Genomic DNA, 72,089 nt, shown 5'->3' with positions numbered 1-72,089 from the left:
CGTTTCTTTTACGGGCAAATTGAATCCTACCGTAGCCAAAGACTGGATTAACCAAGTTTCGAAAACTCTCTCTGACATGAGATTAGAGGATGACATGAAGTTAATGGTGGCTACGCGATTATTGGAGAAGAGGGCCTGTACCTGGTGGAACTCGGTAAAATCTCAAACTACTACTCCACTGACCTGGTTAGACTTTTTGAGCGAATTTGACTATCAATATTATACCCACTTCCATCAGAAAGAAAAAAGGAGAGAATTTTTAGATTTGAAGTAGCGGAATCTAACAATAGAGGAGTACGAAGCTCGTTTTAACGAGCTGATGTTATACGTGCCTGATTTGGTGAAATCGGAACAAGACCAAGCTAGTTATTTTGAGGAAGGGCTCCGTAATGAGATAAGAGAACGAATGACAATGATAGGTAGGGAGCCACATAAGGAAGTGGTACAGATGGCTCTAAGGGCCAAGAAGCTCGCAAATGAAAATAGGAGAATGCGAGCTGAAATTGCAAAGAAAATGAATCCGAGTGGATCTTCTAGTCAGTAGCCAAAAAGGGGCAAGGACTCAATGGCTTCAGGAAGTACTACTTCTGCCCCAATAACATCTTCCCGACCTTTAGTTTCACAGACACAGCAGAGGCCTTTGAGATTTAGTAGGTCTAAGATGACTACTTCTGAGAAGAGTTTCGGAGGTTCTGACAAATGTAGACATTGTGGGAAATATCACGTCGGACTATGTAGGAAGCTTGTAAGATGCTTTCATTGTGATCAGCTAGGTCACTATAGGAGTGATTGCCCACAGTTAGGACGAGCCACTGTAGTTGTTCCATCTCCATCAGCCCGTACGAATATACAGAGGAAAGATTCCACTAAAGTACAACTGAGACAGGGAGTGACTATACGGTCTGACGTGGAGAATAACACCCCGGTATATCCACCTCGTAGACTACAGACTCGTACTTCGACAAGGGTTTTTGCTGTAGCGGAAGACGAAGCATGAGTCCAACCTAGAGAGAATGAGTGAAAAGTTAGACATAGGTATAAGATAGTAATAAGAGATGTAAATATAAAGTGATGAGAATGTAAATAAAGGTTTCAAGAATAATATAGTAAATGAGTTTATAGGGAATATTGTAATGAAACTTTCTTAATATACATATTGTGGAAAACGGAGTTCGAAAATGCTAAGGATGTGCATGAATCATGCCTTTACATTATATGAAGGATAATCAAGGAAAAAGGATGACTATTAGGAATTGTGGTATTGTATGAGATGCAATGATCAAGTTGAGATAAATCTTTGAGGCATCAATAGGATTATAAAGCATACACGCATAATAGATTATAATTCAATGGAGATGACATTGTGATGCAATGACATATAGTACAAAGAAACTTAAGCATATAGTTGGAAAAGATATGAATGATATGAAGTTGTACGCAAGTATAATAAGAAGGTTGACATACACTATAAGAATTATTATATTGAAACTAGGATTGGGATGTGGATGAATAAAGGGGAATGTAGTCCAAGGCATGTGAACACATGGATCCCTATACATAATGAGAGATGTTGACATTTGAAAATGCATGTACATATGTATATATGAAATTGATAATTTTACTAACTAAGGTGAAGAATTGTTCTCAGTAATTTGGAGATTTTGAAATAATGTCCAAAGAGGTCAGTGAGCTAAAATGTTAACGGGTATGCAATGAACGATTAAAGTTATGAGTGACTTTGAAGGTAAACCTTGGATTGTTTAAGTTTTTAATGGAACTCTATTAAAGGAAGGGTATGTACCAGCATAAGATGAATGAATCAAGGTTGAGAAATTTGGCATGGAGCAAATTAATAAAATGATGATTAAGTATACATAAGTAAGTATGATATGTGATCAAAATCAGTATAATTGAGATGAAGTTATGGTTCAAATTTAATAAGGGTGATGAAGGTATGCTTGGTGACTCGATATAAGAAATCATGAATGAGAAAGGTACTGCAGATCTGGCTTCAAAGGATGATAATTGCCATAAATAAAGCATTTAATTGAACTGAAGGTGAACGAGGTAAATAAATTGAATGTCCCTATAGAACGAAAAAGGAATAGGATCATAGAAGGAGATTAATAATGCAATATCGATGTGAATTCGAGGACGAATTCTATTTAAATGGGGGAGATTGAAATGCCCCATACTTTGATATAATGATAAATAAAGTTGGTCGAATGCGAATTGAGGCATAATAAGGAACTTTGGGAACCAAAGAGACAAGATAAAATTTTTAGAATAAAATAATATTTTATTAATAAAATAATATTAAAATATTAATATTTAGCCGGATGTCGAAATCAGACATAAAGAATGATCATATGGTTGATCCAAGTAGCGAAAAAGATGTCAAGCCTGACTCTATAAAATTCTTGTCATGACATACATGTGATGGATAACATATTTGCATGCTATGAGAGTTTTGAAAAAAAAATTTACAAAAGTCGGTATTATACCTAGAGGTACAACAAAGTTGATTTAAGCCTCGAACTAGATCAACTAGAGAATTTAAAATGAAATTAAGAATATTAAAGTCCCATAATGGTTTAATATGGTGATTTGGAGTTCGAGGATTAATTTGGAGTCAAATCGGAATTTTCACTATCCAGGGGTAAAATAGTCATTTGCTACTTGAGGACAAAATGGAAATTTTTAGAAAAGATTTTTGGCCCCATTTAACTTATTGGAGTATGATTTGAGGATTAAGAAGTGAAAAAAATTTATTCTTGGTATTTTTCAGAGCATAAGGGAAAATGGTAATTTTACCACCCCAGGGGCAAAACAGTAATTTTCCACCACCAGGACATTTGTCCAGCACATGGTTTTCCCTTATTCTCATTTTGCCATTGACTAATTGTGTAGTGGAGATAAAAAGGATTAAAATTTTTTAAGTTTTAAAAACGGGCCAATGACATGATGCCACGTGTTTGCCTTTATTAATTTATTATTTTTCTTTTTAAAAGGCACAAAAATCAGCCTATCTTCCACCCCATGGTCGGCCAAACCAGCAAGAAGAGAGAGAAAACAAAAACAAAACCCTAAAGAGAGAAAATCAAAGAAAGAGTGTGAATTTTCAAGGAAATTAAGTGAAAAATGTGAGATTTTTTCTATTAAGCTTGAGTTTTCTTATTCCCAAGCATTTCTCCTTATTTTCCATGATTAAATTGCATGTTTTCATGGTAATTTAATGGCTGGTCATATGGGTCTAGAGAGAGAAAATTATTGGATTGATTTGATTTTGATATATGTTAGTGTTTAGTGTTAGTTTAGCATGTTAGTAAACAAAATATGTAGAAAAACATTAATTTTTCCCATTACCTAGCCTTAGCTGAATTTTCAAGTCAATGGTGAGGAAGAATGTGATGTTATTTTAGGTTATTTGATTATGAAATCATGGTTTTTGATATGGAAATTAATGAATTATGGAAAGAAAATCAAGTAGGAAAAATTGTGACAATGATGCACCATTTTGGCCGAATTTTTCCAAGAAGGAATATGATGTGGCTTTGCTGATTTTTGGGTTATTTGGCTGGACATTGGTGATTTGAAGCATTAGAAAAAGAAATGGGATTAATTGGAGCTAAATTGGATGCGTATTTCAATTTATCGTGTAAAAGATCGAAATAGGTCAATACGGTGTTTAGGCAAAATTTAGACCTTTTGCATTTCATACCATGCATTAGTGATCTAAATTAGTTATTTCAATTTAAGGGCAACGTAGTGAATTCCTTGATTTTATACTGTGTCAAGGTGGTGTGCCCTTCGACAAAGGGAAGGAAATTATGCTTGGGGATCACTAAGCTGAGTACACCCGAAATCTGAACTTTTGAAACCTGTGAGTAAACCTATTATCGTCTGAATTATCTAGAGTAGTTTTTATTCAATTTTGTGATTTGTGAAAATTATTTTAAATGATGAATTTCTTGTTTTATGAGAAGAATATGAATTTATAAAATAAATGGAATTATAAAATAAATTGAAATTTTTATAAATTGATTTGAAAATAGAATGTTGGATTTGAAAATTTGAGTAATTGGAGATCATGTGATTTATTGTAAATTATGATTTCAATTAAATGGTTTGTGATAAATTGGCATGATTGACTGAATTTATACTTGTGTTGAAAAATATGAACTGTCTGTTTTGCCTTGATAAATTGGTTAGTAATGTAATTGCCATGTTATGCCATTGAGATTTGATCAATTGGTGGATTAAAGATTAGCTACTGCAGTGGTGGGGTTCCGTGGACCAACCTATTAGAGGGGCACGGTAAACTCCTTTATATTCTCACATCGATCGTAGAGGCGCGTAGGGTATCTCCTGAGGTGGGCTTTTTGAGTGCACTTCACGTTAACTACCACATGAGAGTGAGACTCAACCAAAGCCAAGGAACGGCTGTGATGTTCAATGGAAAATGTGTTTTATGCGAGATATGAATTTTTAATAGCCTTAGCGGTCTTAGTGGGATATCTTGACGAAGGTACCCGTGATAATGATTTTGGCAGGAGCCAAGTTTTGTGAGATATATAAGCCATGTTGATTAATTGAGTAACTGAATATTCATGTTATGAAACATATATTGGAAAAGAATATTTTAATTCGTCTCCATTTACTCGCCTTTAGATAGTTTAGAGGGTATCTGTTTACTAACTGGGATTTTATAATCTCACCACCCTCAGTTCCCCACATTTCAAGCCTGGGATAGCCGGTAGATAGCCGATTGCATCAAGGACTTCAGTTAGCCTTGCATCGACAAAATTGTAGGTTCACAGACTCGCATCTTATTGGTTAGTTGGGGGTCCACGTGTCATTATAAAATTAATTTTATACTTTAGTTATTTGATTTAAAGTATGTATGAACATATTTAGCTTTTACAGCATGCTTTTGACGGGTTTTGATGTTTTCGAAAAAAATGACGAAAATGCCCTTGTGGGCCAAAAAATAATATTTTATTGTTTTGATTTGGAAAAGACTTATGATTTCTTGAAATGCGAGATTTAATAATTGTCGCTCACCAAGGAGATGTGGAAGCTGATGCTAAGCCTTGCGGGTTTCGATCGGTATTCGGGATAATAAGTGCCTATCGGGACATTGCGGCGGTTGTCACGGGCCCGATGGAGAGTTCCGGGTCGTGACAGTATTTTTATCAAGTCATGGTTAAATATGACTAAAAATAATTAAATTTATTTTGATGATTATTTTTGAAATGCCCTTATCAAGAAAGGTTATTCCTCATAATTTCCTCTACTATATTAATGTTATCCCCAAGTAGATACATCTTGTATAAACCTAGAGATGAATGCTTTCATATTTCCTATCATATACTAACATGTAGGCAGTTACACTATTGTAATCATATATAAACAAGGAAGAATAGCCATTGAATTTACAAAACCAAAGGATAATAAGAAGTGGCTTAAAGCCAACCAAGCCCTAGGGGCCTATCTGAGACCATCAATTGCTTTCTTGAGCCAACACACAAAGTCGGGTTTAGGTTTATCATAAAGTACTGGGAGCTATTTCGTGTATACTTCTTCTGAGAAATCACCTCGAAAGAAAGTATTATTTACGTCTAATTGATAAAGAGACCAATAATGGATGCATTGTTATCAAAAAATTGTTGGTATATGCTCTTGAATCAATTCGATTGCTCAAAAAATATATATTGTCATTTAATATATATTTAATCACATAACAATATGTGATAGAGGTTTTTCTTCATATTAGTACAAAAAAAAGGAGTTATTAAGTACAAATTAAATTAAGCCCATGGAACATAAAATACCATGCAAGGGAATTGTAAAGTTGATATAAGTATGAGATCTTTATGCATTAAAGCCATATTCCAAAATAGTTCCTGGTCATTGTATTGTCAAGACAAAGCATTGACAATGCTCAAAGATTGGTACATGTGAAGCCTCCTTACTTGGGAAGTAAGCAATCGATTGCATAAATTGAAGTATATGAGATACTTGGGGATAACATGTGGGTGCTTGTTAGAGAACAAGTTCACTAAACATGACCCGCTATAAGAAATCCATTTGGTATTCACTTAAGTATCTATAAAATATATTCTCATATGAGAGTCGTGCAACTAGTTCTTGGACTTGAGACACCAAGTCATCTTGTATGGGGAGTGACATATTTTGATTTCACCTTTACGGGGTCTGGAGGTGACTAGGTGCCTAAACAATGTGCTTTTGAGTATGGCATGAAGTATGCAAAGGTGAATGAAGAGAGGATAAAAGTTTTAAGGGATATATCTCATTTGTTCTTAATTTAAGATTAATTTGTATAAAGTCTTTGGCTAAAACACGATGAGTTTAAGGAAAGTTGGTTTCCTAAATTCATGAGGTTAATCATGAATCATAAGAACTAATATGAAAATGTCATAAGTAGACACTGAGCGGTGCTTAATGACATATCCGAGATATGTGATAAAAGCAACATATTGCACTGAAAGGCTTATCATTAAATAGCTTTGTCAAATTCTTTAATTGACTCTCTAACATTTTGGTGGTTATATTGTGTTGCTAGATGCACTCATGATCTATAAATATTAATCAATTATTAAATTGATATTGAATTATGATTTATATTTATTGCCAACATGTTGGAAGTCTAATGGGTCACATACATTGAACGACATGGTTGAGACTAAAAATAAAGTGAGAAAATTAATTAAGTTCATAAAGTCTTAATTGAATAAAAATAAAAATGTTGTATCTAGTGTTACAACTAAGTTTTGCTATATAAATATGTTATCTTAGCCAACTAAAACTCTAATTCCTAAGCCACTCTTCTTAGCTGAATTATTAAAGGAAAAAGAGAAAAGAAAAATAGTTTTCTTTGTTTGATAGAAATAAGATTTAGCTAGGCTTGTTTTGATCTTCTTATTTTTTAAAAACAAAACTTTCTAGTACAAGTAAAAATTTTACCTTGATAAAGTCTTAATCTATTACTGTGTGGATTATTGATAGAGGCTAAACACTTAAATGGTTGAAAATTTGACGAATCCCAAATGTGAAGAAGCAAGGATTTCAACTACAGGGTTTTAAATTATCTTCTACAACAAGCATAATTTTGTTTCAAGATTCTTACTTCATCACAAGCTTTTTTAGATTTAATTTGCTTTTGATTTATGAGATCTAGAGCAAGGTATATGACACTTGAACTTATGAGTGTTCATAATTAATATGAAAAATTGCATAAAAACACAAACAATTGATCTTAAAGGATTCAGCTGCTTCTTTGATTAAATGTATGCTTTTATTATTCCATTGCGTTATGCTTGATTAGTTTAATGTTTGAGCATAAGGTCGAATCCCAGCAAAGATAATGGGGGATCAACGTTGGGAATCGGATAAATCGTAAATTGTAATTCACAACACTAAGTGTAGTAGACCAATAACCCATATCAAAAGCACAAAGCATAAGTCAAACTATTCTAACCAACTTCTGACCCTCAAATGCCCTATTGGCAACACTCTCTAGTCAAGGCTTGATTTTTATGGCTCTACCTTGTAATTAAGGTAACAGGGCTGTGTAATACACATCATCATGCTACAATAACAAGGCCACAGAGTATCAGCCTTTGGCATTAATTCGCTGTAATGATATGCAGTGGTCTATAATCAATTCCATGAGTTTCTAATATAAAGAATCCATCAGAGTGGCAACCACGAAACATATGACTCATGTTATTGCTTACTAAGTATTAGTAGTGGATTCATACTCAATTACTAATTGAGAGAAGAGAGTAGCCAAAGATATCAGTTTTAAAAACACATAGTTGATATTTCACACTAAGTTTTTACAAAGTTTAAGTCATCAATCTCCAATGTGTCTCCTTCATGGAGAAAGAGTTGTCTTTTATAGGCTTACAACATCATAATACAACAAATTTATTCATTATTGAAGATAGTGACGTAACCTACACATCTTTTTATAAAAGTTATATAATTGACACACCTTCTGATAAAGGTTATTATAAAGGAACAAAGATAAATAGTAAAAGATAAATACTACAAGACAAATGGGCATCAGATTCCTTGAGTGTTTTTTAGAAAAGGCATGTTTTTGGATAAGGTGGAGCTCTTTTGTTGAATCTAGCTTGACAACACATTGGATATTGTGACAACACATTAGAGGATGATACTGGCACACATAACATCCTTAAACATAATTAAATATAATTTTTAATTTGGATTTTTACGAGGTAAATGCTAATGCTGAGGTCTAGGGAGCTGAATCAAATTTTTCTCTAGGGTCATTGAATTAGTAAGGGTTTCTTTGGAAGTAGTTTGCATCATGAGGGTGGTGTATTGGGAGATTGACATGTTTGATGGGCAAAAGTTCATAATATTAGCAGTTTTGTTCCCAGTAACAATACTTATTCACATAGACGTTAACGTCTTTTCTGAGTGCTAGGGAATATGGGGGTAGATAATGATTCCATGGGATTTCAAGGAATAGTAGGAATTGATTGTTCAAAATATCATTTCTATCACTTAAAGTGCATAATGATCGTAGTAGTTTTTGGTAAAAAGGTACTTGAGAGAACGAGTTATCATAGAAGGAGGATTTTAATGAGGAATAAACTTTTGTCCATGGTTTGAATCTTTTTTTTGTTAATGGTCTTTTGAAAAAGATAATGTGGCAAGGGTACCTGTACAGGCTATCTTTCATATCGAAGGCCCATTTTTTTTTTTGGGTAGAACCACATAAGAAAGCATCTAGATGGCAATTTTGAGCTCAGTTCAAATGCCTAATTAAGTGTTGGTGAGGGAATTTCTATTGCTATACTATAGAGCTGGTAGAGATACCATAGGAAAGGTAAAAAATCTTTTGGGAAGTGCCCAAAATAGGGAAGGTGAAAGAGATATAGAATTGAAAGTTCAAGGTAAATTCCTATGGCTCTAATCGCATGATCTCCATGTCTTCTTATGATATGGGATTGGAAGTGAAATAACTTATCTTTTGCTTTGGAGTTTGTGGTTTTCTGAGCAATATGAAGTGTGAGCTTTGGGGGGAGATCTTCAAAAGGAAAGGACACATTATTTGAGGAAGCTGGTTCCATAATGGCAATGACTAGAATAACTCTAGAGGAGAAGAAAGATAGAGAGATGAAGGGTGGTCTAGATAGCATGTCCGGGATGACTTTATCTTTGCTTTTTATATGCCTAAAATGAAGAATATTAAGAAAACCATTATGCCCACCAAAGGCGTTATGCGTTGGGAAGGGCTTTCTTTTTTAAGTTAAGCATGTGATCAAAGGCTGGCATGCTAGATTCTACAGTGAAGTGATGGCTAATCAAATGGAACTTGAATTTCTATATGTCATATTTGATAGTAAGAATCTATTTGAAAGTAGAGTGATAATGAATTTCTAAGTCTTTAAATCTTTCAACTTTATATCCGTAAATCTTTCTTTGTCCATTGGACTTTTCAATTAACACCGTGGACTAATATTTGTTACTTGCGTCAATTTGGAGTATTCTTTTTCCTTGAAAAGGAATCTGGAGATTTAGAAGTGACTTCGTCGAAGATTTGAGAATCTTTATGGCTTACGTTTACTTCCATGTCCATTGTTCTAGAAAATATTTCTTTAACATCTATCCAAGTGGACTTGTAATCTTTGCAAGATTTGGGATGAACTTACTCATGTAGTTAACAATTTTGAAGAACTGTTTAACTTGTGTTTTCATGAAATGATCATTTGGAAATACTGGAGTTCTTGGGCAATGTGTGGCTGCATTTTATACTATCCATCCTAAAGGTGCATACTAAGGAAATCTATCTTTGTAGTGTTTAATGTCATCTTTTTTTTTTTACAACATTATCTCGCTATGCTGGACAATCTTTTGGAATTATTCCAAAAGTTGCCTATGACTTGACTCATGAGGGGAGAATAATAAGACGTCATCAATATAGATAAGAGTATTATCTAATATTGAATTGAATATCTTTGTCATTGCTTTCTAAAATAGTGACGAAGCTGTCTTTAAACCTAAGGGCATTATTGTTCATTGAAAGTGGTGTATGGGATGCAGAACACCATTTTGTATATCTTGGACTAAGATATTCCAAGTTGCCAAAATCTTGCTTTTAAATCAAACTTGAAGAATACTTTTGCATTGGACAAGTTTGTGAACAATGTCTTTTTGTTTAGGAGCGAAAACTTGTCATCTGCTACGAACAAGTTGAGTGCTTATAGTTGATAACCAGTCGTAGCTCGCCACATATTTGCTCTAACCTTTTGTTGACATAAAAGGCTTCACAAGCTTATGATGAAGTTATGGGCTCTGTCAAACCTTGGGCTTGGAGTTGTGAACACTCTTCAATGGCTAGCTTTAGATGGTTTAGATTCATTCTTGAATGGTTGGCCTTTGTTGGGTTCACTAGTTCATCTTTCTTGAATGGGAAAGTGATGAAAAATTCTAGATTCTTCCATTATGGATTTGGGCATTTAAGGAGAAAGTCTGAATGACTGTCTGCGCAGAAAGTTAAGATTAACTTCAATCTAATATCTTTGAACTGAAAAGGCTATAGAGTGAGAGAATAGGTCTCGCATTAGTTTCCATGGTTGGAAGAATTATTTACACATGAGACCTTTACCAATGAGCTTTAGACCTAACTTGCTGGAAATGATATCAAAACCAAAAACTAAGTTGTTGCTTGCTAAATTGCCACTATATTTTCTTTAGATGGTTTTCATAATTAAGCAAGGAATTCACACAAGTGCATGTGGTCATCAACAAGTAATATAGTGATAAAAAGGACTGTCAATCTCACAGGGAATTGATTCTAAATCTATGCTAATAACTCTATGATATAGAGTTATTTGGGCTTAATTTTGATAGTAATTTAGATTAGTTCTTGTGGTAATGCATAAAAATTAGTAGGATTTATTTAAATTATTTTAAGTTAATTAATTTAGGTGAGTCAATCTAATCTTACTTAATTTTATAGTTAATTTGGTGTTAATGTGATTAAGATAAGTTATTAATTTCGTTGTGCTTTTGTAGGTGTTTAATGAAGGAAAAATTTTAATGGAAGAAAGTAAGCAATTTTAAGGTGTAGATTTCCCCTTTGCATGTTTCGGTATTTCAATCATAACTCTCTCTACAAAACTCTAAATGAGATGATTCTTAAACCATTGGAAAACTAAGAGAAAAATATGCAACTTTCATTTTTACAACTTTGCCCAGTTCAGCATTGAAGATCATCAAAAATTATGCTGAGTTTGAAGCACTGCATTAGTCCTAGAGCAATTATGATTTCTACTAATTAATGGGTCGAGGTCGTAGCTCACGTACTCTAATGAGAAAATCCTGATTAAAATTGACTTCTTTCCTCACCCAACTTGGCCTAACTTCGAAACCTTATAAAAACAACCTTTTGAAAGACTTTTAAAGGGAAGAACAAAACACTAGATTGACAGTTGAAAATCAAGCCACAAAATCATTGAAATTGAGGAGAATTTGAGGGATTCAATAAGATTTGGAACATCAAGATTATAATTCTTGACTTTTATCATCTTTTTGTTATTCTCTTATTTTTTTTCTTAGTTTGATTTTAATGTTTAAACTTAATTTAATGATGATGTGTGACTTGATGGAGAACTAAATTATTTATCTAAGATTATGATTGAACTCAATACGTAGTCTGATTTATTTATCTCTCTTTTACTTATGCTTGATGAATTTGAGTTGTTTATTTTATTCAGTTATTAGTGCTTATAGTTGATTGGCCACCAATTAGATTGAATTGGAAACCTAGGTTAAACCCTGACGAAGGAGATTTAGGTAGACCTTAAATAGAATAGCGTATGATTGAATGCACTTAGTTGATTATATGATTTGATTTGATATAGGATAGGCACACACCTATAAGCCATACGTTGTCATAATTAGAGCACAAACTTAAATAACCCTTCTTCAATTTAATTTGCATAGATATATAGTAAATTAAATAAGAGAGATATTTTTATGAGAAACTCAACAGAAACTTGAAAATAATTTAGGACTCTAGGTTAGCAAGTTAATCCATTAAACTGAGTTAAGAAAGAAAGATAATAATCAGATGAAGTATTGAGGGACATCATAATCTTAGGTCTGGTAGTCACTCAAATTTAAGAAAGTAAATTTGCTAATAAATTTTAGATTAGTTTTGTTTTTCGTTTACTAGTTTATGAGTTTTAATTTTAATTTAAATTGTGTGAATAAGATTAGGGTGTGTCAATTTTAGTGCTTAATAATAGAATTTAAAACAATTCTCTGTGTAAACGATACTTTACTTTATCACTATATTACTTGTTAACGACACATGCACTTGCATAAGAAATCAACAACATATGCTAAGTACTAAAATTGAAACAAGCTAACTATATCGAAGTACCCTAAAGTCTACAAATAATTAAAAATATATCTAAGTTACTAATCTAAACTAGCAATTGCAAATCAAAATTGATGTAAAAGCAGTGGTGTAAAAGAGTAGGAGTATGGGTTCAATTAATATTTCATTTGGATGCATGATTGGCTAATTACTACTTTAATGGAAAATTGCAAAGTGATGGGGGTAAGACAATTGAATTGACAATTGTCTGTGCTGCTCTTGTATAAAAGAATATTGTCACCTGCATGGGTGACGACTAATCATCAATGTATATCTGAACAAGGGCTACAGGTGACGTTAGCTTGTCGGCTATAAGACATTCTTGGATTGCCATGCAATTCATGGTATTGCTGTTTGAGTCATCTTCTGAGTAACTCAGATTGCTTGATTCTTCTAAATTTAAGGCCGAGTCTGAATCATAAGTTTGAATAACAAACAAAGTTTAGGGACTCTATTCATCATCGAGTGAGAACATGGATTCAAGATCATCATCATCAAATAGATTGAGACTTGAGGTACATGCAATTTGTTGTATCATCTTGATGGATTTTCTATTTGACTTTGGGCATTGCTTTACATAATGACTTGATTTTCCATAGATAAAGCATTTGGATGACTTTTTTCTTGATTGTTCTTTCTTTCTTCTATACTTGAATCTTCTTAACTTCTTTTTTCTAGGGAACTTGTTAGTTTTTATATGCTGTTTCAAGTAGGATAAGTGCTTAGGTCTTTTGAAGAGTCTTCTGATGTAACTATTCTTTTTGGATTCGCAAAGACAAGAGGATTGTGCAGATAAGCATTTGATTTGTAGTCCTTGTGGGAAAGCACATGGAGCTTTGAGCTTTTTGGAATTGTGGGCTATGTTGGCAATGTACTTATGCTCATTACAAAAATCTTATCAAAAGCTTTCAACATGATTCTGTAGATATCAATAAAGGGAAGACAGTTTAATTCAAGTCCTTTTGCATTCAGCTACAGTTGCGTCTGGTTATGGAGTTCTTGCAGGACTGAATTCAAAAAGGCTTGTTTTAGATTGACATCATCATTTCTTCCTAGTTGGTAGAAATATCTACAGAAGTCCTAGTAATGTTTGTCAAGATCTTTTGGTAGTAAAAAACAACATTAATTTCAGTTAAAAGAATTGCTCTCTGATTTTATTTATCTTATGGCCTTGATGACCACAAAATGTAGCTGCAAATTCATTCGTAGTTGCTGTGAAAGATGGGGAGTTGAAGAACATTTGTTGCTGTATTCACCGAGACTATCCCAACATTCTATGAGGATTCTAGTTAATTTGATGGATAAAGTATTGAGTATTACTTGTACTATTACATTCAGCTTTGTTAGTTCACTTAATCCCCATGCATAGAATTCCTGGAAATGCTACTTCTATTTACTTAGAGAGATATCTTCAATGGTAAAACATCTTGAGAATCTTGAAGATGTGCAGTGGTGATGGTGATGTTGCTACTGATTGAGCAATGGATGGATTTGTTTCCATTGGCTCTAGGTCTAGGTTTGGATCATGTATCTCTGAAACATCATCATCTGGCATTTGGACATGAGGTTTTGTCAAGAACATTTTTGGCAAAGAGTCAACACTTTCTACGATATCAGAATATGTTGATTTTGTATTGGAGAAGTTCTCTAAACTGTTTGATGATTGTTGAGTGATAGTTGGGAGATTATTCTTGACTATTTCTTGGAGAAGTATGGGATAAATGTTTAGGGTCAAGGTTTCAAAGATCATGAACTAGGAAAGTGGGTGGGTTGCATGACGCATTTGTCATTAAGATTATAAACAAGGTTGGTGTGAATGTGGATGGTACTAATGGTGTTAGGTTCGAAGTTGTTAGGCTTGGAGTAGAAGTTTTGGGCTTCATGGGTTATGGAAAAGGAACATCAATTGGTCATTTTATTCTCTTTTCTTTCTGTTCAGCAATCTGCTGTTGTTACTATTTGAACCTTTGGACCAATTTTTCTATTAAGCTTGCTCCAAGTGGAGGTTTTCATACGTGGAGGTTTAATGGGGTGTAAAATGGTTCTAGTGTTGAGAAGGTTGGTTTTCAAAAGGTTGGTATTGGTGCTGCAATGCAAGGACATGAGGGTGCATGGAAAGAAACACAAGTTGTTGGTGTACGAGTGTAAGAGTCAAACATTTTAGAGGGTGGAGTATAGTAATTCTAATGTTGTTGTTCTATTTGTTTATGTTGTAGTTGTCTTTATAGATCTGCAAGTTGTATCTTTAGAGACTTCATTTCAGCTTCTCTATTTGCTATAGCTTGTGTATATCCTTGACCTGTGGCAATGATTTAAGGTGACAAGTCTTTGTTTTATCTCCAAAATAACATTCTAGAAATTCAAAAGATACTGGTCAAAGTGTCCACTAATCTAATCTATTTTGCTCTCAATTCTGAGTAAAATTGAGTTTTAAGCAATTGCATTCTAAGTTTGCCAGTTAAGTACTGCTTCTACTACTTAGGCTTTCTTTTGGTTTCAACGTTCATCATGATCCGTGGGATTTGGGACTTTAGGCATATATCTACAATGATCTTGTTGGAATCCTCGCAAAAAAGGAAATTCTGAGTCATAGGATGTAAATTCTGGTTAAATCATGCATACTTGTGGCAATTTAGAGGTTTTTACAAGATTCTTTTGTTTTCATGCTTTTTCCTTTTAGATGTAAACAAGTCTTGCTGCATAATAGGGCAGTAGTCTTGACTTTTTGGGTTTTAGAAGAGGAGGAAGATCTGGAGTGTTGGTTTCATATGGGTTTGGCTTATTTATCCGTTTAGAGTAACGAATATAATAATCAAACTTTCTTGAGGGTTCCCCAATAAGTCCTACTCTTGAGTCTTTATTTTCATATTTTTCTTTGAAGAGCTGTTGTGAGGATTTTCTTCTTGGTTTGTTCTCATGGTCATTCATGGAATGCTTGTCTTTGATGCATCCTTGGTAGGTACAATTAAGATCCCAATAACAATGTCTTGAGGGGACTTGAATGTGTAAACTAGTTGTCCAGAATGTTAGAAGTACTTGATCTCAATATTCTGTTCTAGGGTGTACGATTGCATCATGAATTGTGTAGATTAAGCAACAAAGAGTGGTTGCATCATATACTGTGTAGGAAAAATAGAGCATGTTGTTGTTGTCCCTTTGTCTTTATGGTTGAACTTAATGGTCACAATCTTGTCTGAATTGGTAGTGAAAGTAGCTTCAGTAGACTGAACTGCTTCAAAATGCTTGAACAACTTTTCATAATTTGTAACCCAAGTCATTAAAGGAAGAAGGATCATCTTTTCTCTTGTCACTGCTTTGGGTGCATGGACCCATGTAGCTGAGTTTGTCTAAGCATCAAACTTTACAAAGGGAATTTCATTTTTATGTGGGGTAGATTATTGATTGCAGGTTTTGAGACTCTATACGCCATTTGGTAGTGAAAGGTGGCTTCATGGGTTTAATTGATCATTTGTGCTCTAGTGATCTGGATTGGTATTTTCAATGCTTTGAGGAAAATTGGATCTTTAAGTGCCATCTTGTTGTTTAGGAAGAAAGTCATGTCGATTGTTCTCAATTTGAGGGAGGTTTCAGCAATACTGATGCAAGTATGTTCATACTTGAGGTATCTGGAGTCTAACAAGGCAATTTTGGAGAATATCGAGCAACCTTTGATGCATGGTAGTTCAGGGCTAATCTTACTACTCCAAAATAGATGTGCGTGAATCCTTGCTCTAATCACTGAATTGGAAACTTTGGAAGAATTTCCAGAGTGACAAGATGCTCTTGTGGACTAAAAAGGAGAATACACTGGCCAAATCTCATGGAGAGTACATATACATTTGGTGCTTGTGTTTTTTGTGAGACTAATCTTTTTATAAGGGAAGAGAAAGAGGTAAAAGGTCTCTTAAAGGCTTTATAGAGGTTTAATAAGGGTAGATGAGAATCTTCAACTTGATTGCTCTTTGGGATGTGAGTAATCTCATGAAAGAAGTCATACTAAAAGGTTGTAGTTTTCTTACTTATAGAAGAAAAAGGAGAGGAGAAAGAGGGACAAGCAGAAATTGAGGAAGAGAAAGAGTTTGTGCAAGTAAGTATGTTTTCTATCTTATGGGACTTATTACTCTTTGTCCTAACAATGTAATAATGTTGTAATCCTTCAGTTGCTCACTGGGTATACAAGCTTTGTGAATCTAATACCAAAGACAGTATCATAGACTCAAAGAAGTAAACCATAATAACGGCTCTGATATCAAAAGATAGTATAATAGACACAAAGAAGTAAACAATAGTATAGGCTCTAATATCAAAAGACAATAGAATGGTTACTGGTATAACTACAAGATTATTGAAGGTTGAAATCTAGACTAGGTCTTTGAGTGAAACCTTAGCTACTGGCTTGGCCTTTATATCTAAAAATGGTTCCATTATAATTCCTATTAATTCTAAACACCCATTTACAACAAATTGTGATCCTATTTGAAGATGACAAATTTAATTCCCAAGTATGTTTTTCTATTATGGTAATAAATTCGTCTAACATGGCTTGTTTCTAACGTGGATGTTTAGATGGTTTATGTACAGTTTAGGGGTTAATTTTAATTTTTTTGTATAATTCAGATTTTTTTAAATATTATATCTATTATTTAATATAAAAAATTCTTCTATATGTCATTTTCCTTTTTTATCAAGTTGGTTAAATTTAATTATTCCCAAAAGCTACAAACAAATTTGGATATTGTAATGTATGTATAATAAATCAATTAAATTATTTAATTTTATTATTATTTTGATAAATACTTTAAAAAAATTATCCCTGCTGCTTATTTTCCTATTTTGATGTTGGGTGCAACTGGCTCTGTTTATAAAGAATTTCAAATCAAATTCTAATTTTTTCTGATTTTGAGAGTTCGCTTTGGACCAAGTTCGTAAAAGCTTTATTAGGTCTCATCACCCTTAACAAAAAGTTTACAAGTAATCATAAGATAAATAAAGATATGAATCAGTTGGGCTCAAAGGGGCATCCCGACAGTTAATATCTAAAATTTCCTGCAAATGAAAGAATTCTGCCTCCTTAGATATGGGTTTTTGGGAAGAAATGCTTGAAAGTAGACCTGATAATTTTGGACACGACGCGTCAATACGACACAAGAAGACACGGGTTAAACAGGTTTTGGATTTATCTTTAACGTGTTTCGTGTCAGACACGATAAACACGTTTAAACACATTTACTTAATCGTGTTATCATGTTTAAACGTGTATACATGACACGTTTATTAACCTATTAAACATTAATAGTTAAAAACTATTTTTACCTTATATAAATAATTTTTAATAATTATTTAATGTGTATTTTAGCCTTATGTATGATAATGAATTTTATGTATGTTATTTATATTAAATTTTATTATATTTGATGTTATTATTATTATTTTTTTGTTATAATTATTTTTATAGTTATAGATTTTAAATTTAAATAATAAAATTATATTTAATTATAAATATTTTTATTTAATCGTGTTAATCGTATTAATCGTGTTAAACGTGTTAAACGTGTTATTAATCGTGTCGTGTCGTATATTGACATGTTTAATAAACGTGTAAAACGTGTTAATTGTGTCGTGTCGTGTTACACGTGTACTAAACGTGTACGTGTACGTGTATTAAACGTGTACGTGTACGTGTTTCAAATTTAAGATACGAATATTAAACGTGTCGTGTTCGTGTTTAGCCTTAACGTGTTTCGTGTCTAATCGTGTCAGACACGTTTAAGATACGAAAACACGAATTGCCAGGTCTACCTGAAAGGTTAGAGTGATGTTGTCTAAGATTGGGTCCAAACCCAAGAAACAGTGTGTTTAAATGAAGTCTTATAAACCCTTGTTTGCCCAATTGAAGGATCCACACTCCACTCTCCCATTCAATATATCAACATGAACACTAGTTTCTCCACTAATCTCATATATCAGTAAGAGTTGGTTAGCCCGGAAAAGGCACTAAGCTTTCAACAACCTTACTATTTTTTACTATATATCAACTTAATCTGATGGATTCTAAATAGTATTCCACTTAAAATATTGATTTTAATAATATGTAGTAAATATATTTTAAAAGAATATTCCCTAAATAAGCAAACTAGGTAAGACCCTTGTTTCTTTCCTGCTCCTGGATCTTTCATTTTCCATTCATCTGTTGTTACATTGCTGGTAACTTGTCATGCTACTCAGGTGAGCACTCTCTGATGAAGCCCAGGCTCAAGTTTTGTATAATAGACTCCTCCCCAGGCAGCCAATTCAACGTAGTTGGATATAAAGGGGTCCAACATGCTGGGATTATCAAAGCACCTCAGCTTATATAGGCAGCAACCAGCATATGTTTATTGGCAGACAGCACCAAAAGCACGTCATGCCTTGCACGCATTAAAGCCTGACAGCTAAATCATTTAAGCATCTTATTTAATACAGAATGACCTATAAATTAAAAGTTGAAAGTCTTAAGGACTATGTTGTCAAGTAAACCAGCTACCAATTTAACTAAAACCCCACAATATTAGTCTGTTAAATATCTAAAAAGCAACCTAATTAACAGATTTGATATGGCCAATTTATCGGCATTTTGATTGCAAAGTGCCTTGCAACTGTATTTCTGCTGCCAAAAAAAAAATCCAACAAATAAAAACGCCAACAATTACTTATCCAATTATTTTAAACTGGCATTAATCCATAATTAAAATTTCTTTCACAGGCAACTACATAGAGCATCATCAGTGCCGGCTAGCTTCACTTATGACCATTTGGTAGAAAACATTGCTTTCGAATGCAATACAAACATATGCACATTTTTGGTAGTATGAAAGCGGCAACCACATGTTCCCGCCCACTGAGTATACTTGAACGAACTTGAGCATGCCACCCCACTGAATCCCTCAAAACCAAGAACAACAGCAACAACTCTAGACCTCTTAGCCTCTTAAAATTTCAAACCAGTGTTATCAATGGTCAATCAATAAGTAGATTCGTTTCATCTGCATGCTTACTTCAGAATGAGTTGCCTACATATCCAATGTAACATACCTTGGTCAATCATACAAGCAGTTTCCATGACAATGCTGTAATTATCATGGAAGCATGTATCAGGCAGCACTGACCTTCTCATCTTCCAACAAGCAAATGTGCAAGCATAATTGATTGCAGATAATCATTATATATATAAGTCTGTGCCGTGCTGGTGCAACTGCCCGTATGTAAGCAATGCCATCACATTCAAAACATTCTAAAAAGCTTTCATACTTACAGTGCAGTTTGTCATTTCATCTCTCGCCAACTGGTCTAGCACTGACAAAAAATTTATTAGCAGATCTTCAGGACCTTTGGCAGCAGAGAAATTCCTATTTAGATCAACCCTTATAATCTATCAGCACAATTTTTCAAGCATTTATGAAGAGACTTCGCTTGAACATCATCTTGGCACTTTATAATGTTATGCAAAACAAGCAAAATTGAGATAAAAGTAGAAATACTATGATTTTTTTAAAACTGCAAAGGTAAAAGATCAGTAATTTGAAAAAATTAGCAGATTTCATAGAACAATCAGAATACTTCTCTACAGACCTTGAATTTATCAACCCTAGGAGGAATGAATTACCAAAAACCACCAAAAAAGGTATCCACATCAACAAATATAAGACATGTTAAACCCCAAGACCACATATTTGATGTCTCTTTCTAGTCTCAGCCCATGTTAGCATAAAAGCATTGGCCTCAAGAAGTTGGCGAAGCTTTGGCCCCACCTTTCAGACAAAATCAAAGTTCTCAAAGTCCTTCCAACAACAAATTCAGCCAAAATTCATTGAACACATAGTATAAGATTTCAATCAAACCGATCCCACTTTTTGAATAACTCAAAAAGATTAGTTGCACTAGATAGTTGGTACCTACCTGGTAATAATCAGCTGCCAGATAAAGTGAAAAGAAGAGCTTGGCATTGTAATCCAGATGATATATTACAAGAATCCAGTGATGATATGGAATATAATAGAATTATCAAAAATTACAACCAGCAGAATCAGTTCCAAAACTCCAAAATCAAATAAATAGAAAAGGAATTAAAGATAGGGAACCGCCAAAAATAAAAAAAGAAACAATTACCGAAATGCAATATTGACTAGAGATTTACTAGGACTCACTTCCTATCTCATTATGTATCTGGCAAAGTGAAAAAGAAGAGCCCCATCACAAGAAGCAGCCATGATCTCACTTGCATTCAACAACTGCTCCAGCTGCTCGACGTGGCTTACTTTTCCGCCTACTCCCATTTTGCCGAAACCCAGTAGACTTTGTTGAGTCATCAATGCTTGATCTGGTGCCAACACCATTCTCTTCTTTGACCAAATCAGGCTTCTCTTTAACCTGTGAGTTCCGTTTTCTCTTTTTTCCATTCTCTGCAGCAGAGGGACTCTTTCTCTCTTTGCTTGTGATACCAGCTTTTCCGTTCTCACCATCCTCCTCTTCTAGTTTTTCAACTTCTTCTTCATCAATTTCATCCTTTAATGGTTTTTGTGGCCTTCCTCTTCTCTTCTGCGCAGGAATCTTCTCTTCTTCACCACTTCCAGCATCCTCATGGTTGCTAACAGTCAACTTCTTTCCCTTTCCTCTACCTCTGCCCATAATCTTAAACCCAACTATGAAAAGCTCTCATACAAATAAAGTTGCAATCTGCCAAACCATACATCCACAGACAAAAGAGTTCGGTTAAATAAAGGATAACAGATTTCAGTAATTTTTAACAAAGATCAAAATTAAATTCATCACATATGCAGCTCAATATTTCAAAAAAAAAAAAAAAAGCAATGTCATGACATTCTAAACAGCAAAGAAGATGTGGACTGATGTAATAAAAGAATCTGAATGATAATGGAATTATCAAAAGAATACTTAGCCAGCTGACATGGAAAACTTTACTGATAAAGACTTTCCAGCTCAAATGGGAACCTTGATGAAGACAAGCACACAATAAGTGTTATGGCACCAAAAACTTTCTCTATCACACATAAATGAATATTATGGGTGCACAAATACTTACACGGCTAGCCAAACCATTGTTATTAACTTAAGAGATGCCATTTTCTAAGTGAACTAACGAGGGCTGATTCAATTTTCAGGATACAACAAAATATGGGTTTTAAAAGCTGCAGATAGGACACCTGAGGATAAATAATCCTAGTTTAGTTGCCATGAGAAAAAAGGATTAAAAAAAATTAAAACTCAAGTTACCTCTTTCTATGGACGGTAAATTAGATTGAGTGAAGTTCTTAATACATTAAAATTGACAAAAGTATTTTGCTTTTTCAGTTTCAAGTTGTAAAATATGCAGAATTTAAAATTGAAATAGACCATTTTTCCAACATTTCCGCCGCATCCAATTGGAATAAAGTGAATTTACAACCGCAAATATCCAATCAAAGTATGAACAAGGAAAAAAAAAAGTGGACAGCCTTAAAATGATTGCTACAAAGTATTGAAATTTACATGAACTCAGATTTATTGTAGCAGAAGAAAAGCAATATATACTAAATGAAGAAACAGAAAAAGGGTAAAACAACCAATTATAAAATATCAAAGAATGAAAATGCAAAAAAAAAAAACCTAAACTTTGGAAAGGATTCACAATCTTTACTAGCTCATTCAATCAAGATCCAACAAAAAGCAGTTATATTTCATGATAAATGAACTCGACAGAAAAGAACTAACTTAAAAGAAACAAAACCAAAATTTCCATATTCCAATCAAAAATGGATATAAAGATAGATAAGAGAGACAGAGACGTAGAACCAACCTGAAATGAACCAAAGTCAATATGCATCTTTAACAAGAAACCCATTACCGTGAATCTGTTAAAACCAAGCAAACATACTAAAAGAAAAGGAAGAACCCAGATGGGATTTGTTTTCGGTGTTAGTTTATTAGAGAAAGTTAAAACTTGGGATAACAAAAAAAAGCAATGAAAGTTTCAAACTTTGATGGTTAAAAAAAATAAGAAAACTATGATCTGGAGAAAGAAAGAGTGTTACAACCCAGATCAAGAAATGAACAGATTTGAAAAGACTAAGGTTAGGTTCCTTCTCAATAACATGGTTAAGAGAGAGAGAGAGAGAGAGAGAGAGAGCAGACAGAAAGCTTTGAAGAGATATTTGTTGATTGGGTTTGGCTCTCAAGTCTGCGTGTGTATGCTGGCGTGTGTATCAAAATTAAAATGTAAAGGTTATTTTGGTAAATTGACAGAGAGGAACAGCTGCAGCGGCATGTAGATACGAACTCATTTATGTACTTGCTTGCCATTTTGTTCTCCCTTCAAAGACTCAGACTTAACCTCACTTTGCTTCCATGTCTTTGATAAAGCTCACATGTGCACAATTTAATACTAGATAGTAGCTACCATATGCTCTCTTTCTTTTCTTTTCTTTTCTTTTCTTTTCTTTTTTATTTCATTATATTACCCATTTTTTAGTAAAAACAAGATTTTTTTTTATAATTAAAAAAAGAGGATTTGAACTCTATTTTTTAAATAGAGAATCATGTATCAATCAATAAGTCAAATGTTCAAATATAAAAACAAGATTAATTTTGAAATAAATAAATTACTGTCAAGGCAAATGCTCTTTTTCATTTAGCACACTTGCCATCGCTAATGACAATGATTATACGTCTTATTTCAAGTTACACAAAGTAACTAAAATATAGTAGAGTGAGGGCATATGAATACTAGATCAACTTGTATGTCTTGATCATAAACATACATATAATACAATGATATTTCAACATTTTAAGGGATCAACATATCTTCTGGAAAGATGAACATATAATAAGATAATATTTCAATTAGACCTGACAATTTCGTGTTAACGTATCGTAAACGTGTCAGACACGATTAGACACGAAACACGTTAAGATTAAATACGAACACGACACGTTTAATATTCATGTCTCAAATTTAAAACACGACACGACATGATTAACACGTTTATTAAACGTGTCAATATATGACACGACACGATTAATAACACGATTAACACGTTTAACACGATTAAATAAAAATATTTACAATTAAATATAATTTTATTATTTAAATTTAAAATCTATAATTATAAAAATAATTATAATAAAAATAATAATAACAATATCAAATAATCATCAAAAGTTAAAATTTAGGGTTAAGCATGTATAATTACATTATAGCCTTTATAAAATTAAAAAAACTTATTAAAATAATTATTTAAAATTATTTATATAAGGTTAAAATAGTTTTTAACTATTAATTTTTAATAGGTTAATAAATGTGTCACGTATACACGTTTAAACATGATAACACGATTAAACACGATAACATGATTAAGTAAATGTGTTTAAACGTATTTTAAATGTGTTTGTCGTGTCAGATACATTAAGATACGAAAATTTTCGTGTCTTAACGTGTCAGATACGATTAGACACGAAACACGTTAAGGCTAAACTCAAAACCTATTTAACCACTATCTTCTCGTGTCGTGTTAACATGTTGTGTTTAAAATTGTCAAGATTAGTTCCAATCCAGTTATATTCAAAAAGAGAATAATTTAATAAGGAAGTGTTAGATAGTCCAAAACACTTAAGCCAATCTTATACTCGATTCAATCTTAAATAAAAATAAGTTTATAAGATATGAATCTCAATTCAAATTTAGATAAGATAATATTTATTTCAAATTCAAATTTAGATACTTTGATTAGATTTTAGTTTTGTAACAATTTATCCAGTCTTCCACTTGTACTATTAAAACATTAAAATTAAATGCAAATGAGTAGGTCTTCAATACTATTTTTGTTCATCTCTTTATAATGAATTATTTTAATTCTAATTTTAAAAAATTGACCACATAATTTTTGTTGTTGTTACTTTTACATAAAATGGTATACTGCTTTTATGTATTGCTCTTGTATTTTGAGTTCCCAGGCTTTCAATATTGCATGATTTTTTTTAATCATGTAAAACCACAAAAGTTTCTTCCTTACATCCAAAAAGAATGATCATGCCAACTTAATTAACCAAAGAGGTCCTGTGGGGTAATGATTTTCTTTTCTTTTTTTTTCTTTGCTAAAAAAATTGACAAATTTGCTTCCCAATATTCGTGACTATGACATGCCTTGTTCATGTAAATTTCAATAAATTTACTGCATATAAGTTTTTAATAAAATCAACACATGGTTACTCCTTATTGTTTTCTAGGTTGCACCCAAAATAAATCATAATAAAGTTGTGGTCCTATAAGCCTTTAGGTCTATTCATAGATTAATGGGTTTTCTTTGCTTTTCCTTCATCTTCTTTTATTTATTTTTTTGGGAAGTGGGAGACTAATTATGAGAAAACCTATCTTACAAAAGAAATATTTTTGAGTATAGGGATTAGGTTATACAATGTAAGATTATTCATTCCCATGTATTTATTTACACCACTTCTAAAAAGATTTAAACACAAAATTTGTAATTTTGGTGAAACAAATATAAAAAAGTTTATATAGTTGCAATGTGTTCTTTGGGGGGGAAAAGAGGGAAACAAATGGGAAAAGCACATTATGAAAATGATTTTTTTAATAAATGATCAATAAAAAAAAAAGGAAAGGAAAAGAAAAGAAAAAGGCGTGGGTGGTGTGACTTTTGTATCATACAAACAATCAAACGAAAGCAAGAGCAATAAAAAGGAGCAAAAGAAGCCTATGTTTGTTGGTTTCTTATAGCGGATCTTATCTTATAAATGCTTTCCTAAAACCAGATAAATAAATAAATAAATAGATATTAGTGGTATTTCGTTTCAAATTTCTTCAATTTTGGGGGTGAATATAAGTTGGATAATTAAGAAATACTATATTTTGTGTAAGTATTTAAACAGCCTTGTGAAATAAGCAACAAATTGGTAGCAAAAGTGCAAAAGTATATTAATTTTTTTTTTTAAAAAAGATGAAATTGACAAATTTGTAAAATGGGTTACAGCCAAATATGAAAAAGACATATAATGGAAGTCATTTACTTTGGCATCTTTGATCAAAATCTGGGTACAAGCATGCGCTGTATTTCAATTATAAGTTGCTTTTTAGTAATAAATTTATTGGATATCACACTTCAAACTTTTTGACTTCCTTCTAACTTTGATTAGACTTTGCCTTAATTTTTGCTCCACTGGCATCATAAAAATTTATTGATTCCTGTAAATAGGAATACTTTATCAATCCATGAACTTGGTAATATTATTCAATTTGTTCCATAAATTTTTTACCATATCAAATAAAATTGGAAAATTGAAACAAAAGTATTAGGACAAGTAGTATTACTCATTTTATATTTATTTTTAATACCTTCGAAAAGCTTCACCAATATATCCATAAAAAAAAAAAAATTGTCTCGCCTGCTTGTGTATGTTATAACTTATAACCTTCAAATTAAATGCATTAAAAAGGTTAATTCCCGTCCTCGTATAAATGTTATTCTAGTTTGATGATTTATTATAATTTTTTTTGCAATTTAATATTTTATCGAATTAAAATTAATATATATGATATTTTAATTAAAAGCTTAAAAGAATATTCCTTTTAAGATTGATTACATAATAATCTATGAATAAAAAATGGGAACCAAATTAATTCAATATTTTTGAGACAATCCAAGTATACTGATTTTCAAATTGCAGAGATATGTTTTCAATTACAAAGATTGACTATTCAGGACTGATATAAATATAATAACTAATAAATTTATAAATATATATATATATTTTGTGAGTAGTCAAACTATCCAACACTTTAATATTTTTCTTTAGTAAATAGTCAATGTATTATATTTCCCTCTATGATCGACAAAATGTTTTAGTGACTTATGAGGCATAAAATTTCTTAGCACGCCTTTGGGAGGTAAGACTTTCCTTTCTTAAGTTTCTTCCCACGAGTACTTCACCATTTTTTTTTTCCCGTAAAATAGAAGTGCTCACTTTTCTTTTCTTTTCAGCTTTAGGCTTTTATTGAACATATTTTCCAGGTTTAAATAGTCAAAAGGCTTATGAATTATTGCCATTGTTTCAACCAATGGTCTGTATGCTTACCGAAAAATAATTTATTGAAGAAAAATTTTCAATGTAAAATATTTTAGAAAAAAATTTAATGTTTTTTATTATTTAGATAAACGGTTGAAAACATTTTCTATTGTTGGGATCATTTTGTGAAAAATATTTTCCACCATCACTGTTCACATCATTGTTGGAGTTAGTTGGATGTTAAAATGATAAATAGGAGTTGATTACAAAATAATAGTGTAATTTGTTTTCACATAAAGATTAAGAATGAAAATGAAAATAAAAAAAATTTAATAATTATATTTTTCAAAATATTTAACCACATATTACAATGAAGTAAGTTCTAATTTTCTAAAAAATTTCCATCTCATCATTTTTTTTACCATAACACTATAAAAATATCAATATTCATTAATTGTGTAAATATAGTAAACCTATATTTATAAATAGGTATTCATTAAATGACGATCATTTAAATATTTTTTGTTATAATTATTAGTAAGATTTATTCAATTTATAAATAAAAATGTTAATTGCATTGAATAATTTTATTAAAAATATTTTTTAATTTTAATAATATTGAATAATTTCAATATTAATATTTTAAGTTAAAATTTTTTAAAAGTTAAATATTAATATTTTTAAATTTTTTTAATATTTCAAATTAAATATTAATATTTATCAAACTTATTATGTAAACTTAATATAAAAGCAGTTTTTTTTGTTTTTCAAAAAATATCTTACGCCTCTCGAGGGCATAAAACATTTTACGTGGTCAATGAGTATTTTTTCTGTGACTCGAAAAATATTTTACATTTGAAATAAAATTTTGTCTTCCAAACAAGTATAAGTCTTGAAATCATTTTTCGAAAAATATTTTACGTCAAAAGAAATGTGCCCTAACTTTCTCATATTTTATTGTACTTAAACGAGTCCTCAAACTTTTATTTATCTTCAAAACGAGCTCTTAATCTTAATAAATAATTAATTATCATCAAACTCACTAACAATTGACATTTCATATATTCATAGTATATGATTTTATTGACTAACATGATCACATGACATTTTATATATACTTAATATATGATTTTATTGACTAACATGATCACATGACGATGGACGTGTTTAGCTATTTAGTCATAGCAACAATCTATATGTGACAACATAAGTGAATCAGGTCATATATTATATAGGTATAAAATGATTAGAGACATTAGATCTAACAAAGATTAATATTTTATTAGGTTTTTTTATACAAATTTAAATTTAAAAGTTTATTTGAATACAATAAAAGATGAGAGATTTAATTTAAAAAATTACCGTCATTTAGAAGTTATTTTTTTATTTAAGCCTGTTTCCAAACTCATTTAGACTCCTATCTCTACATACAACAATGCAATGTAAAGATTACCATGATATCCAAGTCCTTTTGACGCTGTGTGGTTGATTAATTCTACGCCTCGTGAAAATTATATTATATGATTATATAGTTTTTATTTATTCACATATCTCATAAAAATATATAATAATATAGATCATTATTCAAACAGTTTTAAACAAGATATTGAATATTTTAAAAAATTTTGCAATTTAGGAAGTAATTGTCAGAGCATCTAGAATGATTGTTACATGTGAATTAAAATATATTATACAGCATATTGAAACTAGGGTATCAAAGTATTTCCAATCATGATTATGAAATCAGAAAATAACAGTGGTACACTAGTAATTAAAATCTTTAATCATTGGACTTCTCAAAGTCTTATATAATGTATATATGTATTCCAAAAATATAATTGACTTAATGGTATGAATGTATTATAATCCAAGATGCAATATCTTGGTCTCATTTCATGAAAGCTAGGTAAAAGTAAACTTGTAATAAAACTATAAAAAGTCCCAAGCACCCCCAATAGAAGAAAAATACTAAATAAATTGGTCTGACCCATGCACAAGAGAAATAAACAAAACCCTTGAGACCCCCTGGTCTCATTTAAATCTCATTCAACCATACTAATGAGTTCATCAAAATGGGATTTTGAAACAAGTCAAGCATGTAATTATTGTTTTTAGTGAACAATAACTCTTGGTGATTATGTTCAGTAAAAAGTTGTTGTCACCATTGACAGTCCAATTTAATTTATTATTTTTTAAAAAATGTTCGAAGGCTTCTCTTCAAGTTGATTATTCATTTTTATGTTTTTTTAGGCTGCATTTTTTTTTTTGAATTTTCAATTCTCAGTCAATAATTGATCTTTATACACTGAAACTTTCATTTCGAGAAACCTAATTTTAACCCTCAATCATTTCATTTATGAATGAACAAGCAACCTCTAGCAAAGAAACCTATCCCAAAAAGGAAACAAAAAAACAGATACTCTTGAAGAGAAATTTACAACATACGAGAATAGATAGTCAAGCTGCTGTTTGTCCACAGAGGATAAAGGCTTGAATAAGGCTCTGCGCAGTGCGCAATTGATCCGATGTTCCAGACACTACAACTAAACCCCCAGCGGCACCAGGCTTTGGGTCATGAATAACCAAATTTGCTCCAAGAAAGATAACTCTGATAATTATTTTCAAATACATAAAAGTCTGTTGAATTTTAATTAATTTTTACATAATATTTGCATTCTTCCTTACACTTTATATAAAAAATAATAATTCTAAATTTTCTCTCCCAAAACATTAAGATTTTTCTGTCTTGTGGATTTGATATTATGAACCAAATTATTTGGTAATGAGCTAGGGAACCTGCAAAGGTTTGCATGTGCAATCTAAATTCGAGAGGCCTTACACAAGGATTTAGCCACTTCGACCTGAAAGGTGGGGTTTGGAGTAAAAAAACACGAAAACCTCACTCGGCTACTTGTATAAAGGATCATGCCCATCCCAACAGAATTAAGAAGTTGAATAGGCTAGTCCGGAACAACTGGATTAAGCTTATGGTCCATCTAGCCTGCAGTTTTGCATACATAGCATGCTACCAAATATGCTCAATGTCAAAATGTGCCATAGGCAAAACCCTGAACAGCTGCAGAGTTTTTGCCCTTTTCTCATTTGGGGTTCTAGTTTAGCTAAAAGACATTAAAGAGTTGCAACTAGCAAACCCAAAATAGCAAGGACCATTTGTGGGCCAGGGATTGAATCCCAGGTCCCGCCTTCTCCAAGGGGAATATGCTCCTATTTGACTAACGCAAACCGAAAAACAGCAGTGGGAAATTTATGTTGCTAGGTGAAGAAATATCATTGCTATGTTGGCCTCAAATAGGAAAAAATAAACCAAGAAGGAATATAACATGTCTTTGTAGTCAGAGAGATACATAAAAGTTGTGGCAGCTGTCTAAGCACAATATAGATGAGGCTTGATTCTTGTGATTTACAATGAAGAAGCCAACCTACCAAATGAGACAAAGGCAAAGGAGAGGTCATTTTATTGACAAAGTGGCCAAGGGGGCTAATACTAAATATTTTCTGAGTGTTTGTAAGACAGTACTACACCCCCCCGGCCCCCACACATCCTTATTAATTACTATGATCCGACACCTTCTATTACAATTGTGACATTTTGTTTTAAGTATGACAACGCACGTATATTCATTAAAATAAATCCTGTCAAATGTTCACAACTCCTATTTCCATCGGTTTTAACCCTTGACACTAGCAACTACATCTGTAGATCTCCATCATCTTCTGCTGTTTTTACCTCGTCTGCATCTGCATGTATAGAAAGATAGAAGGGAATTCAGAACACATAACAATATATTATTCAGGGACAATAAAATATCTCAGACACAACTAATAGATACAAAACCAACTTGAAAGAAGGTGAAAAGAGCAGCGATATGTTATATACGTCACCACAATTCGAATGGCATTCTGAAATTTCTTTACCCAGTTTGACATTGGGTATTATAGCAAGTGATTATATCTTGTTCAAGCATTACCTTCTCAACCCAAAAAATCATTCTGAAATTTCTTTTTGGTGCTTTCTTTTTCTATTCATTGCCCAACAAAGCCCCCCTCTGTTAACCCGAACTCAAGCCAGGCTTCTTATGGATTTTCTTTTCTTTCATGACCTTTCTTACATTCTCAACCTCTTCCCATTCTCCATCAGCCGCATAAATATTTGATAGTGTAACAAAACCACCCGGCTTTTTCAATTCCATTTTTAGAATTTGTTCGCCCATCAATTTAGCCAAATCTTTTCTCCCATGAATTTTACAACCATTGAAGAAAGCACCAAGAATTGAGTCTGTAACTCCACATGGCATTTCCTTCACCAATTCATAAGCTTCTACAATCCTTCCCGAACGGCATAACATATCAACAACACAAGCATAATGTTCTTTGGCACCTTCAATCCCATAACTCTGTTTCATCGACCTAAATATCTTTAAACCTTCCTCGACATGACCACTATGGCTGCAGGCAGAAAGAACAGAAGCTAGAGTCGCATCATTGGCCTGCAGACCTTCTTCCCGCATCCTCTCAAACAGTTCTATTGCAGATTCGACCATGCCATGCTTCCCATAGCATCCTATCAAAGCATTCCATGATGCCACATTTTTACTAGGAATATTGTCAAATACATTTCTAGCATCTTTCACGCTGCCACATTTGGAGTACATGTCAATAAGAGCACTAGCAATAAACACATTGACATCAAGTCCCAATCTGTAAATCAAGCCATGAATTTCTCTACCTTTTTGAACAGACCCTGTCAATCCACATGCTGGAAGCAGTCCAGTTAAAGTCACATGATTTGGTTTAATCCCAGAAACTAACATATTCCCAAACAAGTTCAATGCTTCGAAAGGACACTGGCCTTGAGCAAAACCTGAAATAATAGCGTTCCAAGTAACCAAATCAGGAACCATTCCTTCTTTATTCATTCTATCAAAAAGAGCAAATGCAGCATTGATATCTCCCCTCCTAGCAAACCCTGCTATCATCAAATTCCACGTAAACTCATTAGGCTGCAAACCTTCCAACTTCATCCTCTCAAACAAAACAAGCGCATTTTCGCTATTTCCGACATTAAAATAACCAGAAATCATGGATGTCCAAGAGGCAACATCTCTCTCGACTATTCTTTCAAACACTTTCCTTGCATAACCCACGTTTCCACATTTACAATACATATCTATCAAACCATTACCAACACTTACATCACTTTCCAAACACAACTTGTTAACAACAGCATGAACCTCCTTTCCTTTATCCAAATCCATCAACCCGACACAAGCTTTCAACACGACAGAAAAAGTGAACTTATTGCAAAGGTTTATTGATTCCGACATTAAAGAAAAGTACCCAATTGCCTCTTTAAAGTAGCCATTAAAAGCAGAAGCTAAAACCATCCAATTCACAGCAAAAACATTTCGGGTTTTGATTTTTTGAAACATGAAACCAGCAAATTTCAAGTCTCCACAACCAGCATATATTCCAACAAGCTTTGAATTCAGAGACAAAAATTCCATATTAGTCCCAGTAACTAACAACCAAGCATGAAGTTGCTTGCCTGGTTTCAAGGTTTTTGCTTTTAAGCACTTATGTAATAACAAAGCAATGTGGTCCAAAGAGAAGGTTCGTTGGCAAAAAGATGTTCTTTTCATTATTGTATAAAGTTTTCATGTATACCCATAAATTATAAAAAACCATTAATCTATGAGAGATAGCTAATTTAAGCTTGAAAAGACGGTTGAGGTTAACATTACCTTTTGGTTCAACCAAAACGTTGGGCAATAATCCAACCAAAACGTTGGGAAAAAAAAAAAAAAAACAAAAAGTGACCCTTTTCAAGTTGCAAGTTGGAAGTACCAAAAGGAGATCATTTGATGCATAATAGATCTTTACCTAGGATATGAAGAATGTATTTCAAATGTAAAATACGAATATAACATGATTAAACAAGTCAGAATTTTAAAAATAGATATGAATATATTTATTAAATGTGTAACATGATAAAATATATTCAATAAATTTATTAAACAGATTAAGTTAAATTTTATATGATACGACATCATTTACAATTTATTTATAACGATTAATGTGATAAAATTTTAAACATGATTGACATGACTAAATTAAAATATAAGTAATCAAAAATGAAATATAACTTCATTATTCAATTTTAAAATTAATAATAATAAAAATAATTATAATAATGTCTGTCAAATATAATAAAATTCATCACCATCATTATCAACTATAATAAAATAAAATATTTATATGAGGGTTTAAAAGGGTAGAGTCATGTATGTGTTGGGTAGACACATTTATACAATTAGCTAAATAACATATAAATTCATATAAAAAATGATGGAATATACCATGTATTATCTAGTGATGAACCAAATACTACTTGGTTACTACTAATTTTGATTCTGTTTAGCTAATATGGGGAGTGTACTAATAAGTTTGATGGGAAGTGGAGCTTAAAAATTAAGGAGGTATGACTTGACTGTAATTTGGATGGCAGCTCCATATCCCAATTTTAATCTATCACTCCTTTGAGCTTTTCCATAGAGGTCCGAGGCCTGCCAGAATTTGCAAAAATCTTGATTCAACTGGTTTAATGGCTTTAAGTTCTTGATGAGGAATTTGGTCTTCTCTACTGTCACAGGCTTTGCCTTGCATGGAGGGTTACTTGGTAACCAGTCAAGACTCAATTGTGTGGAGATATAATTAAGTGCCTTGCTTTGCTTGTTTTCTTTATCCTTTTCTGTCTGTTACCATTTAAGTGGCCTAATGCTTGCATTGCATCCTAAAATCCATCCGTGTTGCTTGATTTCAAAAAAATTCTCAAGATAACTGCTTAAACAGAAAAAGATTTTGACTCTGTCTTTTTTTTTCCCTCTTAGGATATTCCTTCCTTAAACATCTAAATTCTCACCTATTTTTCTTAGATTACCTCTTTCTTGTGGCTCTTAGGAATCGTATCCTCTTTACTGTGTTTTTCTTTTTCATTTTGGACAATACGTACAAGAGCATCTGAAGCAATTCAATCTAGGAACATAAATATTGGGAGAAGGACCTACCTTTTCAGATAAATATTTCACTCCCTTTCTTATTGAAGAAGCTTGCCTTACAAATCCTTTTGCAGGCAAACAATGATCTCTTCACTCTCGTTGTTACAAAGTGACTACTAGAGTCCTCTACAAGAAATTACACGTTCCAAACTCTCTGGCCTTTAATGGTGGCTCAAGAATGAAGAGAAAAAAAAAAGAGAAAAGAGTTTTTGGTTATTCTAACTTACAGAATAACTCACGTTCGCTCTTGATTGTGTGTAAAAAATTTGTACGTCTGTTCACTATTTATAGATGTGTTAGGGATATAGAGATAGGATATTACTTTTAAATTTTAAATAAATTAAATTTAAAAGTAATTAATTATTATTTAAATTTAAACCAATTAAATTTAAATATAATGGATAGATAATTCTTATGTTAATTAAAACAAATTAAATTTAAATTTATATCCTATCTCAATTTTTTTTAATTATTCAATTAAGAAATATCAGAATGATATCCAATATTAATTAATTGAATATTTGTTAATTATCCACAAATAATTAATAAAGTTGGAAGCCATGTGGATGCACTACATTTTAATGCAACATCTCCCACTCGTACACATTGGCTTCAAATTATACCATTCTCAATTAAACTCATTGTCCATTCATTGTCATACAGGGATAATAAAACGTGCGACCAATAAGAAAATAAAGGTACTAGTGAGCAGTAAGATATTAAGTTACTATCTTACTAACATAACACCGCTCGAGTTCTCATCATACCTCAAATCATTTTAATCACACAAGATTTTGCATCTCTGATCCCTCCTCCATGTAAGAGCTATGCAAAATCTCTTTATGTGTCTAAACTCATGATTATATCTAACAACTAATGTTTTTATAACCGCCCAAGCAATGGGTTATGGACCATGTATGTGCAATGTATAATGACTCTTCCTTAGATACTCATGTCAATCCATTAAGATTTGACTGCTTTGTTAGTCATGTTTTGCTATATCACATCATTTTTGACCTTTAGAAATCATGCTAAAATAGCAACACTAAATCTTAACTTCATATCATAGATCCAAGTCCCAAAGGGTATTAAATTTGGACTACATAAGTCCTTAGGGCTCACACAGTGATGAAACAAGGATTTATTCAATCACTCCCTTCCATCGATCAATTAATAGCACATGTAGTATGAAATGTATGTTATGGTGGATCTTCTATTTAGGGTTTGTCATGTCCAAACCACCATACGGATCTCGGTCCAATCCCTATAAAAAGGATTGACTTAAATCCCCTAAGATTTAAATCTGGCTATCACTGGCTCGTGGAGTGTGGATAATCTCCATGTTCGACTCTTATGAGCCTTATGTTGACTCTAAGTTAAGGTGACATTGCTAAGATCCTTGCTCATAACTCATGTGACAAGGAGATCACAAAATGCTTGGTAACTTATGATCTTTTAAGTCTTATCCCACGTACTACTGTAGTGTTGGGTCAATTATCCCATGTGAGAGGAATAATCTATAAAGCCAAGTGATAATAATTACCTTAGATATGTGCCATAATTGATTAACAATATTTGATCAAATAAGTCAATACAAACTTAATTTATTAATTGTTCAAAAAATAATATTACATGAATATCAAATGCATAATAACCTTAAGCCCCTAATATGCTTTTGGAAAGTATTTCTAGCAATAGGTTTAGTGAATGGGTCTACTAACATATCAGTTGTGGAAATGTACTTCAGCACAACAAGACCTTGTGCAATGATGTCACATATCGAGTATCAATGTGTTTGGTTTTTCCATGATACTTTGGACCTTTTGTATAGGCTATGGCAATTGTGTTGTCACAATAAAGTACAATAGCTTCACTAAGATGCCTAGTAATGTTCAAGCTTTGCAAGAATCTCCTTAACCAAACCACTTCTTGTACTATAGCACAACATGCTACATACTCTTCCACAGTATATAAAGTAGTACAAAGCTGCTTCTTGTTACTCCAAGAGATAGCTCCGCATTCAAGTATAAAAGCATATCTTAAAGTAGACTTTTGATCATCTTTATCATTGGCGTGATCAGCATCACTATATCTAACCACTTTTACACTTCCATTTTGATAGCATAAAGCCAAATTAGTAGTTTTTCTTAAATACCGTAGTATCCTTTTGACTGTAGCCCAATGGGCAATCTTAGGATTACTTTGGTACCTACTGACCATACCAACCGCAAAGCATATGCCCGGTTGAGTGCACATCATAATGTACATCAAACTTCTAACAACACTTGCGTATGGTACTCTCACCATTTGTTTCTTTTCTTCTTCAGTTTTAGGACATTGTTCCATGCTGAGATATAGGCCTTTCTCCATTGGAATGTCTATAAGCTTGGAGTTTTGCATATGAAATCGTTTTAAAACCTTTTGAATGTAATTTTGTTGAGATAAACTCAAGAACTTCTTAGAATGATTTCTTGAGATCTTAACCTTAAGGATGTATTTAGCTTGTCCCATGTCCTTCATCTTGAAAGTGGAGGACAACCACTTTTGAGTGGTGACAATTAACTTCATGTTGTTCCTAGCTAATAGGATATCATCCACATATAATGAAAGAATAAAGAACTTATTCCTTAATCTCGTTACAAATATTCAATGGTCCTCTTCAATCATCACAAAGCCTATGGAAATGATGGCTTGATGAAAACGAAGATACCATTGTCAAGATGATTGTTTCAAGCCATAGATAGAACGTTTCAAGCGACACACCTTGTGTTCTTTTCCTTTGGTTTGAAAACCAATTAATTGATTCATGTAATCTCCTTATTGATTTCTCTATTGAGAAATGTAGTTTTCACATCCACTTGGGACAATTCCAAATCTAGATGTGCCACTATAGTTAAGATAAGGCAAATTGATGTAAATCTCATCATAGGAGAAAACGTTTCTTCATAATCCACACTCACTTTTTGGGTATAGCCTTTTTTCACTAAACGAGCTTTATATTTTTCAATTGTTCCATCTGTTTTGCGCTTTACCTTCAAAACCTATTTGTTTTTTATGGCCTTGCACCCAAGTGGAAGGTTAAGTAACTCGTATACTTGGTTTTCAATCATGGATTTCATTTCATCTTCCATAGCAGTAAGCCACTTGTCTGATGATGGTCAGTTTGAAGCTTCCTCATAAAAAGATGGTTCATCAACTTCCACAAGAATACCAAAGAAAGACTAACCTTCTATCTTAAATCGTTTATGGGGTATTTGCCCACGTTCACTTCTTTCTAACTGTGAATCTTGGTAGAACTCAAGTGGTGTACTCCCACTGACCTCAACAGTCTCTTGGATATGATGTGTTTTTACATTTATTTCCTCATGTTGGGATACATTTTCTTGAAGTTCCTCCATCTCATAAAGCTCAAGGCTTTCTTTAACCTCACCTATCCTTGGGAAGTCATTTTCTAGAAAATCAACATCATGAGATTCCATCTTAGTTAGCCCTCCATCAAGGTGTTCCCCATACATTACGTAGCCCTTAAAATGTTCTGAGTATCTAATAAATGCACACTTATTAGCTTTAGGGCATAGTTTCCTACATTTATGAGATGAGTGCTGTATGTACCCTACTAGTCCTTAAGGACATAAGCCTTCCAAATTAGGCTTACTTTCATTCCATAACTCATATGGAGTTGTGAGAATAGATTTTGAGGGCACATGATTAAGGATATATGCTATAGTAAAAAAGGCATCCCGTTAAAAACTTCTTGGAACGTTGGCTTGTGCCATCATTGACCTAGCCATGTCTAATAAGGTACAATTCTTTATCTTTGCAATATTGTTTTATTGCGAAGTTTTAGGTATTGTTAATTATCGACGTATTCCCTTTTCCTCACATAATTCTTTGAACTGATCAAATACGTATTCATGACCTCTATCAATGTGAAAAACTTTAAATTTCCCTTCTTTCTGATTCTCAACCTTTACCATAAAGTGTTTGAAACAATTCAAAGCTTCAGAATGGTGAGACAATAGAAATATGGATCCATATTGTGAGTAATCATCTAAGAATATAATGAAATAGGATGCACCATCGCGTGTTTTTATATTTATAGGCACATAAATGTCCGAATGGACAAGTTCTAGAAGATGAATGGCCCTTTTAGCCTTCCGAAAAGGCTTTCTGTTGGACTTACCAACAAGACATGACTCACATGTAGGAAGTTTAACTTTGGTGAGTGAGCCCAATAGCCTTTCTCTAGCTAATCTAGACATTTTATTTTGCCCAATATGTCTTACTCTAGCATGCCATTTCACAGAATCATTTATAACATCAGAAGAAGAATTTGAAACAAAAGCAACGTCATTGTTAGAATCCAAATATAACATAATCAAACCATCTTCAAAACAATCATGACCAAAAAACTTGTTTTCAAAAAAAAAAAAAAGACAAACTATAATTCTTGAAAGTGAAATTGAATCCTAAATCCATCAATGCTAAAACTGAAAGTAGATTACATCGTACGGACGAAGTATGAAGCACATCATGTAGGAGCCGTTTTTGCCCATTGGGCATTGTGAGTTAGTAAGTTCTTGCTCCTAGAACCTCTTCTTGTTCTCCGTTCCCCATCATGATAAAGTGTCTACCCGTTGGTAAACGATGGTAATCTACTTATCTTGCACGATTACAGGTTATGTGCTTGGTTGCTCCTGTATCTACAATCCAACTAAGGAGAGAATGAGCTATAAACACATGAGAACATACATAAGTTCTAAAGCAGTTTGGAGGACGAACTTTCTTAGGCTCAGTGCATTCTTAAGCAAAATATCCCTTTTTACCGTAGTTAAAGCATTTGAACTTGGACTGATCCTTCTTCCCACCAAGCTTGCCTCTTTAGCGCTTGGTGACTCCATCACTTTTGGGCCTTATATTTTTTGTCTTTCCCTTCTTTTGCTGTCTCTTTTGCTAGGGAACATACCCTTTGCGATTTCCAGCTTGTGCTATCAAGGCAATATTGCGGATAACTTCTTTACGCTCCACCTCAAGCTCTAGATGGTAGGAAGTGTCATCAAAAGTCTTTATCCTTTCATTGTGTGTTAATATAAGTTTAACATGTCCCCATCAAGACTCTGGGAGTGACTTGATGACAGCTAAGACCTGCTGCTCATCTGTGAGATCATAGCTAGCTACTTTCATCTCTCTTATCATGGCTGCATAGCCTTTAAGTGTTCAGCCATCGTGTGCTTAGAGTTCATCATATATTGATTGAACTTAAGTGTCAAGGCACGAAGCCTCGTAGCTGTGGTTCCACTACACTTGAATTTTAGTTGTTCCCACAACTGTTTGGTAGTTGGGAAGTTCTCAAACTCACTAGTGAGATAATTGTGCATGCAGCTTAACATGGCAAAGCGGGCACTACGGTTTCTCTCATACCAAATGTCATAGGCCTCTTGGTCACGGCGATGTTGGTTAGTGTTTCCAACTTCAGGTGTGTTCATCTCTTTGATCAGATGATCGAGCAACTCTTACTCATTGAGAAGATGTTGAACGTTCTTACGCCAGATATCATAGTTTTTACCATCAAGTTTGGCACATTTGGTCAAATCAACAATAATTTGTTTTGAAGCCAAATCACTATATTATTGCATAAGATTTAATTAGGCATATCTATAATTTTCTAATCGACTAAAATTAGACATTTAATTTTTTACCTATATTACTAGTTCAAAAATTTCATATGCATGCTAGTAATCATCACCAATGGTATAAACATCAATTAAAATGTCTAATTTAATTTAACCTTTGATTATGGGAACAACTCCCACTATCCTTAAGAATGGAAACAACTTCCACTTAGCACAAAATATAATGAGTTTTACTAAAGAACCTTATTGATATTTATAGTTGCCCAAAAATATTATTATGTGTAAAGGGTAAAATTACATCCTTTTGCATGGCCTTAATAATTAATACAAACTTAAAATAAATTATATCATAAGGAACCTACTGCATCAATCTACACAAAAATAGAGATATTGCGCTTGCTTGTACGTATTTATTATTTGGGATGATCAAAAACTTCCATATAGATATTACACACACAAAAATAGCTTTAAGTAGATCATATTTTCATATGCTTCCAAGAAAGACTATAATAGTCTCCTTGACAAAACACCTTACTTTTGTAGTAATTTTCAAGAAAGGCTGGAGGAGTCACAAATAGTCTTTCTTAAAACCTAGTCTCTTTTGATAGAGCTACTAAGACATACACTACCAAAAAACAAGTTTTTTCCTATGAAATTTTTCATTGGAAAAAGTTAAAATTTCGTTGGAAATGCCTATTTCTAAAGAATTTTCAATGAAAAATTTCATTGAAAATTTTGTTGGTAAAAGCCTCGTTGGTAATACTTTCCATTGGAAATCTACTGAAAAATTTCGACGAAAAATTCTGTTAAAAATTTCATTGGAAAACTTACATAATCCGTCAACTGTATCATCTCAGTTCCATTGGAAAAGCATTTCCCACTAAATTCCGTTAATAATTTCTAACGGAATGTTCCGTTGGTAATGCCTTTCCAACAAAAATTATCAACTAAAATTTCGGTAAAAAATTATCAATTAACATCCATATTTCACATCCAAAATTGATAAGAAAATTACGTATTAAAATCCAAAATTCAAAATCAAGTTCAGACGATTAAAAATTATCATAACCACATAATATCTAAAAATGTCAAGCATATATAACATAAAGCTAAATGTGTTATTATATGCCATATTAAAAAAGTATCTAAAATTCACAAGGTAATACTCTTGTTTCACTTGTTGAAGACATCTTAAGCACCTGCAAGGTAATACTCTTGTTTCACTTGTTGAAGACATCTTAAGTATCTACAAAATTTTTTTTCAAGGTTCATAAGCTTTGAGTAAAAAGGAACAGAAAAGAAGACAGGAAAAGAAAAAAGCTGACAGAGAAAAGCAACTCACATTTCAATGTTATACTCCTTAGAGAAGTTGCAAAAAGCAATGCAAGCATTTTTAACTCTCTGTGCACTAATGCTATTTAACACACAGACACAAACAACAACCATTCTCATCAAACAATAATGAGCAAAAACAGAAGCAACCCAACTTTCTAAAAATCTTGTTTCAACTTTAACTTCTTTATCACTAGAATGGTCAAATCTAACAAGTCATACCTTTTTCCATTTGAATTATACTTTTTGCAGTGCAGTTATGGGGTTCAACTACTGTTGAAGAAAAAATAGAAATTTCCAAAGAAAATGAACAAGAAAAGCTTTATAAAGCATATCAAAAAAGATGGTTTAAGTTGTCACGGCTTGACATTAAAAAAAGGAAAATTTATAAGTAACTGTAGCTGTTACCCTTCAACTGATGAACATGAGCTTAAAACTTTTAAAAGTCTACATTTAGCTTATCTCTATATCAAAAAAAGAAAAGTTAAGGAGAAAATAAAATAGAAAACTCAAAGATATAGTAATAATAATAATAATAGTAAATGACCGCTATGGCAAGAAAAAGGCTAACACAGACTGAGATCTTACAAAGCCATGGTGAATTCATTGAGTAGTTTTTAAGAATCATCAAAGAAGAGAGAAACAACATCAACAACAAAATCTGAGTTGCTCTTATCTTGAAGCTACTGAAGTGGTAAAAACTGACCATCCAAGAATTCTCTCACCAACAACAAAAACAACCACCCAAAACAAAAACTATCAAAACAAGACCAAGCAAAAAAAAAAAAAAAAAAAACAAGACAAAGCAAACAAATCAAACATATCCAAACAAGAACAAGAAAACAAAGGAAAAAAGAAACCCAAAAAAGAAAATGAGGTTTTGGCTAACAAACTTGTACACATTTCAAGTTGTTTTCTTCCTTAATATTTCACCGATATTTTGTTTTTCATAACAATAACGATCACCAACTTGTATTGTAGTTGTAGAAAAATATTGATATCAAACTTAACAAATTTTCTCATGAAAGAAACTAATTAGTAACTCATATGCAAAATACATGTACATCAGGACTATAAAAATATCATGATGGTTTCACATATTTTATACTACTAAAAAAAGAGAAAATTAGGCAGAAAACAATCCATCTCAGATAATATTTGCATGTCATGCATAAATAAAATTCTCAAGCATTTTACATGGCATGTTGTGAAAATTGTTGGTTCCATTAGTTTTTGATGATAATAAAACATTCTCATTCATTTGTGTCTAAAATTCTACTTGAGTGTGCAGGATAAGAATTGTATGCCAATGGTAAATAAATAATTTCATGGGACATATCAAAATGGTATATGAGTGAGAAGCCACAACAAATTAACAAAACGAAAGCCTCTTAGTTGAATAACGAAGGGTTAGTCAGCTAAAATTCAAATTGGAAGAATGGCGGGTTGAAGAGTGTTGAAAGACAGAATCAACTTAGTCGACCAAGAAATGAGTTAGTCAACTAAGTGCTCACTACTAGAAACTGGGAGTAGAAGATAGAGACGACTTAGTCGACTAAGATCGCAGTTAGTCGACTAAGAGCATTCTGCTAGAAAATTTGAATTGTGCACTAAAAGACAGATTAACGGCCAGAATTGCACCAAAATTGTTTCCAACGATCAGAAATTGTTTAACACACTGCAGAGCTAATTATCCAAGTATAAAAGGGACTTCCAATGGCTAGAAATGTATTGAAGGCTTCTAAGAATACAACAAGAGTTGAAAAACCTGCAAATACTCTCTGCTCATTTACTGCACTCAACTCCTATCTTTGTAATTGTGATCTGTACTTCACTTTGTACCACTTAGATCAACTGTGTGATCATAAGTACACTCTTATCACTTTTCTCCTTGTATTCTTAGAGTGACCAAGTCACTCTAAGAGATTGATTCAAGCTAAGATTGCTTGATTGAGCATAGGTTTTAACTTAGCCTTGAAAAGTTAAGTGTTGGGTTTTAGTTCATTCTGGTAAAAACTATTGTTAAAGGTTTTGGCTAAGCCTGGTAAAAGCCATTGTAAAGTTTGGTGAAAACTTGTGAATTTCACAATTCATAGTGGATTAGATTGAAAAATCCTTGGTTAAATAATTAAGGTAGTGGATGTAGGTTTTGGACCGAACCACTCTAAATCTCTGTGCATTGTCTACTCTGTTTTTATTTTCATTGCTTTTCAAATTAGTTCCTCAGCTTGTCAAGAACCAAAAAGTGCTATTTACCCCCCCTCTAGCACATTTACTTGAGACCAACAAAAATTTATTATACTCTTGAACCATTACTGAAAGTTAAACTTCTGCATGAGTAAATTTATTGATGAGTTCAGTGCATATGTGAATTCATGAATATTTTAAGCTCTAGTTTATGTAGTAATGACGTCAATTTTTTATGACAACCTTGTAATGTATGGCTAAGCATTCTAACATTGCAAAAAATACAATGAAAGGATCCAAAATTATAGCATATTAAAGATATAATTACACACAGTAAGTGAAAATATTTGTAATCACATTATGCAATTTATCAGCTAGATGGAAGTGCCTATTGGTGAAAGGCCTCCCCATCAACATGATCAGTAATGTGCAATCATAGGAAGAAATTAGCTTAAGCATAACACTCTATATCAAACAATTGACAAAGAGTTTAATGCATTTTCATCAATTAAGAATCACAATAGTCCAAACCTTGACCTTAACAAGCCCAAAAACGTTTGCAAAAAAGCTTGTCTCCAAACACTTATAAAGTAGGAGAAGGAAAAAATTTACAGAGTGTGGAAATTTAATGAAAGTAATGATTTCAAATATCAGTTTGGTATTTAAAATTGAATTGAGAAAACCACAAAACCATAGACCACAAAAGCCTATAACTATATCAGTTTAAAATAGATTGACCATTTGACCATTCAATGTTGGCATCATTATAGGAAGATTTCACGCTCAACTTAGCTGAGTACAATGCTTCAACTAGTCTCTTTCAAACACTTGCTAAAGAGACCTTGTCACGACCCGAAACTCCCCATCGGGCCCATGACAACCGCCGCGATGTCCCGATAGGCACTCATTACCTCGAATGCCGATCGAAATCCTGCAAGGCTTAGCATCAGCTTTCGCATCTCCCCGGTGAGCGACAGTTATTAAATCTCACATTTCAAGAAATCATAAGTCTTTTCCAAATCAAAATAATAAAATATTATTTTTTGGCTCATAGGGGCATTTTCATCATTTTTCTTCGAAAACACCAAAACCTGCCAAAAACATGGTGTAAAAGCTAAATATGTTCATACATACTTTAAATCAAATAACTAAAGTATAAAATTACTTTTACAATGATACGTGGGCCCCCAACTAACTAATAAGATGCGAGTCTGTGAACCTACAATTTTGTCGATGCAAGGCTAACTGAAGTCTTTGATGCAATCAGCTATCTACCGATTATCCCGAGCTTGAAATGTGGGGAATTGAGGGTGGTGAAATTATAAAATCCCAGTGAGTAAACAGACACCATCTAAACTATCTAAAGGCAAGTAAATGGAGACGAATTAAAATATTCTTTTCCAATATATGTTTCATAACATGAATATTCAGTTTACTCAATTAATCAACATGGCTTATATATCTCACAAAACTTGGCTCTTACCAAAATCATTTTCGCGGATACCTTCGTCAAGGTATCCCACTGAGACCGCCAAGGCTATTAAAAATTCATACTTCGCATAAAACACATTTTTTGTTGAACATCACAGCTGTTCCTTGGCGTTGGCTGAGTCTCACTCTCACGTGGTGGTTAACGTGAGGTGCACTAAAAAAGCCCACCTCAAGAAATACCCTACGCGCCTCTACGACCGAGGTGAGAATATAAAAAAGTTTACCGTGCCCCTCTAATAGGCTGGTCCACGGAACCCCCCCACCGCTGCAGTAGCTAATCTTTAATCCACCAATTGATCAAATCTCAATGGCATAGCATAGCAATTACATTACTAACCAATTTATCAAGGCAAAACAGATAGTTCATATTTCTTAACACAAGTATAAATTCAGCCAATCATGCCAATTTATCACAAGGCATTTAATTTAAAACCATAAATTTACAACACAAGCAGGCAGTCTCCAATTACTCTATTTTCAAAATCAGTATTCGATTTTTCAGAAAATTTATAAAATCACAATTTCTCTTAAAACATAACAATTTACCATTTAAACCCATTTTCCATAAAATCACACAATTGTATAAAACTACTCTAGATAATTAAGACGATAATAAGTTTACTCACAATATTAGGAGTAGAAATACTCTCATTTTCAGTCCGCGGGTACAGTCCTTTACCCGTATCCAATGGCTCACCACCTAACCATAATCCATGACACATATTCCAATTAAATTGTGTCTAATAGTCATAAGCTATTTCAGGCTCGATATATATGCATGATATGATATGCAACCTATCCGACTACCGCTTAAATGCGGTGTTGACCTAATTTGGCCTATTACCCGATTAAATCGATATACGCGTCCGTTTAAACTTCAAATTAATTTTTTTTAGTTTCTATACCTCAATTGCATTAAAATTGACTTAATGTCCCTCAGTGTGGTGCAAATTATCAGTCTCAATAGTAAATTACGAAAATACCCCTAGTGGGTAAAAATTCATATTTTTGCTCCGAAAATTCCCATTATTTTTCTAGACTCATAATTCATCATTATTCATCATAATTTCTCAAATAAACATCAAGATCAGCAGCCAATATTACCCTAAAAAATTCGGCATAATGGGTTTCAATGGGAGAAAGTTATTTCTCTAGCTTATTTTTGCTATATTTCAATATAACCTAACTAAAATCACTTAATTCAATTAAAATCAACCAAAACTCAAGCTCAAAACTCATCCATGGAGGTTTGGCCAGCATGGGTGTCCATACCCACTTTCTAATTTTGCATGAAAATGAGAAAAAAATGCATGGGTAGTGAAAATCACAAGGAAAATCAATGAAATTTACCTTTTTAATGCTTGATTTCTTGATTTCTCTTGATTTTCCCCAAATTTTTCAGCTAGGGTTCTTATTTCTTTTCCCCTTTTTTCTCCTGGTTTGGACAGCTTGAAGAAGATGAGAATTCTGGAAATTCTGACCTTTTTAAAGGCTAAAATAATATAATATTATTTTATTTATTTTTTTGTTTTATTAATTTCTTAAATTCTAGCCATCCATTTGTTTCCAAATTTTCACCATACACTTGTCCCACATATCCATAGTTTAGATAAAATTCTCAGACTTATCCAAAGTCTTGGTGGAGTAATTTTTGAAATTTACACTTTTGCCCCCGTAAAAGTCAAAAATTATATTTTTGCCCCAAAAACTGAAAAATTGCCCATAGACATATTTTTCATCCCTTATACTCATACCATTCCCCAATTTGTCAAATGTGATCTAAATTCTCTCAAAATCTCAAATTTTGTCTGCGGGTGGAAAAATTACGATTTTGCTCCTACACTCCAAAAATCACTGGAATTAAAGTTTTTCACTGCCAAACCCTCAAATTATACTCTAATACTCAAATCATACTCCAATAAGTTAAATGGGGCCAAAAAAAGCTTTTCTAAAAATTTTCATTTTGTCCCTAGGTGGCAAATGACCATTTTGCCCCTTGATAGTGAAAATTTCGGTTTGACTCCAAATTGATCCTCGAACTCCGAATTACCATTTTGAGTCATCCCTGAACTGTGAAACTCTTAATTTTACCTTAAAATTTCTATTTGAACTAGTTCAAGGCTTAATCGACTCAATGGTACCATTAGGGGCAATATCGTCTTTTAACGATTTCTTGAACTTCCTAAATATGCAAACATTCGATTGAGCATGTAAATGACATCGTAATTAGTTTATAGAATAGGGTTTGACAGACCTAGAATTGGTAAGTAGTTTTAGGAAAAAAAGAAATTTATTTTTGATCAATTAAAATTTCAAAATCTAAAAACTTAAAGCTTATCAATTGTATATCAGCATATTGGGAACACAAACTCACATTTAACACATGAAAGATTCCCAAACGCCTCTTGAGTATGATAATATCTTTAACATTCTAAGGAAGTCAAGGACCCAAATTAAACTTATTTTTACATGGAAGGATAACAAACATATTTACAAGCTTACCAGAGATAAGTTAGGAGAAACCTCAAGCTTAGTTCATTTAGCTAGTTAAGAACTTGAGCTAAGCTCTAGTCACCTCATTAACAAGCAGATATACAAAATAGCTCAAACAACTATTAAATATATTTTTAGATGCTTTGTTCAACCAACATGGACACCTTTCTGACAATTGAGACCTAGGGATCCATTTAGAGGTGGTAATTGGGCAAGTTGTTTCTGGTTAGGGTCAGGTTTTGATTGCTAGCTTTTAAAATCAATTCAAGTTGGCTTGTAGATGGTAAGACATGTCTTCTGAGTTTGGACCAACTTTTAATGCATTTTACTTTAGAAGCATACAATCATCCTATTTGGGTTCAAACCATTTCAAGTTTTAAGACAAGGCCAGATTGTCAGGTAATTGCCTTCTTTATTAAATTCAGGTTCGTTCATATAGATTTAGCAATGCTGATTGGGTTAATTCAGCTCGTGCCACCTCTAGGTCTATCTAATAGAAGCAAGAGCAGAAAATAGAATTTTTTGTATAAAGAAGAAATTAGATAGAAAGAATCGAACATACCTTTTTCTCTCATTCTTTTTTCTCTGTCATATTCAAACATAACTAAAAACAAGGCAGTAATTTGGTAAGGACTTTCAATGGTCACGATAAAGACTTTAGTAGCAAGAGGCAAGGGGCTACTAGTCGGGTTTCAGAAAAGAAAATTTGGTAAAGTGACGTCAAGAGACACGGGCTAGGGTTAGGGATTTGAGACTTAATTTTATTACATAAATTATAAAATCAACAAAATTTAAATATTTTTATTTTGTAAATAAATGAATAATTATCAATAACAAATTTTAATATATTTATATTAAATATTACTATATAAACTATAAATATAATAAAAGTAATATTTTTAGATATTCATAATATATTATACATTAATGTTTAATATAATATTTTTAATACTATTGAATTGTGAATAAATTAAACATTATTTTATTCTTTATATAATATATTATTTATTATATATGAACTAAATTAATTATTTTTAAAGTATTAATTAGTTATATAAGATTAAGTATAAGTTATATATTAATTTTATGTAGTATATATTTATGTGTATTACTTTATTGTATATATATATATATATGAAATGACACAAATTATATATTATAATGTTATATAATATAAAGGTTGTATAAATAATAACTAATTGTAAACAATATGTTATAAAAACTAAGGTGATAAGTAATGAAGTTATTAAGTGTAATCATATTAATAAAGTTTATTATAAGTTATAATAATGGTTATGTATAAATTAAATATATATATTAATACAGATTTATAAATAAATATATATAGTTAATATTAAATATTAAATAATAAATATTAATGGCCATGATTATGATTTGTATATATATATATATAATAAACTAAAATATTTTAAATAATAAACTAATATATTTTATGCATATTATTAACTAAGTTTACTATCATTCTTTTTAATTTATATTAACTAATATTATTACATCAAGTATTATTATGTTTGTATACCTTATATGGTTATATATTTATAAATACCCATTATTTCAATTATTAAATTTATAATATGAAACTAGTCATAAAAGATGACGTAGTCAAAATAATATTGGAATATCTGATATGAATATAATTAATGTAAAGCATAATGTTATATTATTTTATTGTATGTATATGAAATGACATAAATTATATATTATAAGTATTACAAATTTTGTATAACTTATAAAGTAACAACTAATAAAGTTATTAACTGTATTCATATAAATAAAAATTTATTATACATTATAGTAATAATGCTTACATATAAAATAGATATGTGTATATTATAATTAATACATATATAACTATACAATTATATTTATGTGTAATAATTATAACATATTAATATATACGTAAGATATTTAATATCATATATATATATTAACTTATAAAGTTATATCATTTAAAATAGATAACGTGTAATTTCATAATAATACAGGTTAATTTATATATATATATATATATATATATATATATACATAGTTAATATATTCCATTACTATGATTCTAATTTGTATACATATAATAAATTAATATATTTTTAATATATTATATTAATAAGTTTACTACATACATCATTCTTCTAATTAATTTATATTTACTAATATTTACTAATATTAAGTGATAAGTAATGAAGTTATTAAGTGTAATCATATTAATAAAGTTTATTATAAGTTATAGTAATGGTTATGTATAAATTAAATATATATATATATTAATACAAATTTATAAATAAATATATATAGTTAATATTAAATATTAAATAATAAATATTAATGGCCATGATTATGATTTGTATATATATATATAATAAACTAAAATATTTTAAATAATAAACTAATATATTTTATGCATATTATTAATTAAGTTTACTATCATTCTTTTTAATTTATATTAAACTAATATTATTACATCAAGTATTATTATGTTTGTATACCTTATATGGTTATATATTTATAAATACCCATTATTTCAATTATTAAATTTATAATATGAAACTAGTCATAAAAGATGACGTAGTCAAAATAATATTGAAATTATTTGATATGAATATAATTAATGTAAAGCATAATGTTATATTATTTTATTGCATAATGTAAAGCATAATGACACAAATTATATGTTATAAGTATTACAAATTTTGTATAACTTATAAAGTAACAACTAATAAAGTTATTAATTGTATTCATATAAATAAAAATTTATTATAAATTATAGTAATAATGCTTACATATAAAATATGTCACGACCCGGAACTCCCATTGAGCCCGTGACAACCGCCGCGACGTCTTGATAGGCACTTATTACCCCGAATGCCGACCGAAACCCCGCAAGGCTTAGCATCAGTGTCAAACCCTGCTTTGTAAAATAATTATAATGTCATTCACATGCTCGATAGAATGTTTGTATATTTAGGAAGTTCGAAAAATCGTTAAAAGACGATATTGCCCCTAATGGTATCATTAAGTCGATTAAGCCTCGAACTAGTTCAAATAGGAATTTTAAGGTGAAATTAAGAGTTTCACAGTTCAGGGATGACTCAAAATGGTAATTAGGAGTTCGAGAATCAATTCGGAGTCAAACCGGAATTTTCACTATCTAGGGGTAAAATTGTAATTTTTCCACTTACAGACAAAATTTGAGATTTTGAGAGAATTTAGATCACATTTGACAAATTGGAGAATGGTATGAGTATAAGGGATGAAAAATGTGTCTATGGGTAATTTTTCAGTTTTTGAGGTAAAAATGTAATTTTTTATTTTTACGGGGGCAAAAGTGTAAATTTCAAAAATTACTTCACCAAGACTTTGGATAAGTTTGAGAATTTTATCTAAGTTATGGATATTTTAAGGAATAATGTGTGGTGGAGATTTAAAGCTTAAAAGATAAGAATTTAAAAAATGGACCAATAATGTAGTGACATGTGGCAAGTTTAGATTATTATATTATTTAACTATAAAAATCAGCCCACACCACCATTTTCTCTTCATTATGGCCGGCCATAGCAAGAAAACAAAGGGGAAAAGAAAAACAAAAACCTAGGGGGAGAAATTCAAGGAAAATTTGGTGAAAATTCAAGGAAACAAGTGACAAAAGGTAAAATTTCTTGATTTTGACTTGTGCTTTACCTTTCCCATGCATTTCCCATCATTTTTCATGGTTGAATCATGTGATTTGAGGATGAATTCAATTCTGGAAAAATGGGTTAGGAGAGAGAAACTTGTTAGATTAATTTGATTTTAAGTTATGTTAGTGTTTTAAGTTAGTTTAGCATATTTAGGAACAAAACAACAAGAAAAGAATTTATTTTCCTCCATTACCATTATTGGCCAAATTTTTTAGGGGAATATTGGCTGATGATCTTGATGTTTATTTGAGGAATTATGAGTTTAGAAAAATAATGGGAATTTTCGGAGTAAAAATACGAATTTTTACCCATTAGGGGTATTTTCGTAATTTGCTATCGAGACTGATAATTTGCACCACACTGAGGGACATTAAGTCAATTTGGGTGCAATTGAGGTATAGAAACTGAAAAAAATTAATTTGAGATTAAATTGGACGCGTTAGTAATTTAATCGGGTAATAGGCCGAATTAGGTTAGCACCGCATTTATGCGGTAGTCGGATAAGTTGCATGTCATATCATGCATATATACCGAGCCTAAATTGATTTTATAATGGTCAAGCATTGATGTGATGAATTATGTATTGTACATTGTGGATAGGTGGTGAGCAAATTACACTGGTAAAAGTACAGAAATTGTGCTTGAAGACTGGGATTAGGAGTACATCGACTCCTAAAACTGTGAGTAGACAATTTATCGTCTTAAATATCTAGAGTAATTATACTTGTTTGATGCTTTTATTGAATGGTGAGTTTAAATTATAAAATATTATGTTTTCCAATTAAAATGTTTTTTTTTTAAAATGAGATTTATACTGGTTTTGAAAACTAATATTGTTTTGGGAAAATTGAGTATATGGAGACTGTGTTGAAATTTATGATTTTATATGTTATTGAAATTGTGGCTTATGACACTATGGTAGCATGATGGCTAAAATTTTGAGGTTGGCATGAAATACATGAACAGTTTTGGATTGGTCTTGGTAGACTGGATTACATTTTATTCGCCATAGTATGCTACTGGAATTTTTATGGGTCTGGTGGTATATTAAACGGTCACTGCAGTGGTGGGGGTTTCCGTGGACTGCCTATGAGAGGGGCACGGTAACTCAATTATATATTTACCTCCGGGGGGAGATGTTGGGTGAAGTATCTCCTGAGGTATGATTTGAGTGCACCTCACGTTCGGGCCACCACGTGAGAGTGAGACTCAGCCAACGCCAAGGAACGGCTGTGTGTTAGATGTAAAAACATATTTATGGGTATGGGTCATTGAACAGCCTTGGCGGTCTCAGTGGGATACCTTGACGAAGGTACCCGCGAGAATAATATTGGCAGGGGCCAAGTTTAAGAAATTCATAAGTCGGGGAAATTTTGATGAAAAGAAATTATTTGGTATAGATTGAAACGAATTTCGTGTTATGAACATTATTGAGATATAAAGTTTTTATATTGTCTCCATCTACTCGGCTTTAGATGCTTTTGATGGTAATTGTTTATTCACTGGGATTATTTAATCTCACCCCTCTTCCTATCCATTTTTCAGGCTCAGGACAATTTGTTGATAGTTGATTAAGATGAGAATCAATCTCGGAGTTGCATCATAGGAAGTAAGGGTTCGTAGCTCTACACCTTCTTGGTTAGTTAAGGGCCCACGTGTCACTGTAAATGAAATTTTATACTTTAATTATCTTTATTACTATATGAATAAATTTATTTTACTCTGACGCTACAAAAGTTATTTTAGGAAGACTTTGAAAATATTGTGTTTTAAGAAAATAGAATATTTTATTTAATGTTTTTATTATATTCAAATAGCTATAATTTTACTTTAAACGAATGTTTTAGACTTCAAAATTTAATTTAAATTATGAAATACTTGTTTCCACTTACATATTACATTTTTTACGGATTTCAAAATTTTTTTAAAAAAATAACGAAAATGCCCCAATGAGCTAGAAAATAATATTTTTATTGTTTTGAGTTGGAAACAACTTATGATTTCTTGAAATACGAGATTTAATAACTGTCGCTCACCGGGGAGATGCGGAAGTTGATGTTAAGCTTTGCGGGGTTTCGATCGGTATTCGGGGTAATGAGTGCTTATCGGGACATCGCGACGGTTGTCACGGGCCCAATGGGAGTTCCGGGTCGTGACAATCAGCTTCTGCATCTCCCCAGTGAGCGACAGTTATTAAATCTCACATTTCAAAAAAAATCATAAGTCATTTCCAAGTCAAAAAAAATAAAATATTACTTTCTAGCTCACAGGGGCATTTTCGTCATTTTTTTTTGAAAATACCGAAACTCGCCAAAAACATGGTGTAAAAGCTAAATATATTCATACATACTTTAAATCAAATAACTGAAGAATAAAATTACTTTTACAGTGACACGTGAGCCCCTAACTGACTAAGAAGATGTAAGGCTACGAACCCTTACTTTCTAGGATGCAACTCCGAGATTAATTCTCGTTTTAATCAACTATCAACAAATTGTTCTAAGCCTGAAAAATGGATAGGAAGAGGGGTGAGATTATGATTACATAACCCCAGTGAGTAAACAATTACCATCAAAAGCATCTAAAGCCGAGTAGATGGAGACAATATAAAAACGTTATATCTCAATAATGTTCATAACACAAAATTTGTTTCAATCTATACCAAATAATTTCTTTTCATCAAAATTTTCCGACTTATGAATTTCTTAAACTTGGCCCCTGTCAGAATCATTCTCGCGGGTACCTTCGTCAAGGTATCCCACTGAGACCGCCAAGGCTGTTCAATGACCCATACCCATAAATATGTTTTCACATCTAACACACAGTCGTTCCTTGGTGTTGGCTGAGTCTCACTCTCACGTGGTGGCCCGAACGTGAGGTGCACTCAAATCATACCTCAAGAGATACTTCACCCAATATTTCCCCCTAGAGGTAAGTATATAATTGAGTTACCGTGCCCCTCTCATAGACAGTCCACGAAAACCCCCACCACTGCAGTGATCGTTTAATATACCACCAGACCCATAAAATTTTCAGTAGCATAATATGGCGAATAAAATTTAATCTAGTCTATCAAGACCAATCCAAAACTGTTCATATATTTCATGCCAACCTAAAAAATTTAGCCATCATGCTACCATAGTGTCATAAGCCACAATTTCAATAACATATAAAATCATAAATTTCAACACAGTCTCTATATACTCAATTTTCCCAAAACAATATTTGATTTCAAAATCAGTATAAATCTCATTTTTATTAAAAAAAATATTTTAATTAGAAAACATAATATTTAATAATTTAAGCTCACCATTCAATAAAAGCATCAAACAAGTATAATTACTCTAGATATTTAAGACGATAAATTATCCACTCACAGTTCTAGGAGTCGATGTACTCCTAATCCCAATCTTCAAGCACAATCTTTGTACTTTTACCAGTGTAATTTGCTCACCACCTATCCACAATGTACAATACATAATTCACCACATCAATGCTTGACCATTATAAAATCAATTCAGTCTCGGTATATATGCATGATATGATATACAACTTATCCGACTACCGCTTAAATGCGGTGCTGACCTAATTCGGCCTATTACCCGATTAAATCGATATACGCGTCCGTTTAAACTTCAAATTAATTTTTTTCAGTTTCTATACCTCAATTGCACCCAAATTGACTTAATGTCCCTCAGTGTGGTGCAAATTATCAGTCCCGATAGCAAATTACGAAAATACCCCTAATGGGTAAAAATTCATATTTTTGCTCCGAAAATTCTCATTATTTTTCTAGACTCATAATTCATTATTATTCATCATAATTCCTCAAATAAACATCAAGATCATCAGCCAATATTCCCCTAGAAAATTAGGCCAATAATGGTAATGGAGGAAAATAAATTCTTTTCTTGTTGTTTTGTTCCTAAATATGCTAAACTAACTTAAAACACTAACATAACTTAAAATCAAATTAATCATACAAGTTTCTCTCTCCTAACCCATTTTTCAGAATTGAATTCATCATAATAACTCAATATTCAATCATGAAAATCAAGAACAAAAGCATGGGTAAGCTAGGTATCAAGGAGAACTAAAGAAATTCTTACTTACCTAGCTTGTTTCCTTGATTTCTTCACTTTTTCTTTGAATTTTCACCTAGGTTTTCTTGTTTTTCCCTTTGTTCTTCCTCTCTTTCTCTCTCTTCCTTGCTTGGCTGGCCATATGAAGAAAATGGGCTGATTTTATGCCTTTTTAATAAGAAACAATAAAATAATAAATGTATGACACATGTCATTTTCTTATTAGTCCATTTTTAAAATTTTAAAATTTTAATCCTTTTTATCTCCACCACACAATTGGTCAATGGTTAAAATAAGGATAAAGGAAGACCATGTGCTGAAAAAATGTCCTGGTGGTGGAAAATTACAATTTTGCCCCTGGGGTGGTAAAATTACCATTTTACCCTTTTTTTCCAAATTATACCGAAATTAAAATTTTTCACTTCTTAACCTCAAATCTTACTCCAATAAGTCAAATTATACTCCAATAAGTCAAATGGGGCCAAAAAAAATCTTTTCTAAAATTTCCATTTTGTCCCCAGGTGGCAAATGACCATTTTGCCCCTGGATAGCAAAAATTTCGGTTTGACTCCAAATTGATCCTCGAACTCCGAATCACCATATTAAACCATTCTGGGACTTTAAAATTCTTAATTTCATCGTAAATTCTCTATTTGATCTAGTTCGAGGCTTAAATCAAATTTATTATACCTCTAGGTACAATACCGACTTTTGTAAATTTTTCAAGACTCTCCTAACATGCAAACATGCTATCCATCACATGTATGTCATGATAAATATTTTTATAGAGTCGGGCTTGTCATCTTCTCCCCCACTTGGATCAACCATATGATCCTTCTTCTTGATTGACTTCGACATTCGACTAAATATTAATATTTTAATATTATTTTATTAATAAAATATTATTTTATTCTAAAAATTTTATCTTGTCTCCTTAGTACCCAAAATACCTTATTATGTCTCACTTTGGAATATTTTATCCTAAACTACTCCTTTCGTCTTTTATCACTTTTAAACATTTTAATTGACCTCAATTTGCATTCGATCAACTTTATTTATCACCATATCGAAGTATGGGGTATTTCAAAATAGGTATGTGTATATTATAATTAATACATATATAACTATACAATTATATTTATGTGTAATAATTATAACATATTAATATATACGTAAGATATTTAATGTCATATATATATTAACTTATAAAGTTATATCATTTAAAATAGATAACGTGCAATTTCAGAATAATACAGGTTAATTTATATATATATATACATAGTTAATATATTCCATTACTATGATTCTAATTTGTATACATATAATAAATTAATATATTTTTAATATATTATATTAATAAGTTTACCATATACATCATTCTTCTAATTAATTTATATTAACTAATATTAGTACCTAAAGTATTATTAATTTTTGTTTAATATATTATTATATTTTATCATCTACTTTTATAAAATTAAAAAATTAATTATTATGTTATTTTTATAAACTTTTTAATGTTATAATGTTAATGAATTTGGAACTATTAATTTATAATTTATGTTTCAATAAAGTTTTCAAAATATATAAAAAAATAAAGAAAAACATATTTAAATTTTTAATATTATAAAATTAAGTATGTATATATTTAATTTTATTAATATGTTTCTTATAAATGATTATAAAATTTGAAAAGTTCTTAATATATATAAAATAAAAAATTTAAAAAATAGTATGTCACGACCCGAAACTTCCATCGAGCCCGTGACAACCGCAATTAAACCATTTTTTCATAAAATCACACAATTAAATAAATCTACTCTAGATAATTAAGATGATAGTAAGTTTACTCACTGTACTAGGAGTAGATATACTCCTATTTTCGATCATCGGGTGTAGTTTTTTACCCGTATCAGATAGCTCATCACCTATCCACAATACATGACACAAAAAATTCAATAATTTGTGTCAAATCAATATATATTATTTCAGGCTCTTATCCATGCGTATGCACTAGATAGGGTATGAAATGTTTGGACAATTGCTTAATCACAGTGTCCGACCTAACTCGCCTATACACGGTGTAAATTTTCTAAAATCTTCAATTCAACTCCAATTCCATCCATTTCATATTCAATTATCCAATTATATCCACAATACCTCAATGACTGTGAATGTGGTCCAATTTATCAGTTCGGATAACAAATTACGCTTTTACCCCTAGTGGGTAAAAATTTTAATTTTTTTGCACCAAAAATTCCCATTTAATTTCCAACCTCATAATTCATCATTTTTCCATCTAATTCTCTTAAAATAAAGTCAACCTCATCCTCACAAACCATTGGCTAGATTCGGCCTAGAGAAATTCATGGAGAAAATGAATATTTTTCTTGTTGTTTTACTCGTAAACATGCTAAACTAACACTAAACACTAATATAGTTCAAAATCAAATTAATCTAACAACTTTCTTTTTCTAAACCCATATCATCATATTTGAATCCATCATCAAAACACATAATTTAACCATGAAAAATAAGGAGAAATGCATGGAAATGATAAATCTTAAGTTAAGCTTGAAAAATCATACCTTTAAACACTTGATTCCTTGAAAAATCACACTTTTTCTTTGAATTTTCTCACTCTAGGGTTTGTTCTTATCTCTCTCTCTCTCCTGCTGGCTTTGGCTGACCCTCCCAATGAAGAATTCTGAAATTTTCAAGCCTTTTAATAGGCTTAATAAAATATTATTATTTTATTTACCTTTTGAATATATTATTATTTTATTTTTTTCTAGCCATCTTTTTTAACTTTCTTTTTCTACCACTCAATCCTCTTCACTTATCCATGTCTTCCATGAAATTTCTAGACTTTTCCAAAGTTTTGGTGGAGTAAATTTTTAAAAATTACACTTTTACCCCTGTAAAGTAAAAAATTACATTTTTACCCCAAAAACTAAAAAATTGCCCAAAAACTAAACTTCCTAGATATACAAACATTCTATCGAGCATGTGAATGACATTATAATTATTTTACAAAGCAGGGTTTGACATAGTAATACCGATAGAATTCTCCAACAGAATATTCCGTTGGAAAATTTTCATTTGTAATAGTTTTTTCCAATGGAAAATTCCATTGGAAAATTTAGCAGGTTTTAATTTTTTTGACGTCATAAATTTTTCGAAGGATTTCCAGCTAATTATTTTTCATTGGGAAATTTTGACAGAAATCCGTCGAAAAGTTTGATGAGATTAAATTTTTTTTGTGCCAAAAAAATTTTCAACGAATTTCCAACGAAAATATTCTGCTAGAAAAATTTCGTTGGAAATCTATCGAAAAAAAATCAAATTCAATTTCCATTGGAATTCTGTTGGAAATCCGTTAGAAAGTTCCAACAAATTTTTTTTTTTAGGAAAAAAATTAGTTTTCTTGTAGTGATATAATCACTGTACTGTCTTTTTGCAAACAATTTTACTTAACAAATAAGTAAAATAATTATATCATACATTTTATAAATTTTTACCTAACAAATAAATCAAATCATACAAAATATACTTATATGGAACATAGCATTTTACAACATATGTAAAATAATTGAGCAAAAAAAAAAAACATATGTAAAATAATCGAGTTAGCAAACATTTGCTAAATTCACTCAAGCCATATATATGTTTTAGAAGAAAAATAATTTCTAATATATAACATATAAGCAAAAAAAAAATGGTTAATTAACATATTAATTAACTATATTTATAATGTATGTGAATTTAATAAAATATTAACATGCCAAAAACATAAATAATATTTTGAATTTTTCTCAAATTGTAATTACCAAAAAAATTTTATGGTCACTTTGTAAAAATAGAAACTTGTGAGGGAAAAATGCAATTTTGAAAAAAATTATCCATTGGCATCATGTGGCTGCCACATCAAGCCCTTTATAGTTGTGTTCGAATCCTTTTGGTCTTTATTATTTGTCGCAGTATCATCTTAAGGATGCTTCCTTAGTGTAATAGTTAAAGGATATTTTTTAAAGTCTCATGACTTTATTAATGCAAGTTTAAGGATGCTTCTTTAGTGTAGTAGTTAAAGGATATTTTTTAAAGTCTCATAACTTTGTTAATGCATGTTCAAATCCTGCTAGTTGCGTTTTCTTTTTCATTTTGCTACTTTCTTGATGTTTTTTAAAGTCTCATGACTTTGTTAATGCAGGTTCAAATTCTCTTAATTGTATTTTCTTTTTCATTTTGCTACCCATGTTAGGGGATATAGAGATAGGATATTACTCTTTTTTTTTTTTTTTATAATTGGGGGATGAGGGATTTGAACTCTGCTCTTTAAGCAAGAGATCTTGTACCAACCAATAAACTAAATGTTTGGGTGCACAAGATAGGATATTACTTTTAAATTTAAACAAATTAAATTTAAATATAATTAATCATAATGGATAGATAATTCTTATTTAAATTTAAACAAATTAAATCTAAATTTATATCCTATCTCTAATTTTTTTAATTATTCAATTAAAAAAATATTAAAATAATATTCAACATTAATTAATTAAATATTTATTAATTATTCACAAATAATTAACAAAGTTGTATGTTATGTGTACGCACCACATTTAAATGCAATAATAAAATTTAGCAGTTGTCAGATGTGCAACAATTTTGGATTTCTCATATGTGGTTGCTGACTGATTCTTCCACATTCATTTTAAAATTTGGAATTGTTGTATGAGCATAATTATAAATTGCTACTTGCTAGGTCCGAGCTGTAGATCCTGATACTAGATAACAGCTCAGGCTGGGTTATGAAAATGACTTAATGCAAGGTGCTCTGGCAGGGAGAATCAAGTCTTTGTTAATCCATATTACTAAGTTGTAGGTACGTCATTCAATAATAATCCAATATTAATATTGGTTTCTTTGCCCTGTAATCTTTTTTTTTTTTTTTTTATCTTACATACCATGTATTTGTTAATCCTCTTACTTTTCACCTTCCTGATTCTCCTCGAAGCTCACATGCAGTAGTGATCATTTATGTATTCCGTGTAATTTCAGTTTAATGCTTTAAACCAGACGTGTTCTTTGTAGGAATGCTAATGGAACTTGGCCATAAATGCATCTAAAATTTCTCTGATACAATTTGTTTCTCTAATTTTCTGGGCCTTTTCTGGTACGCATTGTATGAAGGAAATTCAGGCAGTGAATAATTGTTTACGATGTACCTTTTCTGTTGGAAATTGTTCACATTAAAATAGTCCATTCCTAGATACATGCATGTCTAGGAAATCTTGACATACAGATTTTCTACATTCAAAAGCATTAAATTTGTTAGATATCATACCATAGACCTGTCAAATGCTCCTAAAATATATTACATTCTTATTTACAGGGAGACATGTAAATTTTACTAACAAATGAGGAAGCACCTGGAGGAAGTGGGACTTCAACATCTCCTTCTAGCATCTGTACGACTTTCTTCATTGTGGGCCTTAGTGAAGGATCCTCTTGAATGCACCAGATGGAAATCATCAAATACTTCTCCGACATCGTAAAGTCTTCCAATGCCTCTTCATCGTTCTCAACGACTAGACTCAATTTCCTTTCTTCATAGCAATCATATACCCAATCAGCCAATACCATTTGACGCTCATCTTCTATGTTTTGCTCAAAATTCTTCCTACAGCAAATGAGCTCTAGCAACAGAATGCCAAAGCTGTAAACATCAACCTTGGCTGTGATGGGCATGCTTTTGAACCATTCCGGAGCAACATATCCTTTGGTTCCTCTTATTCCAGTTACTGTTCGAGTCTGGTCAGTCTTTACCAGTTTTGCGAATCCAAAGTCAGAAATTCTTTGGTGTAAAGGATTCATCTAGAAGGATATTTTGAGGCTTGATATCACAGTGTATGATCTGGTTGCTACACTCCTCATGTAAACAAACAAGTCCTCTTGCAGTTCCGAAAGCAATTTGTTTTCTTTTGTGCCAGTTAGGCCTTGAATTTCCAAAGAGGTAGTCTGCTAAAGATCCATTGCTCATATATTCATACACCAGAAGTCGATGTTGCCCCTCATTGCAGAATCCTAGCAGCTGAACCAAATTCTTGTGATTTGTCTTTCCAATTGTATTCATTTCTGCTTGAAATTCCTGCTCGCCTTCTGTCACTACCTTCTCTAGGTTTTTAATTGCCACCAAGTTTTTATTACCAAGATCTAGAACTCCTTTATAAACCGTTGAAAATGCACCCCTCCCTAGTTCTTCTTTGAAATTACTTGACGCTTCTTCTAGCTCTTTATAAGTAAAATATCGTAAACTCATTCCTTGCATTGCAGGACAGAGTTGAAGCATCTTTCTTCTTCTGCTATTGAAACGCAAAGTAACAAAAAGAGTAACTATCAGCAGAAGAAAATTCAAAAATACTGAGCTGCTTAGGAGCAGAGATCCAATAAGGATTAAAGTTGAGCGATCGTTATTGTTTGAACCTTCACCAACGGATTTGCAAGTAGAATTTTCTTGCCTTATTTTGATCAGAGCTCTTCCTCCAACACTTGGATCCAATCTCCCATTTGAGAGAGGAATTTTCTTCTTCCAACAATTACCGTTTCTAAAGATAGCAACTGCACAAAAGCAATCATTCAAGCAGGTCTGTCTGCACCAATCCTCAGAAACTGTCTGGAAATATTCATAATCTGAGAGTGGCCAGTCCGTGTTGGGCATATCTCTGAAACCAAAAAGATTTGCTTCTTGCAATCCATCGCAGTCTTGTGAAACAAAATCCTGTTTGCACCCATTCATCTGATTACTTGGATCCAAGAATGAGTATCCAGGTGGGCACTCACATCTCGGCCGCTGATCTGTTCCTAGAACGCAGTAGCTGTTGAATCCACAAGCCCCACCTCCCGTGTCTTCCGTGATGCTCATGCAAATATCTGAAGGTAAAGAGGATAGCAAAGACCAGGACATGGACCTTCCAGAGCTAGCACCATTTGTCTTAGGATAAACATATTGCCTGAAGACCCCATCATATTCAAGAATCGCTCGCTGATAGAATTCACTAGTTGAAGCTCCATTAGATGCTATCAAACTAAGTATGCTTCCGTTCCTAGCTATAAGGTAGATGTACCCAGACTGGTTGAAAATAACTTGGAAGCCACTTCCTACAGTTTTGCTTGACCAGTAAGCAGTATTCACCAAGTCCAGTGGGAAAGCTCTGGTGTAGAGAACGAGATTCCCATCAGCCTGTAATATAAACTCAAATCTTCCACTTGAGTAATTCATTTCTGAATAGCGTGCAACAAGTCTGTTGCCTTGGTTAAATTGTTGTGCGGGTAGTATTGTGTCAGTTGGCTGGTTAAAACTTTCCCACAAGTTTGTAGAATCCTGGCTTGCCAGCACAAAATTTCCTGTGTCAAGCATGGCTGCATAGGCAACTTCTGTAACCGGCAAAGTAGCTGTCCATACCTCCTTTCCTTTTGCATCACTAAGAACAAACTGGCCATCCGTGGTAAGTTCAATTTTGGACCCTTCTTGTACTAGATTTTCACCGTTAGCTGACCAAATAATGGTTTTTTCAGGTATTTTGCTGAACCATATGGCTAGTATAAACATCTCAGTTCCGATCTGTTGGAACCCAAATGCAAAATCTCCGGATGGAGATGTCCAAGAAGAGTTATCATTGGGAGCGCTTATGGATGAGCCCAATGTTATGTTGCGGTATGTTTGGGCTGTAACACAATACGGCAACAGACAAATTAGCATGAGATGGAGAGAATAAAGAGAAGCAGAGGCCATGAGAAGCGGAGTACGTTTTTCTTCGAGGCTTAACAAGGATTGCAGACTTTGCCTACAAGAGCAGATAAACTTTGAATCAAGTGAAAGAATATTCTCCTCCTGTGTCATGGCCCTTGTTCCAGGTACTAAATATATCTCTTTCTGCTTTACGTAAACAAAGGTAGCTTTGACTTTTCATCATGATTTTTAATAATGTGGCTCAATATTGATATTCATCTAATTATTTTTAAATTTGGGTATATTTCATTTATGCAGTCTAATGACTATATTCTACATTTGATTAGCTCTAGGGGAGTCTCCTTAAGACACCTCCCTCCTAAAGAAAATGGTTTTTTTATTGGGCCTGCCGATGTTTTCCATTTTGTCTTGGTAATGACTTTTTCTTGTTAGAATAAGTCCAAGAAGGAAAATATTTTCTCTACAGAAAATTGTATTCTTTTCTTAGTAGTCAATCCTATTTTAGATCTAGACTATAAACTTTTAGCTATATTTTGTTCATTGCTAAAATTATTACAGTCACAAAGCAAGGCTTGGCTAAGATTCTGCTCACATAATACTCGGCTTCCTCTTTCATTCAAAATGCAATGAGCATGAAAGCTCATGGAATTGGATAACTAGAATAAGCAAACCCATATTTATACAATTACAGAAACCAACCCCATTTTGAGTCTCTTTTAATTTAATTATAGTACTATAAAATTATCCTTCAAAAAATCACAGTAAAAATTTGTCAAAGTTAAAGGAGAAAAACCATTCAGTTAAGGGCTAATGGCTAATACGTAGACATGCAAACTTAGCAACAATAAATCAATATGTTGTTGTATTCAGAATTCAATTGTCAATCCATTAATACTGATATAATTCTATTGTTTTGCCTACAATACAGTGGTTTAAACTGTAGCTTAAATTTTTTAAAAGAATATATCCAGATGAGATTTTGCATAGCTTAAAGTCTTATTGTCATCATTCTTCTGTTTCTTGGAAATATAATAGTACAAATCAGCATGCTCTACCTTGAGTCCCGCGCTGTACATAGGTCCAAACAATTCAACTTAAGCCATTATACATTATTCTTTTTCACCTATGTTATTATTGTCATATATAGTCTTTAAGGTTACCCATCATTAATGTAACGACCCCCTCCTTTATCGCTATCGGCGTCTGAGACTTTCGATAAATTTTTACTAAGTCTCGAACAAGCCTAATTTAAGATTTTCGCTAGATTCATTAAATACATATAATCACGAACGTAAGCAATTATTAATAATTAAATTACTATCTACTTCATTCAAAATAATAACAATTCACGTTTATAAGTTAACAACATTTTTCAACATCTAGCAAATTTCGTTTTGACACAACCCTAGTTGTGCATAATTTATTTCAAAGTATGACATATTTACCAAATCAACATGCTAAGTGAAATAAATAATTTATCATTGAGTTTTATGAATCAATACAAAGGCCATTGACCTAAACATCACACAAACTTGTAAGGTATGATTTTGAAGTGAAAGCTAGTCAAAGGTTTGTTTCTCCGTATTTAAAAACATGTAGATATATATATTTTTATATATTATAAAAAAAATGAATTTAAAATCCTTGTCACAAACACAAGCAACCTAAAACTTCTACCAACTCATGCTGTCCATAATTTTGTCAACTACCAACCGTAACATATTTATTATGTTATAGGGACATAGTTTTAAAATTTAACACTCACCCACCTCACAATAGCGAGACGCTACTTCGCTATTGGTTATTGCGTATATTTAGCTATTCTATTTTTTTTTCTTCCCTCTCTTTCTTCTCCTTTGTCGTTGCTCCATCTCTCATTGTTCTTCTTTCTTCCCTCTCTTTCTTCTCCTCTGCTGCTGCTCCTTCTCTCCTTCTTCTTCTTTTTCTTTTTCTTCTTTCTTCCCTCTCTTTCTTCTCCTCTACCGCTGCTCCTTCTCTCATTCTTCTTCTTTTGTTTTTTCTTTTTCTTTCCCTTTTTGCCGGCTTGACTTTTTCTATCTCTCTCCTTTATTCTTTCTCTTTTTGGCCGACCCCCCTTTTTCTTCTTCTTTTTTTCTTAGGGGATTTTTTTTAACCCTTAAAAATAACGTGTTTTTGTAAATAACCCTCAGGATAATTTTAACTGTTTTTAGCCATCAGAATAGATTTTGGGACAAAAATACCCTTAATGAGCCATCTTCGTTAGCGTGCACTTTTAAACAGGCGAAAAATGGGAGAAAAAAAATATGCAAAGATTCGCTGTGCAAAATACCCATTTTTTTTTGCGAAGGTTGTGCAAAACAAAAAAATATTGCATGAGATGTGTTTTCAAAAATTTGTGACACGACATTCAGATAATAGGAGAAGAGAGATATTAAATCAAAGGAGGAACTGGTTGTCATGAATGGAAAGCTTGGCTAATGATGTGAAACCAGAAATCCTTGATATGGTGGTGAATTGAAAGGAGAAAAATGTGAATCCAAAGCAGGAAATGGTCCTGCTATAGCAGGCCATATGTGAGACGGCTGTCGTAGGGTAAGGTTTAGAGTTTGTGAAACGTCATGTTGGAAATGTGTGACACGGCTGTGACACGGCACTGCTCAGAGTTGGTGAGACGCCATGGAGGGAATTTGTGAGACACCAAAGTTAAGAGTTGATGACACGCCATGGAGGGAATCTGTGACATGCCAGCGTTCAGAGTTAGTGAGACGCCATGGAGGGAATCTGTGACACACCAGAGTTAAGAGTTGGTGACACGACATGGAGGGAGTCTGTGACACGCCAGCGTTCAGAGTTGGTGAGACGCCATGGAGGGAAGCTGTGACACGCCAGAGTTCAGAGTTGGTGACACGCCATGGTCATGGTTTAGAGTGTGTGACACGCTAGTTCTTGAGCAGCTAACAAGTCATGGTTTGAAATAGAGAGAGGAAAAAAAAACGGGCAGTTAATGTGGTAATCGTTTGGACTCCCACTGAATTAATTCCCCTTTTTTAGAATAAATAAGAATATTAGAAGGTCATTTTTCATTTTAAATAGTTATTATTTAGAATTCGTAACATCTGTGTGATTCATTTCTCATTCTCGCTGGTATTTGTGTGTTCGAGAAGGCTCTTTGCAAGCGTAACGACACCAGAGCACCAGCAACAATGTCGGCCATGAATGAAGAGGTCAGTGAGTCTCAAATTAAAACATTCTTGTGTTCGTTTATTTGTTTGGTTTTTTCCTAGGTTTGTTTGATATGTTTCGATTTTTTGTTTTGTTTTTGTAAATGTTTAGACTATGATTTCTTGTTGGTTTGATGGTTGTTGGGGTTAAGTCGTAGTGGTTTTAGGGGTTTTGGGTGCTTACCGTGTGACGACATTGTTATTCTTGTTATTATATTAGTTATTGGCGTGTTAGCTTTATATATGATTCGATTTGATATGCATGGCGTGTGAGAACCTTTTACTTGATATACATGGCGTGTGACAACATTTTACTTGATATGCATGGCGTGTGATAGCATTTTACTTGATATGCATGGCGTCTCACAACATTTTACTTATTATGCATGGCGTGTCACAACGTTTAACTTGTTATGCATGGCATGTCCAACGTTTTACTTGTTATGCATGGTGTGTCACAACATTTTACTTGTTATGCATGGTGTGTCACAACATTTTACTTGTTGTGCATGGCGTGTCACAACATTTTGCTTGCTATGCATGGCGTGTCACAACATTTATTTCTTATTTATGTCTTCAGTATACCTTGTTGCACATGACGGCTTAACTCACTAGTGCATGTGTGCCATGTTTTGTAGATCCAGCGCAGATAGTACGAGGATCTTGACAGTTTACTGATCGTGCCGAGGGAAAAGTGGGGGTTCAACGTCGCAATTAACACCCATTATAAGCGGTCGCAGTTGCATTACATCACAAAGACACTCTAACAGAAAGGGGAGTACGATGCAGTTAAGCGTACCTGCTTCAGAATGCTCTTGGACGTCTATCCACAAGGGTACTTTTACGCCGGTCTCTTACACAGCATCATGATTCGTCGAATCAGTGAGAGCCAGTCAATGGACCACGAGCTATGGTTTGCCATTGGCAAGAGCAAGGCGTGGCTATCAAAGCAGGAGTTCTGCCTCATCACTAGGCTGAAGTTTGGTCCAATGCCCGATATGTTCAGACGACCTTACGAGGTTGCTGCGGAGGGAATTCATAACAGATACTGGAACAGGCAAGACAAAGTGAAGCTACAGGCTTTGCTTGATACGTTCCGCGAGGGCAACTTCCAACGACCAGGAGATACGACCAAGATGGCACTCGTCTTGATCGCGAATAACATTTTATTTGGTCAAGACTACAGTAGACGGGTGATGCCTTTGTTGCTGTCATTGGTGGAGGACATCGAATCTTGGAATGTCTTCCCATGGGGGCACTATGTTTGGAAGCTGACCTTAGACTACCTTTTGAAGGGGTTCGAAGTGGCTGACTCAAGCGTGACAAAGGAAACTCGGTTACGCTACAACATTTACGGATTCGCATGGGTGATACAGGTACTATCACGTAACATTATTCAATTTCCTTTTGAAAAAAAAATTTATGGGTACACTCGTTTATGCTTTATGGTATGATAATGGTTACATTTGACATACAGTTCTGGGCAATGGAGTCAATTTCGGCCCTTCAAAAAATAGTTGTCGCCTCTGGTTTGAAGGACAACGTCTACCCACGAATGTGCAAATGAGATTACCGTCAGAAGCCAAAAGACTTCCATAAGGCAATTCAGAAGTTAGAGTCATCTGATGATGTGAGTGAACAGTTTCTAATTTTTGCGTTATATTTGTATAATAATTTTTCTTATTCGATAATGATAACATTTTATTTGTTTATTTATAGTTGTAGGCACTAGAGATGTTGAAACCCACCCGGATGAGGCCTTCCGGGAGTATTTTATGGACCTTGATGTCCCGTTATCGGAGGGCCACGAGTACGTGCCAATAGGGCACATGGAGGATTCGGTAGAATTGGGGCTTAGGTGCAAGGCAAAAAAGGATAAGCTTGAAGGAGAAAAGAGCCTCTGGTGGCACGAAGCGGATACGCATCACTACTACTTTAGTTGATGAGCTATCGGGCCCTGAGTTGATGGACGAAGGGGACGACCATGGTCAACGCAGTGAACAGCCGGTAAGGACAATTGTAACGATTTTGTGTTCTCCAATTCCATATGTGATTATCGAATAACATTTCTGTGTTTACAGTTGGGCCATGCGCTGACAGCTCCAGAAGCACCCATCGATCCTCTTCAGACGCATAGTGGAAATGACCCGTCGGTAAGATCGGTTCTAACGGTTTGTATTCTACATTCCCACATATGTTTATCGAGTAACACAGTAATTTCTGTAATTACAGTTTACGAAAGCGATGACAGGTCCTCAAGCACCGACCGACCTAACTTAACCGTAGACAACTAACGAGCAGGCGGTAAGGATATTAAAGTTGTAACGGTTAATGTTCAAAAATTCCATACATGATTATTGAATAACACAGTTATATATGTAATTGCAATTTGCGAAAGCGACAACCGCAACCGGTCCTCAAGCACCGAGCTGTCCGACTCCACCACAGACTGCTAACGAGCCGCCGGTTAAGATATTAAAGTTGTAACGGTTAATGTTCAACAATTTCATATATGATTATTGAATAGCACAATTATATATGTTATTGCAGTTGACCCAGTCGAGAATAGTCAATGACGAAGCAATCACTACCCGTCAGCTCCGACGGATTATGCGCAAGCATGAAAAAGAGATGTCGGAGCTGAAGGTGTCAATTCAGTCATTGAGTCTAGCAATGCAGACGCTTGAGGACCGTATCGTTGCTCAGATTATTGACGGCCTTAAATCACAAGTACGTTATTCTATCTTCGCTTGTATTTTGATGGTTTACATTTAGCAACTGTTTAGACTGTGTTTTCTTGCTGGTTTGATGGTTTTTGAGGTTAAGTGGTAATGGTTTAACTAGTTTTTGGTTATTAATGGGTCAGGACTGTCACGACCCGAAACCTCCTTTGGGCTCATGACAACCGCTGCGACATCCCAATTGACACTCATTACCCAAAATGCCAATCAGAATCCCGTAAGGCTTACATATCAGTTTCTTGCCTTTTCTGTGAGCAATCGTTTTTAAACATTCCATTTTAAACAATTTTCAATAGTTTCTTGCTCAAGTAAATCAAAAGACAAAAATATTTTAAAAGGAATTATAGATAAATATCACTATTCAAAATATTGATTAAAATATAGCATTTTTTTATATAAAATAATATTTATAAAAACAAGTGTAAGAAATCTTTTGTAACGTGTAAGTAAAATAAATTCACACATACAAAAATTTACAAAGTTATAATGTACAATAATGGTTACAATGACAAGTGGCCCAAAATACACCCAGTGTTGGTGCTAGAAACCTACTGTCTGTGTGGTAGAGATGTCAACTGGAATCCTCGACAAAATAGGGTATCTACAAGCTACCACAGACCTGGAATGTTTGGAAAGGAGGTGGGTGAGATTTTGCAATCTCAATGAGTAAACAGACATTATCATAAATATCTAAAGGCGAGTAACAGGGAGGCAAGTTTAAACAACAAATCATAAACCATTTCATAATGTTTTCAATTTATTTCTTAAACCATAAAATATTTGTAATTTACCAAAACAGTTGTTAAGGCTTATGTCTTTTATAAAAGAAAATAAGGCTTAAGCCAAAACTAATCCTCGGGGATACCTTGGTCGAGGCATCTAATCGAGTCCGCCAAGGTTGTTATAACATTTACATGTGAAACACATTTTTATTTTTAAAACAAGCCGTTCTTTGGTGTTGGCCGAGTTACACATTCACGTGGGGATTCGACGTGAAGTGAGCTCTAATACTACCCCGGGAGTTACCTTCCTCGCCTCTACAACCGGAGTAACTATATAACCGAGTTTACCGTGCCCCTCTAATAGGCAGTCCACGAAAACCCGTCACTGCAATGACTAACCCACCAATTTTAATAAAATTTCGACAGTATAACATGACTTTTATTTATTTATCCAGCCTGCATAGTAAAAACAGCTTACATAAATTTCTCAATGCACTTACAAAATATAGTCACATATACTTATATCTCATAAGCCATTCATAAGAAAATATATAATTTTCAAGACAGTTAACAGCCTCCAATTACTCAATTTCATAATCAACACAATATATTTTTTTTGTCACATTTATTTCTAAAACATCAAAAATCTTGTTTTAATCTCATTTTCGTTTCATAAAATACATAAAGAGCATTTTTAAAATAACTCTAGATAATTCACAATAATAATAGGTTTACTCACCGTTTGTACAAACTAATTACTTTTTAGGTGCCCTGATAACTACTAGTCGGGTATGATTTTCTTGCATTTACCGGAAGGCTCTCCTCCTAAACACATTGCAAAAATTTACTCAATTCATCACATTAATACTAAATCAGTATATATTTGACTTAAATCCTATACTAATGCATGGAATGAAATGCAATAGCCAAAAATGGCTTAAACGCGGTATTAACCTATTTTTGGCACTTTATCGGATAAATTGCTAACGCACTCCATTTTAGCTCTAAATTGTCCCATTCTCTCTCCAACCTTTCTAACCATTAATTATCAGCCAATATTCCTCTAAAATCACCAAAATCAGCTCACTCTCTTCCTTGGAAAATTCGGCCAAAAATGGGACATTAACTCGATAAATTTTCTACTTTGTTTTTCTATCACATTTAACCATTTTTCATCATTTTCTCTTCATTTCTCTTAGAATAAAAATCAGATTATCATCATTGTATCTCATTGCAGATTCAGCTAAGGGTGGGTGTTGTGAAAATTTAATGCTTTCTTGCCCAATTTAATTTCTAAACACATTTAACTAACTAAAACTACCAATTTAACTAAAAATCAAAACCTAAAAATTTCAAAATCTCTCTCCTAGAATTTCATCCAGCCCTTGATGTCACTTTTAGATCTCTCTCCTTAAGCATGCTAAATGGAAACAAAGGCATAAGAAAGGTAGAAATCAATCTAAAGTCGAAAAATCTTACCTTAGACGCGTAAACGGGCGAAAAACGCGAATTTCCCTTTGAATTTTCTTGTTTCTCTTGGGTTTTTCTTTTTTTCTTCCTTTCCTCTCTATTTTCTCTCTTGTTCTCCCTTATGGCCGGCCAGCACTTAAAATGGGGTTTAAATGGGCTGACTTTTCATTAAAATAAATTATATCATTAAAAAAATGCCACGTGTCACTTTCCCATTGGCCCATTTTTAAAATTTCATCCATTTGTTTCCAAATTTTCATCATACACTTGTCCCACATAACCATAGCTTAGATAAAATTCTCAGACTTGTCCAAAGTCTCAGTGGAGTAATTTTTGAAATTTACACTTTTACCCCCGTAAAAGTGAAAAATTACATTTTTGCCCAAAAAACTGAAAAATTACCCATAGACATATTTTTCATCCCTTATACTCATACCATTCTCCAATTTGTCAAATTTGATCTAAATTCTCTCAAAATCTCAAATTTTGTCCACGGATGGCAAAATTATGATTTTGCCCCTACACTCCAAAAATCACCAGAACTAAACTTTTTCACTTCCTATCATTAAATTATACTCCAAATAGTTAATCTTGGTCAAAAATTTCACTCCATTATCAAATTATTATCTTAGGTGGCAAAATGACGATTTTACCCCTGAACATCAAAATTTTCAATTTTACCCCTAATGAACCCTCGAACTCCGAACAATCATTTTTAGTCATTCCTTGACTATAAAATATTAAATTTCATCCTAGATTCCTATTTGAACTAGTTCAAGGTTAAATCAACTTAAGTGTACCGTTAGGTACGATACCAAGTTTTGTCTATTCTTAGGTGCTTTCCTAGTATAATAACATGCTACTCAGTGTATGTATGTCATGACATGTGTTTATAGGGTCGGGTTTTACAAGGACATTTGTATTAAAGTTAGTTATTGCTGTGTCAGCCATAGCGTGTGACAACATTTGACTTGATATGCATGGCGTGTCAAAACATTTAACTTATTATTCATGGCATGTCAGAACATTTGATTTGATATGCATGGCATGTTAGAACTTTTTGGTTGTTATCCTTGGCGTGTCACAACAATTTGCTTGTTATGGATGGCGTGTAACAATGTTTAACTTGTTATGCATGGCGTGTCACAATAATTTGCTTGTTATGGATGGCGTGTCACATCATTTTGCTTGTTATGCATGGCGTGTGACAACATTTTACTTCATATGCATGGCGTGTCACAACATTTTACTTGATATGCATGGCGTGTCATAATATTTTACTTGATATGCGCGACGTGTCATAACATTTTACTGTTTATGGTTTGTGGTATTTTATGAGCTAACTAACGATTTTTCCCATTTTGTAGGGCGGTCCATCTCACTGTGCTGGTCTGGAGCACAATGATGCTAATGATGGACAGCATCATGAACCTGGTGTTGACACTGATGATGACGTTCTTGGTGACGGAGAGCACGTAACTCATGCCGATGACATCGTCGATGAAGCTGTGGCAGTGGATGTCACCCTTCAATCAGATGATGTTGAAGGAGAGCATGTTCCTATGCTCGAGTCCATTATCGATGCATCTGCTAGAGGGGATGGGGAGCCTGACTTAGTGTGGCTGAAGGAGAGCATCTTCTTCAGGCCGATGCATTCGTCGATGCAGTAGCAGGAGCTATCGTTCTTTATCGTGGGAACACTCCTGATGTAGTTGAG

At 32.7% G+C, this 72,089-nt stretch overlaps 2 protein-coding genes and 1 pseudogene across 2 annotated transcripts; all 3 read right to left on the bottom strand.

Moving 5' to 3' along the window:
- Positions 1-20,420: 20,420 nt before the first annotated feature.
- On the bottom strand, positions 20,421-22,659 carry LOC18589719 (uncharacterized). Its single transcript, XM_007014815.3, has 2 exons — positions 22,278-22,659; positions 20,421-21,157 (listed from the first exon to the last, which is right to left on the bottom strand). Exon 2 carries the CDS (start codon positions 21,107-21,109, stop codon positions 20,696-20,698), a length of 414 nt encoding a protein of 137 aa, XP_007014877.1. The 5' UTR covers positions 21,110-21,157; positions 22,278-22,659; the 3' UTR covers positions 20,421-20,695.
- Positions 22,660-29,807: 7,148 nt separating this feature from the next.
- LOC18589718 (PPR superfamily protein) lies at positions 29,808-32,215 on the bottom strand. The gene is made up of 2 exons (XM_007014814.3): positions 30,487-32,215; positions 29,808-30,256 (listed from the first exon to the last, which is right to left on the bottom strand). Exon 1 carries the CDS (start codon positions 32,155-32,157, stop codon positions 30,568-30,570), a length of 1,590 nt encoding a protein of 529 aa, XP_007014876.3. The 5' UTR covers positions 32,158-32,215; the 3' UTR covers positions 29,808-30,256; positions 30,487-30,567.
- Positions 32,216-59,777: 27,562 nt separating this feature from the next.
- LOC18589716 (G-type lectin S-receptor-like serine/threonine-protein kinase LECRK2) lies at positions 59,778-62,268 on the bottom strand (annotated as a pseudogene).
- Positions 62,269-72,089: the final 9,821 nt, after the last annotated feature.

This window comes from Theobroma cacao, chromosome 9 (assembly GCF_053813885.1).
Source record: "Theobroma cacao isolate CCN51 chromosome 9, ASM5381388v1, whole genome shotgun sequence".
NCBI lineage: Eukaryota > Viridiplantae > Streptophyta > Magnoliopsida > Malvales > Malvaceae > Theobroma > Theobroma cacao.
This window is presented reverse-complemented; position numbering and strand designations above follow the sequence as displayed.

What these genes read in the sequence shown, in the direction of transcription:
- LOC18589719 (XM_007014815.3), bottom strand. Translation starts at nt 21,109, where the DNA reads ATGGGCAGAGGTAGAGGAAAGGGAAAGAAGTTGACTGTTAGCAACCAT.
- LOC18589718 (XM_007014814.3), bottom strand. Translation starts at nt 32,157, where the DNA reads ATGAAAAGAACATCTTTTTGCCAACGAACCTTCTCTTTGGACCACATT.